Source organism: Phoenix dactylifera, unplaced genomic scaffold (genome assembly GCF_009389715.1).
Source record: "Phoenix dactylifera cultivar Barhee BC4 unplaced genomic scaffold, palm_55x_up_171113_PBpolish2nd_filt_p 000138F, whole genome shotgun sequence".
NCBI lineage: Eukaryota > Viridiplantae > Streptophyta > Magnoliopsida > Arecales > Arecaceae > Phoenix > Phoenix dactylifera.
The window spans coordinates 1034092-1106180 of record NW_024067694.1 but is presented as its reverse complement, the minus strand read 5'-3'; the positions used below and the strand labels follow the sequence as shown (position 1 = coordinate 1106180).

The 72089-nt window shown below is 40.2% G+C and overlaps 2 protein-coding genes and 1 non-coding gene across 5 annotated transcripts; 1 reads left to right on the top strand and 2 right to left on the bottom strand.

Moving 5' to 3' along the window:
- Positions 1–763: 763 nt before the first annotated feature.
- Positions 764–5511, bottom strand: LOC103697011 (probable WRKY transcription factor 57). 3 transcript variants are annotated; one of them, XM_008778771.4, is made up of 4 exons: positions 4907–5505; positions 2864–3031; positions 1913–2286; positions 764–1164 (listed from the first exon to the last, which is right to left on the bottom strand). In XM_008778771.4, exons 1-3 carry the CDS (start codon positions 5275–5277, stop codon positions 1923–1925), a joined length of 903 nt encoding a protein of 300 aa, XP_008776993.2. In that variant the 5' UTR covers positions 5278–5505; the 3' UTR covers positions 764–1164; positions 1913–1922. The 3 variants fall into 3 exon arrangements, with proteins under 3 accessions (XP_008776993.2, XP_008776994.2, XP_038972700.1); XM_008778772.3 differs by having other exon boundaries at positions 2864–3007; positions 4907–5499; XM_039116772.1 differs by lacking the exon at positions 2864–3031 and having other exon boundaries at positions 4907–5511.
- A 15365-nt stretch (positions 5512–20876) lies between these two features.
- On the bottom strand, positions 20877–29671 carry LOC103697013 (alpha-1,4 glucan phosphorylase L isozyme, chloroplastic/amyloplastic). Its single transcript, XM_008778775.4, has 15 exons — positions 29386–29671; positions 28014–28252; positions 27820–27921; positions 27402–27578; positions 26946–27221; positions 26189–26460; positions 25426–25543; positions 24821–25333; positions 24500–24652; positions 24027–24155; positions 23712–23948; positions 23231–23307; positions 22734–22920; positions 22390–22590; positions 20877–21380 (listed from the first exon to the last, which is right to left on the bottom strand). Exons 1-15 carry the CDS (start codon positions 29594–29596, stop codon positions 21264–21266), a joined length of 3009 nt encoding a protein of 1002 aa, XP_008776997.2. The 5' UTR covers positions 29597–29671; the 3' UTR covers positions 20877–21263.
- Positions 29672–69591: 39920 nt separating this feature from the next.
- LOC113461366 lies at positions 69592–69698 on the top strand. Its single transcript, XR_003383593.1, has one exon. It is a non-coding gene; the product is annotated as a small nucleolar RNA R71 (small nucleolar RNA).
- Positions 69699–72089: the final 2391 nt, after the last annotated feature.

Below are 72089 nucleotides of genomic sequence, written 5' to 3'. Positions count from 1 at the left end.
CTGACAACCCGAACTCTATACCCTAATTTCTCCTTTCTCGTCCTCTGTATCAATGTCCCTTACCCTAAGAAAACTTGAAAGGATTGTTTGCTGAAATAATAATGCTTGCAATGTGGACCATCATATCCAATGAATAACTCTGTTTCATAGGAAACCTTTAGGTATAATCCTTTTGCAATGACGTGGCAGCATGTGATTGGAAGCAACATTCAGAATGAAGTGGCTTCTAAATTCAACATTATATCATCTCGAATTCTTAGAACCACATCCAATTCTGATATCCATCCGTTAGCTTTACTCCGTTGCTCCCCTACTTTGGATGAGCCCACCCGGACTCCAATAGACCTATAAGAGTTACGTACCATTATGATCGTTGGACCACCCGGACCGAGTGATGTCCCCAGCCGGATCCTGGTTGGACCACACCGACAGGGTAGTTGCTGGCTGGATTATTATTATACTAAAGAACAAAAGAAAAATAATGCAAGAGAGAGATCCCAAAATCCAAAGACTTGGACGTAAGATCTCCTCGGCTCTGAGAGTTCGCCACATGTCACGCACACTCCCTGGTCGTACCGAATCCATACAACGCAGCAATCACCAAACGGAAGCGAAGGAAGAGTCCCTCCCTCGAATTCAGCAACTCAGGGGCTGAGAGCGTTACGTACGTCATTATACCTTTCTCTCCACGTCCCCTGTCCTCTTCTCTTTCCAAGTTCCATCAAATGATCCCCTAAAACATTGAGAAAATAGAGAGGATAAAAAGAAAAGAATAGAATATATATATATAGAAGCCTTCAAGGGTTCTGGCAACTGAAGATGTGAATAAATTAACTAGTACGTACTACAAATGTTATATAAGTACACAATATAACCAGATGCTGTATATCTAAAAGACCACCAGAAAAAGCCCAAAAAGTAGCAGGAATGTGGCATCAAAATCTGCCAAATATTAGTAGAGGTCTAAACTAAAAAGATCAATGCCTACACAAGCTATAGTTAATATATACGAGTGTTACATATGGATCAGCCATTCTGTCTATCCTTGCTCCATGTGATGACCTGTGCCAGGCTAACATGAAAGGGGGAAAAAAAGCTCCATGCATATATATATAAGCCTCCATGGACATGGATGATCCTGCTATGCTATTCCTCTGCAACAACCTGCATGATTTTTTATATTACGACAGAGAGAAGTCAGTACACCTGGCATAAGATTATATCAAAACAATAGACAAAAGATAAGATAGCAGCAAATTATAGTGCTGCTACTGCGACATTTACGCAGTGGTATGTGGGTGTAATGACGTTTCATGGTAGATTTGATTATAATCCACTTTTAAAATAAATGATAATGTAGACGAAAAGAAGCATAGGAAAAGGAACAAACAATTAGAAGACACCTTTGCATAGACACGCTAGAATTTTCAGGACAAAGAAACAGAAACAAGAGGAAAGTTAAGGAGATTAATGGCGTACCGACCAAAATGGGAGATGCACAAGCCACAGTTAAGGCAACGTCTGGAGGGGATCATGATCAAAACTATCTAAGAACGACTAAAATTGTTATCAATGTCACAACTACAGCTCACCAGATGCATTTACTCTTTACGTACCATCATCACCACCACCATCATATTAGCAATTATTGGATGAATTCTTTCATTACACATAACATCACCTTTGCTTTTATGTTCTTTATCAGCAAAGTGCACCTTTTTCAGATGTACGTATCTTTAACCCTTGCGTGGATGCTATTTCTGAAATCCCTGCCGATTAAAACTACAGCCCCTAGTTGAAATGATGGCGAGTCTTATGGCAGCAATACTGCTTACAAGGTGGTGATGACTACTGTTATCTTGGTTCTAAAGGAAGCAAAAATCAAATAGAGGTTAGAAGAGTCTTTAAATACCCGGTTATTCTCATCTGTTTCTCATCCCAGGTGGCACCATGTCACCCAGCAGACCCTCATCAGTGGGAAGCGGCGAAGTTCTCGCTGGTAAGGATGGTTGATGCTCCCCATGGGGGGTTTGTAGCAACTGGCCTGCACCCACTGCGAGGTTCTGATGGAACTGCATGGCTGGTAGATATAGCTGTGGAGTTGATACGGCGAGGCGTTCGGCGAAGGCTGCTGCATTCTGAGCATGCACGCTGCCACGAGGGAAGGATACGGTGTGGTGGGAGTGCTGGCCTTCGTACGTGGTGATCACAATGGTGGAATCTTCGGACGATCGCTCAACGCGTTTCTTCACCGTACATTTGCTGTTTGTGCATCGGTAGTAGCTCCTGCAAAGCAGCCACCGAGTTACAGTGGTTTTGATGAATTTCTGTTTCTCCCACTACTTCGCATCTTACCAACTGATGGTTTTACTTCGATCAGGTAAATGTTTCTTGTTACATTGCTCTATGATACACACGAGTATATCTCTAAGTCTCTAACATGCATGTTCATGGAAGAATAGCGGGTCAGAATGGGAATAGTACGACATGACAAATCTTCCAACGAGGATAAAGTTAAAAGCTGATTAACAAAAAAATCCAAAAAGTAACAGCATTAGTAGCAGCATAATAGAAAAATGCAAAAGTACACAATAGTCAAACTTGGATCTCTCTCACAAACATGACCACAAGGAGCTAAAGCTGATTTTTTTTTTATAAGGTTAAAAGGTGGACAAAATTTTTTTCAGGCATTTAACATATACTGATAATTCGTAGAAGAAACATGTATCAGAAACCATTTTATATTTAAGAAAAATGAATAGAAAGGAGAAAGTCAAGATTGTCATCTAGAACTGGCAGCAAACCGGAGAACTTGTATCCAACGAATTGAAAAAAAAGTGGTTGTTATAAGTAGCAAGTAAACCTTGGAAATGGGCTGTTTTTCACAGCTTTCTGCCCATACTTTCTCCATCGGTAGCCATCTTCCAGATGATCAATCTCACTCCTAGTCATGAAGGCAAATCTTGGTTCACGGCTTCGTTTTTGCCCCTTCTTTGTACTTTTATTCCTGAAGCCAGAATGACACTGCGTCCTATGAATGAATGAACTCCATAAAATTTTGTGAATTATACAAAATCTAAATTATGGATTAGCCTCGAGTTGCACCCAAAATATTTAAACTCGGAAGCTGATCAGAGCCATTTTAACAGATAGACTGTGTTTTTTTATCTTTTTGCAGGTAACGAACCAGGAGTTATTACAGAACATCAAAATGGTGCAGAAATGTCGGAAATATACAAAAAAGTAGTAATAAGAATAAAAATAAGAATTGTGGTTTTTATCCAGTGATAAGGTTTCAGATCTTCCAGTGATATTCTTATCTGACCAATTTTTGAAAGTAGTTCTTACAATGACAATATCATACGTATATAAACTGAGATAATAGGATGAAATGAACAATATCTAGTTAGCTACGTTAGCTCGAGAGAAAAAATGATTCCATGAGAAGAAAGAAACATTAAATTATAACTGTTATAGTTACATCAGATAGTCAACCATAAATATATAGCAAAAAATTGAGAGAAAGGCCTAAAGAAAATTTCATCTGGGAGATTGGACGAACAATTCAAACTGAATCTCCACATAAAAGTGTCCAGGAAGAAATTTAATTTAGTAGAAATAGTAAGAATCATCATATAAACTAAAGAACATAACACTTACAGATCAGAATTAAGAAGAGCTAATGATGACTCTAAGACTATAGTCCCGATATTAAGGTCATAATAATCGAGTTAATTTCCTGAGAAACTTAAATATATATGTATTCACTGCATGAGAACATTGAACTAGAGGAAATTTCTTATGCGATATGTAAAAGATGTATATGATCATCATGATCAAACTGGATCAGAAAAATAAGCACAAGTTATGCAATATTCACAATGACCAAACAAATGATTGCTTTTCTGTCTGATGAAATCAATAAATTAATAAAGAAAATGAAGAAAGCCATTGTGAGAACTTATAGCAACAAGCAACAATGTTGAAGCTGGATGATATCTTCCCCGATCGTTTTCTCAAGGAAAAAAAAAAGCAAACATATTGATTACTTTTTCCTTCTATTTGCCATATTCACATATTTATAAATTAATAGAAAACAAACTTATGAAGTATAACTATTTTTCTTTAGAGGATCGGCTCTAGTAGCACGCACATCGGAAACATAAAACGTAAAAACTCTTGACTGCTCCATATAATGTATAAGAACTGTTTGTACATTTAATATACTCCATTTTACTTTATTTCTCTCTCTCTCTCTTTTTGTTTTTTGGTGGTAGAAACCTTATTTCTCATACAGAAATCCTAAGCTGTTTGCATTGCATCAGGTCCTGAAACAATCTAATTAAAGAGAAAAAAATGAAAACTAAATGCCTTACGGTGCATATAATGGATGCATACACACAATTATACGTCACAAAAACGTTTATATGAATATATCATGCAAGAATTAGTCCACATACTTACTAGTAGTGCACTTTAGAGATCCTTGTTTTCTGGTCTGTTCTATTACTTTCAGCATGAAACAAACGTCATAAAAAACATAGCCTACTTGTTAAATAATAGTATTACAATCTATCCGCGATGCGTCAGGTAGGGAAAAATGAGAAAAAAAAAAAGAAGAAGAAACCGCGTAATCTTCGAAACACGGAATTCCCGCCGCAATGACGGCCGTGTTGCACCCACTAGGATAACCCAAGATCTTCCTTCTAATTTACGATATTGCCCTTCCCCACGCGATGGATCCCGGAGAATTTCACCACGCGGTCTTGCTTCGTCTCTCCCTCTCTCTCTCTTTCACTCTCCACCTTCCCAAATTTGGCCCTAACCTCTCATCTTATTACGAATTTACCACCCGCCGGAGAACCGTTGGCTAAAGAGTGTATAGGCTTATATATATAGTACTCACGCTGTCTCGGCCGGCTTCTCGTCGGGCTCCGGCGGGGGCTCCTCGCTGGAGCTGGAGGACACCGCGTCGCTGGATCTCGCGGGGAGCGCCGCCGCAGGCTGATCCGATTTGGCCTCCGGAGGCGCCACCACCGTCTCCGACGGCCCCGGGGCACCCTCCAGGCCGAACCCGGAGAACCCGTCGTCGTCCTCTCCGATCGGGCCGGAGTCCAGCGGGATGCTCCACCCGAACTCGCTCAGGATGCTGGCCTCCTCCCTCTCGCCGCCGCAGATCTCGTCGAGGGACAAGATCCCTCCGCCGTCGCCAGGGAATGGCCAGCCGGGTCCGCCGGACCCGCCGGATCCCCGCGGCGCCCGGTTCTTGTCCTCCATCAGTGGCTCCGATCAAAATTCTTGATCCTCCGGCGAGCAAGCTCGGGAATCCGGTGCGGTCCGGCGAGGAGAGACGCAGACGGAGGGTCGGAGGAGAGATAAAGAGGTAAGGGTTTCGATTTCTCTCCTTCTCTTTAGTTCGAGTCTTCTACTAAGTACCACTCTCCTTCCGAGCTCTCGCTTTTTATTTTTTTTATTCTTTAATACTTTTTAGTTTCTTTCTCTCGGGGTTTGGAGCAAACGCGTTGAGGGCTTTTGGAACTTTTCGAAGCTCGCTCTCCGTCCTCTCGTCAATAATCCAGATAAAGAAACAAAATTATTATAAAAAAAAAGTCATTTAATCCCGCTAATTTGATAATAATAAAATAATTACACTCGCGGCCAAAACCACCCGCCTGTTGCTTTGATTAAGTTTAACTGTTCCTGAACAATTAGCTTAATAGCTTAGTTAATTAAAGTATTAAAGTTGGAGCAGTTTGGATCGGGAGTATCACGCTATGATAAAGTATTCAATCGGCAGGCTGTATGATTCGTGTCTTGTTCGACGATTGGCGGACACGAAGTTTAACGTCCACGTCTGCACGAATTTTCTGCGCGATTGACGTGCACGCATTATAAAGTCCGCGCGTCCGCGCTCAAGGCCGCGGCGGGGTTGAAGATTCGGCTATTTGATAAATGCCGTAGCGAGCGGCCTGTTGAGAAAGGACAAAAGGTAGTTCCGTTCCGTTCCGTTCCCTAAGATGGCGATGGGGTGTTTGGAATCAAAGGATGAGATCGAGAGACGGGAACTTGGACGGCTGCGGATGGTGTACCGTACGAGTCGGTGGTCCTAAATGGAGTACAGGTGTGGTTGGTGATTAAATAAATTAATGACATTTGTTAATAGGGGGGATTTGGTCGGATTTTGGGGGTGATTAGATCGGCGAGGAGTTGTTAAATCGGAGGGGACGGTGGAGGATAGGTGGTGGGGGCGTGGGGCCCAGCACGAATCTTTTGAAACCTAACTTGGGCCGCACGAAAGCCCGTCGCTTTCCGCTGCATTTATTGAGGCCACGCTCCTCTCACGACGCCTCCTCAACCCAACCCACGCAACTGTGCGAGGCTGCCATTCCAAGCTCCATGTAGTGGAACCAATGGTCCTGAAATCTGATGGCCATAGATTTTTTTTACTCTTATAAGGTTCATTATTTGCAATAATGGTGTAATATTATAAGAAAGGTGGAGCTTAAGATTCAGAGAACAGACCGGGTCGGCAAAAGTTTAGAAATGGGTGTGGAATTTTAAGGAAGATATAGATAGGTTACGCAAGAATAAGTCATAGATCAGCTCGGTGGGAGCTAGCTAGCTAGTTTGATCGTGGAAGATAAAGGCCATGTAGATAGGTTATACAAGAACGAGTCATAGGCTGTCTCACTAAAGTAGTATCTTTTCGAAAGAATTCATCTTCACACGAATCTACTATTGGATCATTCACTGCACAAATCTTAGAGCGCTCTAACTTTCTTCAAGCATTTCCTGCATGGATCTCGAAGTGACCGGTGGATGATCCAACGGTGTGAATCCTTGTTCCGTTTCGTGTGAAAGATACACCCCTGACCTTGTACGTAGGTGGGTTGGACAAGAACAAGTCATAGTTCATGATGAGGGTAACTTGGATTCAAAATCAAGAGTCTGAAAGGTTCAACATGCACTTCTTCCATGCCTGCGCTTTTACAAAGTCAAATGACCACTTGTTTAACTTGGTTTGCTCCTTACGGTGTTACCATGGCCTTTTTTGTGTGGAAATGGGCGTTAGGGCACTTTTTTAACACAAGGGGCAAGGAAAAAATAGCTTTAAGGCCTATGCCAAGGGAGAGGTAGCTTTCCTATTGAAATGGAAAGGCTTGGAAGCTTGTGGGGATTGAATAAATAGGATGAGGTAAGGGTTGACTGGTTACATGACCCATGACGAGTGCTTCCACCAAAATAAAAACTAGTACGTATTTAATTTGCATTGTACATGTACCTGCTGCAACTGTTCCCCTAGGCTTAGCATTCGATCCTCCCACATGCCTGCGATCAATTTGAACCTCCCCAGTTACATCCTCACCCTGCAAAGATGGCCACATTTCTCGTTAAGCATGAGCATGACATGACCATAACTCGTCGTGGTGTACTTTATGACCCATATTATTATTATTATTATTATTGTTGATCTCTGATGCACAGACAGGAAGCTAGAGGTATTAGTCCATCAATTTCATGCAAGTAGGCTTTCTCTATCTATTCCTTGAAGGAAGATGCAAGCGATCACATACCACGCACCTTGATGCAGGGTGAACTCTTTTCCCACTCTTATCACTTTATTTAGTGATGCTGTCGGTAGTGCTGTTGATGATGGCGACCATTCAATATACTAGTTGTCTAGTGCTTGCAATTAATCAGACACGGATATAACAATCAACGATATCTTTGCAACATGGTGATGTATCGCAGCTTCGAATATTATAGACCATGGTTGTTATCTATACGACTGGTGGATGATCGAGGAGGTTTGTACATTTCTTTCTTGTCTTCTTTTCATGCCATTAGTGAAGATTTCTTTAGCAACTGTGGGAGCCATTTTAGCACACGTAGAATCTTAATTCTTATGCATGACAAGCCGCTAGAATATGTATATATGTATATATATATATCTGCTAGCTGTACGTGGATTGAAGGCGATGAGATCTCAGGAAATCAGAAATAATAAAATGCAAAGAGATACCGATCTGAAAAAGCGCGATGTGGACCACCGATCTACCCATGGCTTTTTTGAAAAAGGAGAAAAAGGGCTCTTGTCTGCAGGTGCGTTCATTCGCGCGCCCACTTGGTGAATTAGATACTTCAGAACCTGTTTACTTCATCGGGAGGCTTTCACATCCGGAACCCACAAACCTCAACTGGATGAGCCTTTGGCTGCACCCTGGATATCAGGTTGTATGGTGCTTCTTTAGCCTGGAGAGAGAGAAAGAGAGAGGAAATGAAGCAGAAGAAGAAACCATGCACGGCCATGGAGAAACTTTAGTTTTAGGACATTTACTTTTGATTTAAGATAACTTTAGTTTGATTAAATATGCATGGTGTTTTTTAACATATCGCTCCTCTTGCTGATCCTCCCTATCCATAAAGATATGTAGAAATAAGCACTGCTGGCTAATTTTAACCTAAAGAGTTCTCCCTATTCCTAAGCATGATCCTCTTGATGCTCATATCCTACACCATTTCCATCATAAAACCATCTCTGAGGTAGGACTTATGATAATAAATTTTGAAGTGATTGCTTTGTTTCATGTTTCTTTTTTCTTTTTTTCTGTTTAATTATTATTTGGAGTCTTAGGCCCAGGTTGGGCACCTGATCAAGTAATTAAGTCAGGCCAGTGTAACCCCCACTTAGGCTCAGAAAGATAATGTTGATAAATAATATCTGAAAGGGACTTATTCAAAATATATATAAACGAATGTTAGAACTATTTGATGGTCAGCATTAACGTGATCAAACAGGGACTTATTCCTTTTTCTTCTTTCATATGCCGGTCCTAACTAAGTTTAGAGTATTCTTTGTTTTCGTCCCAAGTTATTCATTTCATAATAGGCGTATGTTAGAGAGAGAGACAGAGAGGTGGGGTATGCATGGAGTACGCCTGACTTGGCCTTCAAATATTTTAGGTAAGTCATGCTGTACGCTTGGACTCGCATTCCTAACGATTCATCGTGTCAGATGAATCGTTTCTCGTTTACGGCTACTGAAGCGGATCGATCTCCTCTCGCGTCAGTCGTAGCCGAGATGTTTCTGTTGACGTCTTCCATAGGATCATTGGATCTTATGCTGCAAAACTGCGACAGTGCACACGGCCTATTGCATTAATTATACTATTACAAATGTGTTGCTCATTCTTTCTAGATACAAATCCCACCCACTTACCAAAAAAAATGTGACTTTTCTGAACTGTGTCATGTCCCACCCACAACCAAGATAGCTCTGATTACAGTACATCATCAGTTGGTGATCAATGTTGGGAATCTGTCAATGATAGATCTGGAGTACTCTTGTCACTGTGTATGGTTAAAAAAAAAAAAAAACTAAATAAAGAAGAAAGAAAGAAAGAAAGAAAGCCATTACAGTGCTCCATCAATTTGGACGCTCTCACTGTATATTAGCAGCATGCCATTTCACTCCATCAATTTGGATGATCTCACATATCGTCCACCAAACATACGTGAATGAAAAATGGGTTATTTCACCAAAGAGACTGAACAAAACATGAAATAGAAAAGCACTTCAGCACCTATTCTCCTCTTCCTTTCTTTTGTTTGTGTGTGGGTGAGCGTGGTGCCAATCCTTAGAAGTCTTGCCAAAAAGTTTACAAAAGAACGAGCCCGTAGCATGGACCAAAGCATAAGAGTGGGTTGGCCAGCACTTCATATTTGTTAGTTACCGCATTAGTCTTGCTTCATTATGAGAACTGCCTGTAAATGCATACATAGCCCTACTTAAAATGAGTGGTTTAGCAATAGATTTTTTGAATTGCAGTAGTGAAATGGCATCGAATAGCCGAATACTCTAAGAGGGTGTTTAGATCCTCTGAAAATGCCATCTTCACTTAATGACTAGCTTTGTGCAGCAATAAACTCCTTCGAGGGGTTGGTGTTTAGGTATATCCCGGCACGGCTTTCTGTATTAAATAGATTTATGATATTTGTCATGTTACAGAAATTTCAGATTTATGTATTGTGGAGTAATTTCACGGTAGTTCCTGTCTTCTCCTGTGTCTCCTCTAAAATTTGGCAAGTTATCAAGTATTTTGTTTGATTTTTGCTAATTGTCATCGGCCTCTTTTGGGGTTGGAAGCTAAATTTTCTAGCGTGCTAGATCTATAACATGACCAGGCTCACAAATCAAATAGCTTTTACGCCAATAGAATCCTCTCTACCCCCATCTTCATTATATAGTTCTTTCAAAAGGAGATAAAAGAAAAGAAAAGAAAAGATAAAAACAAGGATACTCTCTATGCATGCAAGGTCACTTGCTGCTACCAAAAAAAATAAAAAAGAAAAAAAACTAAAACAGGGTACTCTATAGCATGTACATCTTTGATATCCAAATATGCACATAAATGAAAAGAATATGCTTTTATATCTCGTAGATCTCTAATCTCTTCTGATTTAAAATGATTTCAAGTAGTTGCAGATCTTTTTGATCATCGCACAATCATTCATGATGTCCCAAGATGCGTTTTTATTCACATGCTCGGGTGTTGCTTCCATAGGCTTTTTTTTTTATCTTAATTATGACCAAAAATCACATACTATACGTTGATATTGGTTAAATATGACACCAAACATCTCGATAATAGATCAATTGCATGCATAAAAGGTTCCATGCACTAATCCTTAGACTTATTCTTTGTTTATGCATCTTGATGAACTCAGTGGTAGCTTCTATGGTCTCTATGACACTAAGGGCTCGTTTGGTTCGCGGGAAGCATTTTCCTTCCTAGGAATATGATTCCTGGGAAACAAATTCCTAGGAAGAGGATGCCTAGGAAAGTACTTTTGGCATGTTTGGTTGACCATAGGAAAGTAACAAATTTCCAAGGTGCTTATGTTTGGTTGGCCATCCACTTTCCTAGGAAAGTTATATATAATTCCTATTATGCCCTTAATAAAAATTAGATTTTTAATGCCTCTTTAATGCTTCTTTAATGCTGAAAGGACTTTTTGGAAAAAAGTAAAAATGGAGTGATTCCCGCCTCATGGGAAAGTTACTTTCCCATGTTTCTCATGGGAAAGACTTTCCCATGAAATGTGGGAATCACATTCCCATGGGAATATAACTTTCCCTTCTCTCTCCTTTGAAAACTCCAACCAAACAAGAGGCATCTCATTACTTTCCCGTTGACCACACTTTCCCCCCTTCTTTTCCCACGAACCAAACGAGCCCTAAGGATTGGGGCCATTACGATTTTCTACACTTTCTATGCTAGCTTCTCCTCAGTGTAACTGTATCAAAACCTTTTATACCTGATATCCCTCGTATGACTCTCATGATAGCAAATCCTTTACAACGTTAATTGTAAGAATTTCCTAAATTTCAAGTTAGTAGCAAATACTGATAAACTAAAATTGCTCGTTTATGGGATCCACCACCCCAAAAACGAACACACTTAAGTTTATGATTGATTTGAATAATGCTATTTGGCTCCTCTTATGTGCATATGAACAATGTTGTTGCCATGGATCACCTGGATATTAGTTTAATTCACAAGGTATGTTGTCACGGTAAGGGTTAACTCATTGTTAAATTACCAAATTCGTAGGATAAGCACCTCAAAACATTCTCCATGTAACCCTATCTACAAGTAGACCAACCTTTCTGGTAAACTAGATATATATAAGAATTTGTAATCCAGTTTGTATCATTCTCCAATTAAAGAAATTTTCAATGACAAGAGTCCACCTACTGTGCTTTCCATTGAGAGTTGAAGGGCATTCATAGTAATAGCTATTTAATTTGCTGAATCATAAATTAATTTTGAAGTAGTTTTAGAATATGATTCAGCATGCTAAGAAAAATTAAGCAAATTAAAAATTTTATAAAAATATTATTCAGTTTATTCTCATTCTTTTTATTTATTTAGCATATCATGATAAAAAATAATATATAATTTATGCAAATCAATGGAAAAGATTGATCTTTTTCCATTTTTATTTTTACAGAAAGCCCATTCAGCTTATCTATGTAATTTGTATCCCTTAGTGCTTGTTCCTAGCCTCTTTCTAGCCTGTTAAACTTATTGCCACTACCTGTTTCTAGATTCCCATCTCCAAATCCTAAAACGATCTCTCTAGTCGCCAATGTCTCGCCGACTCCCTCTCTTGATTTTGATTAATTCTTTTCATTTATGAAAGTATAACGTAAGACAGAGGAACAGGATCAGAACCAACAGGAGGACTGATGGTGAGATGATGGAGGACCTGGACACCATTAGATGGTTGTTGGAGCAGTTCTTTAGACCCAGGTGGACAAAGCAGATTGACAATGAGAGGCCACCCGCCATGCCAACGTCAACGATCACAGTTTCGGAGGAGGATAACGATGCCCTGATCAAGCCAGTGTCTGGGGAGAAAATCTAGGATGCCTTTTGGTCCTTACCCGAGGACAAGGCTCCAGGACCAGACGACTTTTTCCTTGCATTCTTTAGGAGATATTGGGCTGTGTTCGGACAGGATGTAATAAAGGCCATTCAGTAGTTCTTCAGTACAATAGTGATGCCGGAGGATTGAAAAAGGACCTTTGTCACCTTGATCTCCAAGAAACCAAATGCTACGAAGGCTCGGCCACTACCGCCCAATCAGCCTGTACACCACTCTGTACAAGGCTATAACGAAGATTTTGATGGTCAGATTGAGAAACATATTATCAAGGATCCTCAACCCGGAGTAGAGAACCTTTGTGGGAGGTCGGAGCATCACTGATAATGTGCTTATTGCCCAAGAGTTCATATTTGACCTCCAAAGAGTCCTCAATCGAAGGAGCTTGATAGGAATTAAGCTAGATATGGAGAGGGTTTATGATAGAATGAGCTAGAGTTTCCTGCGATGTTTGCCAGTAGACTTCAGATTTTATGAGAGGTGGTATGATTGGATGCTGGGATGCATCAAGTCTCCCTCCTTCACCAATTTGGTGAATGCTACGCCTTTGCAGTTCTTCGTGTCATCTGTAGGGCTTCGGCAGGGAAGCCCATTGTCTCCACTACTCTTCATCATATGTGCAGACTCTTTGTCTAGAGCCCTCCAATGGCTGCTGACTCCCAAGTTCTGGAGGCCTATAGGTCGGGGCCAGAGTCCATTCAGATATCGCACTTTCTATTTATAGATGATTATATGCTTCTAGCTAGGGCGACAAGGCAAGCGACACTAGTCATCTGAAGGGTCCTGAATGAGTATTGTGTGGTGTCTAGCCAAAGGGTCAATCTGGCCAAGTCAGCCATCTGTTTCAATCCAAAGATCAAACCATAGGTGAAGACCTCCATTAAGCAAATCCTAAGAGTGGGGGAGCAGGAGGGCACATTGAAATATTTGGGGGGTCCCTATTACCGACTGTTGCCTTCGTAGTAGGGACTGCTCCGCTATCGAACAAAGCATCAGACACGGGCTTAAAGGATGGCAGATGGATGCTCTCTTCATAGTAGGCAGAGTGACATCGGTGCGGGCGGTTATTAGTTTGATACTGATATACTTGCTATCAAACACCATTGTGCCGCTAACGTCGTTGAGGTCCTTGGAGCAGTTGTTCGGAAACTTCTCTAGGGCAGGAAGGAGGGCAGAGGAGGCATCCACTTGGTGGTGTGGGAGGTTTTGTGGCCGGTCAAACATCGTGGATTGGGTTTGCACTCATTAGCGATGAGGCGAGAGGTTCTGGAGACAAGATATGAAGCTAGATACATCCGGAAGTTGGATAGCCTATGGTGTGCCCTTCTGAGGGGCAAGTACGAAGTGCCACTTCGACAGCAGACTTCCGGGCAGGGCGCCATAGCTCCTTCATTTGGAAGCAGATTTGTGCCCATGCTCCGATGGTGTTTTCTGCGATTAGGTGGGCCATCAGCGACAGACAGTCTATTGATGTTTGGAGGATGCCTGAGTGACTGAGCTTTAGGTGCTTCATTTGGTAGGTGGAACGAAGCACTGATCTGGGATGCATTCGAGGAGCAGCTGGTTGAGAGGATACTGGCACTTCCATTCCTGCTGGAGAGACGTCAGAAAGACTGGTCTGGACTCCGACAAGGAGAGCAAAGGTACGTGTCAGGAATTTGCAGGCACTGATGGGGGGAGACCTCCAAACAAATTGAGGGTGGGTGGATTTGAAAGATGCACATCCACCCCCAGATGGCCTTATTCATCTGGAAGATGGCATGGGGATGTCTATCGGCTCGGAGTGTCAGGAATCTGCAGGCACTGTACATGTCAGGAATCTGCATGCACTGATGGGGGGAGACCTCCAGACAGATTGAGGGTGGGTGGATTTGAAAGATGCACATCCACCCACAGATGGCCTTATTCATCTGGAAGATGGCATGGGGATGTCTATCGACTCGGAGTGTGCTAGCAAGAAGGGGCGTTAATTAGGACTACTATGATGTGTGAAGAGTGCCCCAATACGAGGAGTCTATCAACCATGTTCTTTTTTGTTGCTGTCGAGCAGTGCAGATTTGGAGGAGGGCTTCAGTTCCCAAGCCGTGGTCCGTGGGTCGGTGGAGGAATTTTTACACTACCTGAGGGAGTCAGTGAGGAGACTGGGCGCTATGGAGTGAGGTGTCACTTGTGCCTACTTGGCTTATCACATCTAGCTAGATAGAAATGCCAGGAGGGCATCCACGAGGTCTGTGGTAGATAGAGCTCTCCTTCATGTTGCTGAGATCATCAACACTACCATGGCGATTTCATCCAGAAGGGCTTGGGATATCTGGGTTTCCTACTCCGCTATTATAGTGCCCAGATTGACTCGTCTCTTGGGAGCCCCCACCCCCGAGCCACATCAAGATGAACTTCAACAATAGTGTGTCGGCAAGTGGAGACAGAGGAGGGACTGGGTTTGTGATCAAGGATTATAACTATAGACTGATTGTTGGTGGTGGGCGACGTACTAGTGACATGATAGTTATAAAGGCAGAGCTTAGGGCAGCTTGGGAGGGCATCACCTATGCAAGGAGTATCTAAGGGCTAATTTCAGGATTCTGCTATGGTGATCGAGTGGATCTGGGATGTAGTGCGGCGGGGCAACGACCAATCATTGCTTGGAGATGTCCAGTGGGTGGTGAGAGACTGTAGCTCATTTCAGGCTACTCATATCTATCGAGAGACAAACAAGGCAGCAAACGGGGTCTCCTCCTTTGTTGCTTATCATTTTGGAGAGGTCCTTTGGACATGGTCTGACATTGCACCCTCACCCTTACGTCATCTCCTCTCTTTAGAGTCTGCTAGTTACACTCAGGGGCGGCCCAATGCAATTAGAGGCCTAAGGCAAACTCACTAAGAGAGGCCTTTTATTAAATAAAAATGATAAAAAAATTTAATAAGTGTAAAATACTTTAAAATTTTATTTAAAAATAATTCGTCAAGCTTTTTGAGATGCAAAATTACTAACCAAACTTAATTTTACCAGCTACACTTAATTCTACAAAATTTGGCAATACGAGTTACAAGCACATTTACAACCCGTTATAACTGTAACATAGAAAGGATAACATTCTTTAAAAGAAAGAGCAGACTAGCACTCTAGAAGAAATTAACAGATTGTTTGAACCTTACAATATTGATGATATTTGAAGAATCTTTAACAAATTGTAAGTGCAACAGAAGAATCTTACAATATTGATGATATTTGAACCTTAACAAATGGGAGGATTCATTAACAAAATGTGAAGTCATTAAATGATAGCAGGCTTTCATAACTAGAAGTTAATAAATAACAGTGCACCACAATCCAAATTTAGATGACAAAGTACTGGGCCTTAAAGAAACCTAAACAAGATAAGCAAGTCAGATCTACAAACCAAAACTGGAACATTTATTTTGTTATAACCTAGAAGAATTGTTTCAACTGCAATTGTAGAACCTATTGAATATATGACAATAATCATAGTGTCAAATAATGGCTGAAGCTGCTAATGTGTGGATGAAGATTAAGGTCCTACTTTCTAAGTGAAATCTAGAGTAATTAGGAACTTTGGGAGCTTTAGCTAGCTTCTCAATCAGCAAGGACCTTCTTGTTGGATCTGCATTAGCATTGCCTGAGTGGCAGTAGCAATTTATATTATGACGAAAAACCAACATCATAACCTATGAAGCTCTCTACTTTCTCCAAAGCTAGCATTCTATTTTTTGGTTCATAAAGAACAGCGAGGATAACATCACATTCACATGTTCATACAAGCTCCAAATCCTCACAGTCAAACTGTCAAACAGATGGCGTGCCATCAAAACTACTAAACGGGGATAACAGCTTAACAGATAACAAGCTCCAAATCCTCACAGTCAAACTGTCAAACAGATGGCGTGCCATCAAAACTACTGAATGGGGATAACAGCTTAATAGATAACAAGTTCCAAATCCTCACAGTCAAGATGGCGTGCCATCAAAACTACTAAACGGGGACAACAACTTAACAGATAACAAGCTCCAAAAAAGTCCAACAGGCATTCTGATACCACCAGTACATGCATATGAAAATCAAACAAAAAAAAAAACAAAAAACCTTGAACTTCATAAACATGAAACAAGTTAATCAAGGAACTTGGGTTACTGGAGCACAATGAGGAAAGCATGTACTGAAGTCTTTACAGGGAAATATCTGAAGAGCACCTGCCACCTAGAGGCTGGAGAGGACAGCGAACGGGCGAAGGACGGAAGAAGTGAAGAACTAAGGAGGATGGAGGAGGAGGAAGTAAACTGTGAACCGAGGAACCAGGTAGCAGGAACAGGAAGGAAGAACCGAAGATTGAAGAAGAAGAGTTTAGAACTTTAGAGGGCCCTGGACTCTGGTTATCTGGGAAGACTGGGATTCTGGTGACTACGGCGGATGGAAAAGATGGGCTATGGTGGTCCTATGGGCTATGGACGGCAGCCGGCAGGAGGACAGAGGACGGGCTAAGATGTCTGGATTGTAGCCTTGTAGGCAGCAGGTAGCTGTGCTGCCATGCTGGAGTAGCTCGTAGGCTTCCGAGTTCCGACTACGACTCGGTTCGTAGGCAGCCATGTTGGCTCGTAGGAGACTCCCGGAGGCCTTCCTTTCGGCCGAGGCCTTAGGCGACCGCCTCGATCGCCTAAGGCTTGGGCCGCCCCTGGTTACACTCATGCTAGAATGGTGTGAGTAGCCGATGTACCTAAAAAAAAAATGTAAGGCTCATCTCGGCGGCCTCCCCGATTGCTATGTCCGAAGAAATCCATGCTTGTTATGCGATATTTCGATCCCCATTCGATGATAATTCCTGTACCAGAGCTATCTAGGTCATTAATTTCTGGAGCGTTGTATATCGGGATTTCTTTCTTGAAGATTTGCAGCGACTCACAGGATTTCTGGACTTCTCGGAAGGTGGGTCTTTGATGAGTTATTGTTCCTAAATCGTTCTTGCTGTTTGCTTTTTCTTGAATTATGTCGAGATGCATTGCATGTTCTTCTCATTTGTGTCTCAAAGTTGCCATCTTGCTGTCTTATATTGGAACTTTTGTGGAAAAAGGGTGATGACGGTTGCTCTGTAGTTGCTAGCATAGTCGTCCCTTGAGAGGCCCTTGATGTTCTTAATTCGGCAGCTACGCCTCTAGGGACTCCAGCAATGCTTGGCAAAAATTTCTTACATCTACACATCTAAGGAAACTGTAGAAAATCTATTGCATTCACATGTAGTTTAATGTATCCAACAGTAAAATTGAGTTAAATCTTGACCGCCATGATCTGTTTATCGGTAAAAACGGATATTTGTTACGTCAAACAAGAGATTTTTCACCCTTCTTATAGACCTCAGAATCTAATCAATTGCAGGACAGGACAATCATATGTAACATGTAGGCTTAGTGGCTGCTGGTGAATGACTGCTTTTTTCTGGCAGTAGTGGCAGCCACATTACTATATTGGGCATAGACAGGTCTTCTTTGGCTGAGCTGATTGAGTGGGAACTGACACATTTTGGATGATACTATGCTATTGACATTTTTTGGTTCTATATATTTATTCATGTTTTCATGTCATGTCTTGCCGACTCAAGCTTTGAAGCGCATCATGCTTTCAAATAGCCTTTCATGTCTGCCGGAACTAAAAGCAGGTGCACATGAACTGCTATTTATTAAGCCTTTGTCGAAGTCTAACAATAATAAGTTAATATGATGGAGTTGCAAGTCATTGAATGAGTTTTTCCATGGTGGTTCATATGCAAGATTCTCTTCTTTACATCGATCGGTCTAAATATTTATCTAAGTTTAAATTCTAAGTGCTTGAAAATTGGATTGAACTTAGAATTGGTTGATTCTCTAGTATTACTCTTAGTGTCTTAGCATTTATCTTTCATATTCCTCTAAAGATGGCTGGTACTTCCTTGTTAGATAGTGACTAAAATATGGACGCTGATCAACTCATACAAATAGAAAAAAAATGTTTAGCTCAGTCTAAGGAGGTAGGACTTGATCCTTCATTCTTCATTAAAAATCAATTAGTATGGAGCTCATAATGGTTCTTTCTTCAAACTTCTTGCACATGATATGTCTGGCTATATTAACCCAATCCTTGATTTGTAAAATGCAAACAGAAAATGTTATGTGGGAAGAAGAACTGTTAAGAAACAGGTGGGAGAGAGATGTTGAATCAGTATTGCATGAGATTAGGAGCTCATGAAGTTCAGCACCATGGACTTCTAGTATTCTCTGATGTATTTACATGATTAAAAATCTATGATATTATTTGTTGGAATCATATTGCAGAACAATAAAAATATATATTCCTTCCTTTTTCCTTTCTCACCCCCATGCTGAGTTTAAGAATCCAAAACAGACAAAAGTTTCTCCATTAGCTTAAAATGCTTTTGTCCAAGTTATTTTGGACTGGATTTGTGTATCTTTCTTCACTATTCATTGAGATAAGCATAGTTTCTAAACAAATAAATGACCTTTTAAGATATCATTTTGAAAACCCTTCCAGGTTATATTTGGTCACCCTCTCCTTGCTTTTTATTCTTCTTGGCAAATTTGAATCCTTCCTCATACTAGGACTTTGGAGACCTGAGTTGTTATTGTACTTCACATAAGATCATCCATGACGTCACTCCAGTGAAACTTCGACACTTTCATTCTGGTCATGTCACACTTCTTCATTAAAATTCTTGTCTCTATGAATATATCATGTTCTGAAGCCATTCTTTTGCCCAACATTTTGACACATATAAAGTTATAGGCCTCATATTTGAGTTATAGAAAGTCGTCTTAATTCTTATAGGTATATTGGGAGATTTGATAAGCCAGGACAAGCTTCACAAATCTTAGCTAAGTTCAATATCTGTGTAGTGGGGTTTGTTGTAGTTCGAATATTTGTTTTACTTGGTGTGATGTTCAAGTTGCGCATATGGTTCTAAGTATTAAAACTTGAAAACAGTATAACCCATGTTTTGTAGACCATGACTCCATAACAAAGAAAGTGAATATTCAAAAAATACGAGCTGAAATGAAGAAATATAAATTGCTTTACTGCTTCATGTTCATATTTGCATGTGTACATTATATTTTTCGAACTTTCTGTCCCAACATTTTTCAAACAAACTTGATCCAAGACTTGGTTAGCAATCCCATAGTGCGAACCATATTAAAAACACAAGCTTAGCTTGGAAGCAGGCTGGCTGTCTGTTTGACATCTTTACTAGGTTGCTGTATTCTGATCATTAGCTCTTTCTATTAATGCAGTCTCAATGTTTTCACTGGAGCATGATCTCATGTAAACTCATCAGATCCTTCAAGTGGCATATATCTTGATGACGGTTCAATACAGGGGTTAAGACTGCGAGCTGAGTAATGACAGGAAATGATAAATGAAGTTTGTGAATTCATTGACAATGTGATAACAGGGCATGTTCGACTCCATTGGTAACAAGACTCGAATGGGTGCACAATATACTGTCCCTAGAAGCAGCCATTTCTTGGCATTCAGACATTTTGATTGCAACAATTTTGAGCTGAAGGTTGGGATCATTGTGGCTCATTCCTTCATTGTCACCTTGTCTTGGTGCTGCTGTTTGCAAACCATCATTGATTTAATTAGCTTTATCCAAACTTCAAAAGGGTGTGTTACTTGAAATACATTTGTCCTCACCACGCCACGAGAACGGTTGCCCACCCCGAGCTAGTCATGGGCGGGCAATTTAGGGGTGTCATAGGAAAAAATTACCTCGATTCTGAAGGAACCATACTCAGTGCCAAGAGTTTGTATAGCCTCTAGAAGTCTAAATGTAATGTTATACCACGAGAGAGCTGGTTCTGGTGCCACCTCCATCCAATAAAAGAATATCAGGCGCCACCAAGGTTAGTCTAGTGGTAAGGAGGAGATAATTCCGCCCAAGTTGTCCGGGTTCGAAACGCGCGGGCGTCAATTAAATTAGAGGACCGGATGCCCCATGCCCAGATAGCTTGCTGGCGGTTATACTTTCCTTCCATTTGTACCAAGATGGCGCTGGGGTGACGTACCCCCACGTGAAACAATAAGCCTAGTGGAGTGAGCCCACGGGTCCGGAAAGGCACGCAAAACCTGCGATCTGTATCAAACATTTTCTGATGGAATGGAGGCCCAGTGGGAGCTGCTACGCGGATGGGCTGGTCCCTCCCCCTCCCCTCCTATTTTTCACCAAAAAAAAAAAAATCAGGCCCTCCCACTGGGTCCAGCTAATAATCTCCGGTCTCAACGACAGGAAATGCTATTGGAAATGCAGATTAGCAAAAATAGGGCCTGATGCAGATTAGTCTACAAGAATGAATCCAGTCTTTGTAGTTGAGTGTCCCCTGTTCAAAATAACATCACCTGCCAGATGAGTGCCTGATGCATACTGGGATCTCGAAAATGCCATAGCTGGTTATAGATATGGGCTAGTAGTTCTAAATACAGCATCTAATAGTAAGATATTGACTACAATATGGCGACGAATACAGCATCTACATTTACGGTATCCCGGTACTAAAACTGGCCTCCGATTTCATTCTTTTGCGCTGTCCAATCTCCAGTAATTTTTCCACAGTTCATCGAATGCCACCTTATTAACATTCATCTACACCCTTGGATGAAGGCGACCGTACTAAGATGATACACTCTTTTCTACAAGCAACTGGGGCTGGATCCTGCCGCCTTCTCAAGGGAATATGATGCCCACTTGGTTGGCAGAAAACATTGGCATGGTGTAGCATGAAGAAGGCAGGCGAGACTCGTCCCAACATTCCTCTATGGAAACATTACAGGGTTGATATTCCAGATATCCCTCGCATACTCATGAATTGTCCGATCACTGCTGAACTTGTAGGAGCCAGCCGTATTCAAAATCGACATTTTTGTCCATCTCTGTCCAACACAAATTGTCTAATTTTAATAAGGGAACAAATGGTAGCATCTCCATGCATGCAGCTGTTGTGTATCAACATGCTTAACTTTCTTTCTTTTTTTTTGCACATATTCACAAGCTTACAGGTAAGCATGATTATACACTAGGCATTTTCTTTTTAACATTAGCAATATACACTAATAAGAGTGTCCATGTGCACCCAGCTCAGACAGTAAGAACATGCATATCTACAATACCACCATAAATGGAATACTGCACCATATACATTTAGCGCAGAGGTGTGCATGTATATGAATTTATGTTTGCGTACGTCGATGGCCATTCCTTAAATACTGTACACCACAGATGAAGGTGAAATTGTAATACTGTAGAAAATGTAAAAAAGTAGAAATTTTAGAAATTTTAAATATTTCATGCATGTTGTCATGCTGTTGACATGGAAGGCAACAACAATATCATGCATGATTTAGAGACAGACTGAATCCACATGAAACTGCATAGTCCATAAACTAGCATGTATATCAAATGTTTGTTGAAACACAATTGCATAGGCATTTGACTGTTTGGGGCATCAAGTTATATAAGTTGGGTCATTGACAGGTGCTGCATACGTAATGTCTAAGACCTGTATGTTTATGAAACTATATTGCCAGCATTAATGACATAAATTTGGTAGATATGCAAACAAAGTGCAGCATGAGCACCAATATATCAAATATAAATACTAATATCATTGTAGATAATGATTTAAGGACATTACACAAATACATGCATCAAGGTTCGCCGTCTCGGTACCGGACTCCGTACCAATGCCACACTAGCATAGCGTCGGTATGGTACGATATAAAATTTTTTTGGCATACAGAATGTCGGTACGCCAACCGTACTAAGTACCGGTACGGTATGGCCCGTACCGCTCACTTCGGGCGGTACGACGTACCTTGACATACATATATGCACATGTACCTATATTACAAGCCGGATAAATAATTATTTGATACATCTTACCTTTTGGTCACAGTACGCTTCATCAACTTTCTCTTGGCACTCGAGGTAACTAGGGAAGTCCTTGCCAACAAGAAAATAATCTGCACGACCAAATCCCTCATTCCCTTCCAAGGATCCAATTAATTCGTCAGAGTTATAACTTCCAAAAGCACCATCACGGACAAGTTTCCTGACCTCCTCAAATCTTGGATCTGGCACAAACTATAGACAAATAGAGAACATAAATGTCCATAATAATAAGTAGACAAGTTAAGTAAACTTTGGAAATGATAGCCAATCATGAAACTTCTACAGTTCTACACTTCTACTACTTCTCACACATAATTTTGGTTCCACTGACATACCTTTCCCTTTGCTCTTTCTTTCCTTAAACCTGCAATTTCATGAGCTCGAGCACCAAAGAGGAAAAAGTTGTCTTCACCAACCTCTTGCCTTATTTCGACATTTGCACCATCCAATGTTCCAATCAGAACACAGCCATTCATAGCAAATTTCATGTTGCTGGTTCCGCTGGCCTCCATCCCAGCAGTACTGGCCACATAATAGAAGAAAGTGATCATGATGACTAAAGGAAATTTTACATATGATGTCTTAATTTTCTACTCATTTAATGATACCAAAGGCACCATCATGGATTCATGTTATAATAGCATGTCACCCTGAGCAACATGGTTGCAAATTAAATTTGTCCTCAATAGCTTACATTTGATGAACAAACATCACAGGAAAATTTTCTTTTGATCAGTTATAGCTAAAGGTCTTAAATTTCTGTGTGTGTTATGAAACACTAACTGATAACCAGATTTAAGTATATATTTACAAAATGGAAGCAATGATTTACCTGATATGCTGAGATAATTCACTGGCTGGAATAAGCACCTCTGCCACACTGACATTATAATTTGGAACAAAGACAACCTGAAGGAGGGAAAAACTCTTCAACTCTTTGAGCCATTTTATGACCACAACATTACAAAAATTACTAAATATTGGACTTAACCAATGATTCAACACACACAGATACACACGTACATAAATACACATAATTACATACACACATACATACACATAGGCACACATAGAGACATACAAAATTACATTATATATATATATATATATATATATAAACTTTTTATGAAAGAAATGAACCAACAGAGTTGCCAATGGATTAAATTATCAGTCTGACCAACATTTCAAACTTAATGGAGAAAATAGGTTCATCGTTCAGAGAATTCATTAGCAGAAAGAAGTGGTCAGGAAAACTGACAGAAAGAGAATGAGAAATCCAGAGTTCATTGCTGATATTCCAGAGCTAAACATACCTTCAATAGGTTTCCAATGTCAGGATCATGATTTATGGTAGCCCCAACATCTGTAATGAACTTTACTATCCCCTTGGCCTGCACATATGTAGCAAATGCTTTACCCCCAAATATGCAGACCCTCGGAACAAAGCTAGATATCCTTTCTTTGGCACTCATTTCTTTCATCTTCTTGTAGCGGTAGACAATTCCTAAGATATTCAACAACTGACGTTTATATTCATGTATCCGTTTCACCTGGTATGATAACTAGTTAGCCAGCCACCCCAATAACAAATGAAATAAACCACTGTTCAATTAAAATTTGGCAGTAACCTGTATATCAAACATCGCATCCGGACTGACAACATATCCTGTTTTCTCTTTTATGAAAGAAACAACCTTCATCTTGTTGCTTCTTTTAGCAGCCCTCCACTCCAAATGGAGATCCTCATTATCAGCAAGCTGTAGTGAAGTTGCATTTTTTTGTTCATGAGAAAAATAATTCAAGAATGCTGATTCAGTTGTATGAGAAATTGTCAGGTGACCAGATGGATCAATTGCTTTGAGCAGTTCCCAGTTATGGGAAAGGATTTTTTGATGCAGAAATACTAAAAAGGGCGCGCGCGCACGGAGTAGAAAAAATACAAGGCTTATTTAGTAAAACTTTTGTCCCACATAGTTCATTGCTAAATCAGGGCATTGCAAGTAAATTTTGCTCTCTTTTTATTAATAACTTGATAGCACACTATCAATTGGAACAATTGGACCAAAATGATGAAAAAAATGAATGAAGTTACTATAATTACCTTCCTGAGTTTTGCCAGTTTCTCAGTGTTCAGAACCCAATCATCTGTACCAATCCACTTAGTAATTATAGTACTTAGATCAGGATTGCAGAATTTAATCCAGCGTCTTGGAGTTACCCCATTTGTTTTGTTTTGAAATTTCTCAGGCCACAACTGACAGAAAACAACATAAAATTGCCCAGTAGATCAGTAGCATGTACTGTAAATGATCAAGCATAAAAAAGCAAAAGAACATTAACAATTTATTGAGCTGCCATTATGCAACTGGCTGGCTGAGACTAAAAGATAGGAATAGAAAACCATGCCTTCAACAATAATTACCTTGTAGAAACTGTTGAATACATCCTCCTTCACAATTTCACTGTGAATTTCAGCAACTCCATTCACCGCATGTCCACCAACTACACAGAGATTAGCCATATGAACCATTTTTGGCAATATACGAACTGATTTTAAAAGTGTTGGCTCTTCATCGCCAAGATCCTCTTCTTCTGGTTCAACTTCTTCAGATTCAACTTCTTCTGGTTGAACTTCTTCAGATTCAACTTCTTCTGGTTCAACTTCTTCAGATTCTACTTCTTCAGATCCAACTTCTTCAGATTCAACTTCTTCAGATTCAACTTCTTCATCCACAGTCATGCCGGAAGGTTCTAAGGTTTTGACTAATAGTTTTTTTTGTTTAGGTTTAATGCGGGATATTTTCTTTGGCTTAACAAACAATTGCATGACAGAAGCTGGAAAGTCAACATTTTCTAAAATCCTCATCTCCTTCATTTTCTTCTCTAGAAGTACAAGATCTGCTGTTCCGTACTCCGAAATTATATTGTTAATCAACTGTTTCGTATCCAAGAAAACAAAATTATAGAGGCCCCAAGATGAAAAGCTTGGCTAACTAGACATGTATCTATATGAAATATTAAATGTACCTCCTCATCTATCATTTCTATGATCTCAACATGTCGAGGAAGCAGCTTCTGCATGAGATCCAAACTCCACTTTTCCAAAGCTTCAGGAAGAACTGTGTGATTTGTGTACGCCATAGTTCTGCATGAGAGGTAATAAAATGATAAAAAGTGAGGCTTGCAAGTTGCAACAATTACTGTTCGCATGTTTGATGCAACTCCCAGCTAAGGTATCAGTTATTCACAATAAAGAAATCTTAACTCTAAAAATTAAAATGAAAAAGAGCTAGAAAATCAATGTCAGTGTCATATATTGTAAGACTGATTCTGAAACATTACCAAGAAAATCATGACATCACTCATATGTTTCCAATCAATCTGTACTCACATTGTTCACACATTGTTTGCTAAATTGAATGACAAGATAAGATGTTGCAGCCAGAAGCATCATCTGATCCACAAGTGAAGTCAGTTATCTGTTCAGAGATTGTTGTACATTTAGAGAAATAAATGCATATAGAGTTCATGTGGTTATTGCATTTCATTGATCACCTGCTCTAGTAGCAGTTTCAAATTTTTAATTGGATTACAAATATTTAGGAAAATATCAATCATTTCACATGAGTGAACAAATCATCAATCATTTCATATATGCCTAGATAACTTTTCTAGCATGTGTTGATTCTTATGCCAATTCTGTTCAATCATAAGCTCACACCAAGAAAAATATCTGCATAATGTATGTGTACATTCTTACATGCAAAAATAATATATGGCAGGTAAGTACCTCTGAGTAATGTTCCAGGCTTCCTTCCAGCTCAAACCTTTCACGTCAATCAGTATTCTAATTAACTCTGGAATGCATAAAGTTGGGTGGGTATCATTCATCTGAACTGCAACTTTGTTAGGAAACTCTTCCCAGTTTACTGATTTTCCAGATCTCCTCTCAAAACAAGCAATAATATCTTGAAGTGATGCAGAGCAAAGTGTATATTGCTGTTTCAGACGAAGAATTTTTCCCTCCATTGATTCATCTCCTGGGTATAAAATATAGCATATCTGAAACAAAAAAAAGGTAAAAGGACACCATACTTGTTAAAGTTCAAGTCAATGATGCTGATATAATCAAGTTTACCTACTCTGAAATTCTATAGCAGACCTCGCATCAAGGTCTTCAGTTGAAGATATTAAAAAACATTTAGACAAATAAAAGCAATATAGTTTGCTAAAATATTAGTTATAATTTGAAGAAGTTTACTCAAAATATTTTCTGTTTCCAATGCAACGACCATGAGAATGATTTGAAAGTGTTTAATAACATTATAACGGATACATTTAAGATGCTTTATTTAATCTATTCATCTATCCAATGGTAAGTTTACATCTCAAAATCACAAAATCTAACTTATAGTTTCAATAGGTCTTGGACTAGAGCTAGACATTCTACAATTCAGCAAAGACAATTATCTAGAAAGAAATCGCAGAAGGAACTAAATCATTTAGCTAGTATCATTTGCAACTGAATTTGAGCAGCAAAGGACAACCTTTTCGGCATTTGCATGAGCCTCATTTGCTTTGGCATGTTCTCCGGCATTAAAAGCTTGCAAATTAAAATCTTGTGATGGTACTTTTGTTGACCAAAGTCGAAGGTTAATGGTGGTTTTAGTCTTATATCCAGGTATGGGAACATCATATGCAACAGCCTTTATGTTCTCCCCACCAATCCAGTGTTTCCTTCCATCCGAATCAACGACTACCTTTCCATAAAATTTCACAGGATATGTGACATCATTCCTTACAATTTCCCAAGGATTTCCCATCTGCAAGGAGATTATGCACACAAAGAATAAAAACCATCAAGATTTCAGCAATCAGAATAATACAAAGAATTATAATCTTAGATTCTGAAAATAGTTATGATTTGATCTAAGAATGATAAAAGCTGCAAAGAAATGAAATAAGAATTATGTATATGTTGCAAAGGAAAGAGAAAACAACACCTCCAGCCAGCTTTCTGCAACTTCCTCCTGACCATCTTTTGTAATATTCTGATGGAACAAACCATATTTATATCTAAGTCCATAACCCCACGCTGGATAGTTAAATGTTGCCAGAGAATCCAAAAAGCATGAAGCTAGACGTCCTAAACCACCATTTCCCAGGGCAGCATCTGGTTCCTGCATATTAAGCACTCGAACAACATGTTTTAACATTGACATATGAATGTTCCTGAAGCATATAATGAAAGTTAAATGAAACAACAGAAACTTTGGCATTTATAGATTTTTTTAATTTTTTTCTGATTTGTTCATTTACCGCATAAAAAAGGAACAATGTCAGTCTCAATAAATTGCAGATGAATACATCATATTCATATAAAATTGGAACTTGGAAATATGTAAACAAACATTATCTAACCTGACTAGCAACACTCTCAAGATTATGACCTAGCTGACTTAATGCCTCTGCATACTTGCCAGTCAGCTCTAGATTACCAATTGCATTTAAGAGTGCTCTTCCCTACAGTTCAGAACAAAAGAATGAAAATCAACAATATTAATTAAATAAATGTATTAATCATGGGGACAAATGTAGGGAACCAATTGTCAGACCTGCAGGAACTCCATTGACAGATAGTACGCCTGTTTTACATTCATCTTTTCATAGTAATCATATGTTGCATTCCAATTTATTATAAGTGCATCGCGAACACTTTCAGCAGTTGCAAAGTAAGCCTTGGGAAGCTCAAAATGCTCTGGAGAGAATGAGGGTGTGAACTCAGCATGGTACCTGATACTTGATACAATGGCAGAGGGATCATATGTTGAAGAGTTTAGAGTGCTTGGAACACCTATATCACAACAACTAATAAGATACATAGAACAACTGCAGGATAGGAAATTGGACAGAAAATTGAAACGAAGAAAAGATAGCTATGATGGTAGAAGCTTTAAATTTCTCTCAGACTGGAGATTTTAAAAAATATATATTTTTTCTACATACTGAGTTTGCAATAATTATGGATATCTAATAGGACCATAACCATTACCATAAGGGTATCAACATTTTGAACCACATGCATCGATGCCACCAATTTTATTTATGTACCGAATCATAAACAATGTGGAAGGAGCTTGAGCAAACATCTAACTTGTTCGATGTGGTGGTCATGTAAAAAAGGTGGTACATGAACACATAAGGGAGAAAAGTATCAAAATCCTAAATGCTAATCTACATGAAATCTCAAATAAAAGAAATTTTCCTCTGTCCCAAAGTAAGCGAATTTCATTTGGAACAGACTACCGAGTAATGGCATGTCATGATCCATTACTTATGTACACGGTTGGCTAGTACTCCCTGAAAAGCACTTTCAAAATATCAGGTCAACAAGGGCAACCTCCCAGCAATTTAAGTTGGCTTCTTCCCGCTCTCCAGACTTCTCCTCCTCCCACAGTAAAAGCCCCGAATGGAAGCAAAGATCAAGCTCAGAACCACAACATACATAACATACGAAAAAAAGGATCGTTTGTTTTCCTGTTGTTCATAACTCAAATTTCTGTACGAAAGGACGAGCTGAACATGTATGGTTCAGTCAGGATTAGGTTTGCAGCGGAAACTGACGTTAAATCCTAGACAAAGCCTCCCACAATAGAGCTTTCACTGTCAATCCATCACCGAAACTCAAATAAAGAAACGAAGTCCAAGAAATAGTTCGATAATCACAAAAAGCATCCAGGTCTGGCTGTCATAAGCAACCAATGAGAGCCCTTAGACACAACGACCACCACGAAAGTTCCCGTATACACTAAAGAAAGAAACAGGCAACGATCTACTGTGAGCACTGCTTCATTTATCATCAAGAAAATTTTTCACTAAAAGAAGACCATTATAGAGCAAAGATCAAAGCCCAACTCAAGAACAAGATCTAAATTCTCCAAAAGCAAAGGTTTCGAACCAAGAAGCCAAGCACTGGATCAGGATTACCGTCCTCGGATACCGGATCCTTGGCCTCCCGATCGCCGGCGGCGCTTCTCACGGAGAGAGGCCTGGAGGCGGGGGGATAGCCCCCAAGCTTGCTCAGGAAGACGTTGGATCTGCCGGTGCTCCTTGATCGAAGATCGCGCGATCGAATGATGGATCTGGGATGGGAGAAGATCGTGGAACGATTCGGTAACAGAGAAGACGAAGAAGCCATTGCCCTAGCTCCGAGAGAGAGAGAGAGAGAGAGCAACGCAGAGATCAACTCAACTGAGTAGAGCGAGAGTAGAGTGTATCTTATATCTTATCGAGTTCTCCCTCTTCCTTTTAACGAAGCGCTTTTAGCGAGCGTTTTTTTAATCGTGGCGCTTTTTGAGTGCGGTGATAGTGGCTTAAGTTCACCGCCATCAGAAGATCTTAGTTATCATTTTCTAATAGCTGATATGAAATTATAGAGAGAATGTTTCTAGTCTCTTTTCATTACTTTTTATTTATCAATGTACGTAGATCTTTCACAAATATCAATGGATGGGATTTATTTTTTTGTGATGGTTGATAGTCTAAGATGGCTTTCGAAAGAAAATATTTAATCATGGACTTGACATCAAAAATTTAGGAAGTAATACTACATGAAAGCAGATGATTTCACTAGCAAAAGGGTTTATTACTTTTTTCTGAAAAATAATTATATACTTTAATATTGCTATATCTTGGCTCATACTTATGGTGGACAGAACCATCGAATTGGGTTTGTAGTTATAAATGGAGGTTATAAAAGACTTAATGAGGCCAATGAGATACATTATTTTTAGAGGTGGTGTAGCTCAAACGAGAGTAGAAGTGTAGTAGCAATCAACAAATAAGTAGCTTATTTTTGTTCTACAAAAAATTATATGTCAACCGTTCTTTTTGACAAATTTATTAAACTACGGGCCAAGTCCAATGTGGACGGTCATTTGCTTGAGTAATAAGTTTAGGTGCGCCAAAATTTGTCAAGTACCAAACGAGTCTAAGTTTGAGATTGTTACAACTTTTTTTTAAGTTATCTTATTTTCAATGATTAGAAAAATAAAAGTACAAAAGAATTGAGCCAAATAAATCTTTTTCTTGGTAAGACCTTTGGAAATGGGATGCGGTGATCATTGGATCGTCCACCGCACATATCTGCAAATAATTGATACACTATTTTTTCCTTTTTTGGTACAATATTTGCTCATTTTACTTTAGTATAAGTACAATCAGCAGAGTTAAGAGCTACAATCTGGTATAATTATAAAGAAGAGTTTTCTAACATGGCCAAATGATTTTTTTTAGAGGGCTGCATGATATAGAAAACAATTTAGTCTGTGTCCGATTTGCCTATTAATGCACATGCACTGTCTGGAGAGCGCTACAGTCTCCCACGTCACACGCGATCTTTTTCACGGGCGCGAAGGCAGGGGCATCCTTCTTTGGCGCGAAGGATGCAGCCACGATCCCGGAGAAATAGCACCCGCTATTCCGATTTTTTATCAACGGTGGAAAGTCCGTGAAAAGCATCGGCCCTTTTCTTCTCTTTGACACTTGCTTCCAAAGTCCCACGTGAGCCCAAAAAACGAAAAGATGGGGTATCCAGATATCAGAGCCACGCGTCCGTTTCCGGGAAGAGAACTAGGCCCACCAGCAATGCCACTTTGTGTCCCGATCCAAGAACACCCCTCGCAAGCTAACGGCTCGTACATGGTACTTCACCAATGTGGGCCAGGATTTGGAATGGATCTTGTGAGAGAGTATCCAGATACACCAGATACAAGGTCCACCACCAGTGATGGGGCAGGATTTGGGATTGATCTTGTGCGAGAAGATCCACATGCCCCAATAGGAAAATCTGAAAACATCATATGGCCGTGCCCTTTGGGTCTCTCTAAATATAGTGAAAATTCTGGAGATGCATGTCCTTCTTCCCTAAGTTGAGCTTCCTGCTTCTCTCCTTTCTTCTCCGCAAGCACCATGTCCCAAACTTTGACTACTCCCAAAATTTAAAAATAAGTAAGACTTAGCCCTTTAAGGGAATTGGGCGTGGTCCATTTGACCAGCCCAGTTGAATTTGGCCCAAAATATACAAAAAAAAAAAAATCTTTTGGGCTTATGGCGAGGCCCAGCCCGACCCATGACCAACCTAGTCCTGTGGGCTTGTGGGCCGGCCGGAAGGAGGGCCAGGCCCAGCCCGACTATGCCTGTGGCATGATAAAGCAGAGAAGAAGACTCTGATTCTGATTTCCGGCAGAAAAGAATGCTTCCCGAGGGCAATCCGAGTTCAAATCAAACTTGGATAAGTTGTATATTTAATCTCCTCCCCTTCCTCTGATTTTCACCACGAGAATTGTCGGAAATCGCCGCCGATTTCAAATCTTCCTCTCCGAGTCTTCTCCTCGATTCTTCACCGGAAACCTCGTTGAATCATCACCGGATTGAGGTAAGACCCGAGGCAACCTCTTCACTTCTTTTTCCAATCATTTAGCCATTGATTTTCTTTGAATTACGTCCGCAAATCACCGGGCCTTCGTCCAAAAGCAGAGTACTCTATTTTGGCCCCTTTTTCCTTCCTTGTTCGCCACCACCGGCTGCCGGAATAGGCCGGGGTTCCTGCTGGAGCTTTGATCAAGCTTTACTACCTCAGCTGAGCCTTGATTGCCAGCCAGTGAGCTGCATTATCCAACTCTTCCTACTTTGGGCCGACGTAGCATCTGCCTTCTTCTTTTTCTCTCCACCGTCGGCCAACCACCGACACTGATGGTGTAGCGGCTAATAACTACCCTTGGCCACCATCACTAAAGCTTGACCACCCTTGGCCGCATGACCATGGTTTCGAGAAGAGAAGAAGAGTCAGCTCTCCCCTATTTTGAGAAGAAAGAAGAGAGAGTCTCCTCTCTCCTCTTTCTCTCTCCTCTCATCTCTCTCTTCTCTTTCTCTTGGTTTCTCTTTCTTATATTTCTATCTCTACAGGACTTTCTCTCTCTCTATGAGACTTTCTTTCTCCACTTTCACTCTCTAGAGATGTTGGATCCAGATATTGTACCTCTCTCGGTGATTATGGATCAATCCGATAAAGGTTCCTAATCCATGGCTGATGGGCGGCACGCCAACCCCCACCTTGGCCCTTTCCGAATATTGTTAGAATTGATTACCCTGATCTCTATCCAAACTCTTGTATCCTAGTGCGAGTGTGATCAGATGAATTCTGCTTTGATTTGACCTATTGGGGTGCCGGGCACTTACCGCTCAAATTGCCCTATCCTTCTTTATGCATATCAAGCATGAAGCTCTGTCTCTTTTTATTCGGATCCCAGTTGGCTCCATTATGGAAGCCCTGAACTGCTTCGATACCCAGACAGTAGATCAATCTATTACTTTAGCCCCAACTAAATCTTTTAAAATTTGGCTACTTTTGATCTTTACCTAACTAGTTAAATTCTTCTTGCTCGGACCAACCTGAGCAGTCCGACACTTTCACACGACCGACCTGATTTGGGGGTATGATGTCATTCTCCAATAGTATTTAATTTTGACTCTGTTTGACTTCTGAAATGATGATGAAATTTATAATGTTTTAATTATATTAAAACAGATATTTCTGGCCCATCTAACTGGGATAAAATTTTAAAGTGATAAAAGGTAAGTAACTTGATGCTTCAAAGTGTAATTTTCAATTTTTTGTAAAATAATAGTAATTTGATTAAATATTAATTATGATAACTGTTTTATACTTAGTTAAATAGGTAAGGCATGTTAATATTATGATTATTTTAAATTATATTATATACTATATTATCAAATCTAAAAAATGTGACTTGGCAAATCATAAAAAAAAATATTTTATAAATATGCATTCTCGGCACGTCTATGATCTGTTCTGGCACCACCAATAGAGATTATTTATTGGCTCCATCGAGTTATAATCTGTGAGAAACTAGTTTCGACACTGCACCACCAGTAATTAAAATAGTGGTATTTAGACACCATGCCACTGATGGTTAATAATAGTGATTTTTGGTACTTTGTGCAACCCATATCATTAGGTTATGTGGCTATAGCTTGATTTTTTATTTTTGATTTCTATTTCTGGCATTTTTTGTAAAAGCTATAGTACATTTTAAAAGAAATATGCATTATGCAAGAAACAATTTATTCTCAGGCAATATTTTATGCCTTTATTCAAGAAACAATTTATTCTCAGTCAATATTTTAAAAAAAATATGCATTATTCAAGAAACAATTTATTCTCAGTCAATATTTTATGCCTTTAACTAACTATTGTTAGAAGTATGTCCTAGAAGCCAATGTGACTGACGCATATTTATAATCTGGAGCATAAATTTGTAATTTAACTCTTATTGATTAATAAGATTAGGTAGTTTATTATTCATTCATATTTGTATGTGTCCATAAATTGTCCAAAATATTAATAAGATGATAACACATATTCTCAAGGAGTTGAGATTTGAGGCATGTGTTATTAGGGATTAATTTCTAAATATTCTTGATCAATGGATCCATCACGAGGGACGGTGATCGGTCCGATGAGATTAGTGCACAGATCACTTAGTTAGATGGATGAGTCTCGAGTTCACAGTATAGAAACATTAGAGTGATTGTGTAAGTACTTGTTAGAGAACAAGATACTGAGCGAGACCAAAGAAAGTAGTCATATGGATTTCTATCCACTCGTGAGCAACTACTTATGCTATAATTGTATGACTGGTCCTTTGACCTGCGATGCCTCAGCCATTCACTATGAGGTTACTATAGTTTGACGAGCATGTAAACTTGGGCTCTAGCTATACGGATCCTTATGGTGCAGATTGGCTGCAGTAGGTTCATTTTGGAATATGGTTGCATCTAGATGTGATCTATCGATCTTGATAGATTAGGAGTGATCCTATGTAATTTATGAGACTAAGTTCGATAAATTTCTGATCAAATATTTTGGAAAAAGAGTTTTTCATATCTCAAACTCGAAGTCGAATAAATTTGACATATGACGGACGATGGGGTTAGACGAGTTATCCATAATCTCCGTCCTGTCGAGATCCATAATAGAAGAACTGTATCATACGCTAACTGCATCTAGAGGTTCAGAAATTTTATTCTACTGGGTTGCCACCATATACTGCTAGGTGTCACTAGTGGATTGTGAGACTCGAAGGCATTCACTTGTTAATCAGTGAACCCTGATAGTAGAACTGAAATTGTTTCAGTCCACTAAAAAGAGTTTCAGTGATACTGAGATAGAGATCTCAATATGTCTCACTACCAGTCAGAATAGAACCTACGGGGTCACACACATAGAGGATTTAATTATTCAGACAATCATAATTATGATTTGGAATCACAATTCATGTCAATTATTAATGCGATTGGTGATTGAATTAACCCACTAAGTGTTAGTGAGTTAATGGAAGAAGAATTAAGTGGAATTGATTGCAATTGGATTACAATTGGGCTGATTTGATGAGCCAAATCAAATTGGATTTGACCCAAATTGAGTTGGGCTCATGATTGATTTAACCCTGGTTAGATTAGGGTATATTCTTGGAATATGCCTTAAGTCGTATTCACACCATACAGATTTTAAAGTCCACATAGCATCGTAGGATGAAAATGCATTAAGTTTCTGTTCACATCATGCGGACTCTAAAGTCTACATGGCGTTGTAGGATGCATGGCGCTCCATCTAATTCTTATAATGTGATTAGGAGTTAGCCTAATTAAGGGACAAGTCCTAATGTGATTGGGACTCAACCGTGGCGCCATGAAAGAGGTTCAAGCCCAATGTGATTAGGCTCTAATCTCTTGATCCAAGAATACATGTCATGCATTGATTTGAGGTGCCACCTAAGTGGATTCTAATCCACTTGATCATGCGCCATGGACACTTGGCATTAATCCTAGGGTGGGCGGCAAAGGTAAAGTTTATCTCTTGTCATGATAAGCCCTGAAAAACCCTAAGCCACCTATTATAAAAAGGGATGCATTGGGGCGTGTGAGATGAATTAATTGAGTTTCTTCTCTTCTTCTCCACGCCTCCTCCCTCTCCCTCTCCTCCTGTTCTCCCACGACAGCAAGGTGCAAGCCTTCTTCCTCTTCCAAGGCGGCATTGGAAGGGTGAAAAGAGAACCCAAGGGGTGTGCACACTTCTTTCCTCTCATGCCCAAGCTTCTTCCTCCTTCTCCACAGCAGCAAGAGGGCTTCTTCTTCCTCTTCTTCCATGGCAGCAAGGCATGGAAGATCCACGGTGCAAGCTGAAAGTAAATCCCAGGTTCTTCGGTATTGAGCATGCTGTTTTTTTTTTTTTTTGAAAACCATGGCTGAACCTGATCGGGTTGCCTACGTACCCCTTCACAAGGAGGATCAAGCCACACGTAGTTCTTTTTAAGTTTTAAAAATGCAGCGAAAAAATGAATCAAACAATTTAATTCATGCATGCTTACAAGATCAAATCTAGAAATCAGCACATTAAGAACACAAGATTATACCGAAATCGTTTAAATCATTATGCTAAAACTTTTATGCATGATGAACTATCAGATCTGAAACTTAAGAACTCTATTCCAATTAATCTCCGAATATCCATCGAATGGATTTTGGAGATATCTCCGTGAGGAGCCCCAAAAGAGGGTAAAACTTCGGAGAATTAGACCTAAACCTTGACACCATAATAAATGATTAATGCTAGATTAATACCTTGTATGATGGATAAAAGTTGTGGATCTGATTCTTGACTTCACAGCCATGCACACGAATGGCCCCTATGAGAAGTACACGCAAAGCCCTGAATGATCTTTTTCCACAACAGCGCTAGCAGCTGCAGAACACTTGAAGGCTGAAATCTGCTCGCCGGGATTCAATCAACTCTTGATCAATCGTTTTGAAGTAGATGGAGATTAGGTTGGTAGGGGAAGTAGAGGACTCAGATCTAATCTTGAATCTTTCAGATATTCACCCCGAAAAATCTAGCTAAAATGGAGAAGGAAGAGGAGAAGGAGGCGTGTGAGGAAGAAAGCTGCAATGCAATGTGTAGCCGGCGCCCGGCACCCATTTTTGACCCCTTTTAATGTCATTCGAATTTCATTCAAAATTCAAAAATTAGCTCCTAAAATCCTACTTTAGTTGGTACATGCAATGGAATAGGAACAACCCAAATCAGATCTCAACCATATCTGATATAAATTCAAACTTTAAACACATGCGCAAGGGGGGAGTGATGCAGAATTCCATGCGGCAAGGCAAAAGACTTCATATTTTCGAACTCACCCTTTGAAATTCGAATTTAATCCATTCAAAAACTCATACGCCACCTTGGCTGATGGTTTGAGTGATTAAAATTATTTAACACATTGCTTAATATTTGAATTTAACTTAAAACACCAAGCAATGTCGCTAAGTGTCAAGCAATGGGTTCATGCGCCATGCATTAATTTTGGGTTATTTAAAATTCATGAAATCCAATTCCATGTCACCACTAATTGCCACATCATCTGAGCCTGATCCCCTTGGGTTGCACCTAATCAAATTTGGTCAAATCCGGATTAAAACAAAGCAATTTGGTTGAACCCAATCTAATCAAGTCAGGCCTTGATGAGCTCAAATTGAATCTAATTCAATTTTGGCTCATCCAAACTCAATCAAATTGAATTAATTACTTTGTGTTGGACCTAATCCAATTAGGTCAATCCCCAATTAAGCATAAATTAATTTAAAATTAATTTGATCAGCTTAAGTCCTTTTGGTTCTGACCTAATCCAATCAGGTCAAAATCCTGATTGAGCCCAAAGTTAAATCCAATTCAATTTGGCTTATCCTTAGCACAATTACTCAATCAAATTGAGTTTATTAGTAATTTAATTACTAATTAATCCTTCAATAATTACTTTAATTACTTTATAAAATAATTTGCTAATCAAATTGACCAAATTATCTTCAAATGATTCTTAATCATTCATCAGCCTTGTTGATCAATCAGAAAATTTCTATGCGTGTGACTTCATAAGTTCGAACCTAAGCCGGTAGTATAGGAACGACTTTCTACCCTAATCAATATAACCATCTAGCAATGATACCCGATGTCCGGATAGACGGAATATATTGGAAGCAAATATTCTGAAACCTTGGACTATGGTTACTGTATAATTCATTCCTTTGACTCCTAATGCCAAGATGACTTAGAGCTCACTGTCAACCTTATAATTAGTACATCCATTATGTGATTAACTTTAGATACCCTGTGACTCCTCACTGAGTTATCCTGACCAAGATTTTGCTAAATTAATCACAAGACATTATCTCTTATTTTCATGAGGGGTCAATTCCATCTTGACTCATAACTGACTACGCAAGTACTTGACTGCACCCAGTGACCTTCCATCACTGAATTAAAAATTCAGGTAGTCCGGTACCAAAGTACAGTGAGTTGCTTGCTAATCACTTTGGTGATTTCAAGTCTGAGGGATACTTATATCCACATCCACTCGGAACATCTCTCAACAGTAGAGTATTCCGAAATTGATCACGTTCAGTGAAATGTACTCCTACACTTCACCTGTATGGCATACCAGTATCTCCACACTCCTTGGTTAAGTAGACAACCAACATATATGTCACACAATGACCTAATCTCGATAATACTGTCGTCCTTGTAACAACATATCATTTGGTCGCGAACTAGTTTAAAGACTCGAAGATAAATCCTCCTTTATCATTAATAAGTTCTAAGAACTTCTCATATAAGAGTTCATTTGAAGATGTAAAATGATGAATAATGCCAAAAAATACTTTATTAATTTGTCAATTCATTTACAAAATTCAATCATCAACATGCTGACGATTGACATTTAGGATACAATTCCCAACACAAGCTTCTGTTAGAGATCAACCCTACGCTTGCGGAATATATAGAATAATAGGAGAAAGAAAAACACATCAAAGAACAATAACAAATGCACAAGACACTCAAGTTTATATGGTTCGGAGTCTCTTGCTCCTACGTCCATAGCCGCATAGATCAATATTTCACTATATGATCAAAGGAAGTTACAGAGATTCAAGAGAAGAGAATAAACTCTTTTTTTTTCACAGCAAATAATCTCTCTCATGACGAGCAACACGTCGTCTTCCTGATGCACACCAAGGATCTCCTTTTGAAATCTCTCGTTAATGAGTTCTAGGGTTTCTCTAGGTTGCCACACCCCTCTCGTGTCCCTCAAGAAGTCTATATATACCTCCCAATCTCTTACTTTGATTAGGGCTCAAAAAACCTTGGCTTGGACCCGGTTCATAACTCAGCCTCATGTAAAAATGTGCTCGAGTCGACTCCCGCAATTCTGCGAGTCGACTCGGCAACAGTCCACCGAAAATGCCTCTTTGTCTGCCTGTGGGAGTCGACTCCTGGAGTTCTCGAGTTGACTCCAACACTGGGGAGTCGACTCCTATGGATCTGGAGTTGACTCCAACACTGGGGAGTCGACTCCTATGGATCTGGAGTCGACTCCAAAAAGTGTGCCAAGTCTGCCGCGTGCCAGAGTCGACTCCAAGTCTGCTAGAGTCGACTCCGAATCTTGCTGAAGGTTTTTTCTTTGCTGATTCAACTCTGAATCTTCTCGAACTTTTTCTGGATTGTTTTCCCTTGATCCTCCACCACTATAGTGCACATAGGGGTCTTGAAAAAAGGGAATGGATCAGGCTCCACAACCTAACAACTCTCCCACTTGGAGACTGATACATCCAGTCATGCATCTATCTGAAAAATAAACAAACTTCCATATCTTGATCTGTATTTTCTGTACGGCACCTCCATTCAACTATCTTTGGAGGCCAATTGAGGCCATGCATCGCCTCAATTTCTCTGTAGTGACTATCTTAGTCAACATATCAGTTGAATTCTTTGCTTCTTGAATCTTCTCAAGTAACAAACTGCCATCTTCTAGCAACTTCCTGATGAAGTGATATCTCAGCTGTATATGCTTCGTTCTCGCATGAAACATTGGGTTCTTAGCTAAGTGAATAGCACTCTGACTGTCGCAGAATAGTACACTACAGTTCTGCTCTCTACCTAGCTCTTTCAGAAGGTTCTGCAGCCAAATCATTTCCTTGCTGGCTTCTATAATGGTAACATATTCTGCCTCAGTTGTTAAAAGAGCAACGATCTTTTGCAGCTGTGAGAACTAGCTCACTGCTGTCCCGCCTATGGTATAAACATACCCTACGGTGCTTCTTCTAGTGTCAATATCACCTCCTAGGTCTGCATCCACAAAACCTTGTAGTGTTTGACTGCCTTTTCTATAACACAAGCCTACATTTCTGGTACCTTTCAAATATCTTAGGATCCACTTGACAGCCTCCCAATGTTGTCTACCCGGATTGGCTATGTATCTGCTCACAGCTCCCACTGCATGTGCAATGTCGGGTCTCGTGCATATCATAGCATACATCAAGCTGCCTACGGCCGAAGCATATAGTACCCTTGACATCTTCTTCAGCTCCTCATCATCCTTGGGTGATTGCTCTTTTGAAAGTTTGAAGTGGCTCGCCAAAGGTATCTTCACAGGATCTGCATCTGTCATATTGAATCTATTCAACACCTTATCAATGTAGTTAGCTTGAGAAAGCTTCAGTGTTCCATCCACCTTATCCCTTTCAATCCTCAGCCCAAGCATCTGTTTTGCTGCACCCATGTCTTTCATTGCAAACTCCCTTGATAGCTCTTTTTTCCATCTTTCAATCTCTTGTTGGTTCGGTCCGGCTATCAACATGTCGTCAACATACAAGAGTAAGATGATAAAACTGCCATCAAGTATCTTGAGATAACACCAATGATCTTCTTGACATCTTGCAAAACCATTGTTGATCATGAATCCGTCGAATCTTTTGTACCACAACCTCGGGGCTTGTTTCAAACCATACAAACTTTTCTTCAGCTTGCATACAAAGTTTTCCTTGCCAGGGACTGCAAAGCCGATAGGTTGCTGCATGTAGATGTCTTCATCAATCTCTCCATGGAGAAATGCAGTTGTAACATCCAACTGCTCCAAATACAGATTTTCTGCTGCGACAATACTCAGAATCACTCTGATTGTTGAATATTTGACTACCGGAGAAAAAATCTCAGTGTAGTCGATACCTTCCTTCTGTTGGAAGCCTTTCACAACTAATCTTGCTTTGTACCTCTTGCTGCCATCATGTTCCTCTTTAACTTTGTAGACCCACTTGTTCTGTAAAGTCTTCTTACCTTCTGGTAGTGAACTAAGCTTCCAAGTTTGATTTCTATCCAAGGACTTCATCTCGTCCTTCATGGCTAACTCCCACTTCACCGAATCTTCGCTTTCCGTGGCTTCTTCATAACACTCGGGTTCACCTCCATCTGTCAATAGCAGATAATGTAAAGAGGATGAATATCTATCCGGTTGTCTGGAGATTCTTGTAGATCTTCTCAGCTGCAGTATACTTGGTTGAGGTTGTGCCGCAACAGTTTTTGAATTTTCAGAATTTTTCTGAACTCTTTTGGCAACATCTTCTTCTATAATCTCTTGCAACTCAACTTGCTGATTTTTCTTGCTTTGCTCCCCTGCACTCTCAAGATCTGAAGTATTCTTGCCCTTATAAAGAACTCGCTCATTGAATATTACATCCTTGCTTTTGATGACCTTCTTGTTTTGTGCATCCCAGAACTTGTAACCAAAATTATCTGTACCATATCCAATGAAGAAACACTTTTTGGACTTTGCATTTAGCTTGTCTCTTTTCTCTGCATTGATGTGCACAAATGAGACACACCCAAAGATCCTCAAGTGTGACAAATTTACTACTTTTCCTGTCCACTCTTCTTCAGGCAATTTGCAATCTAGGGGAACTGACGGACCTCTGTTTATCAGATACGCTGTGGTGTTGACTGCCTCAGCCCAAAACATCTTGGGCAAACCAGCATGGATCCTCATACTATTGGCTCTCTCATTCAGGGTTCTGTTCATTCGTTCAGCCATCCCATTTTGCTGCGGTGTGCTCGGTATTGTTTTCTCTATTCGGATTCCATTCACTACACAGAATTCCTTGAACTCACTGTTGTCATACTCACCGCCATTGTCAGACCTTAGTCGTTTTATCTTTGCATCAGATTCATTCTCCACCAGACTTTTCCACTTCTTAAAGGTGACAAATACCTCTGATTTGTGCTTCATGAAATAAATCCAAACCTTTCTGGTAGAGTCATCGATGAACGTGACATAATAGTGTGAACCTCCAAGAGATGCAACCGGTGAAGGCCCCCACACATCTGTGTGTACAAGCTCTAGCTTTTCTGTCTTCGGTGTTCTTCCACCCTTTGAGAAACTAACTCTTTTCTGCTTTCCAAATATGCAGTCTTCACAGAGACCTACATCAACAGTTTTCAGATCTGCTAGCTTGTTCTTCTTCACCATCATCTTCATGCCTTTCTCACTCATATGTCCGAGTCTGCGATGCCAAAGAAAACTATCTGCACCTGTCTCTGCTAATGCCACCGTATCCTTGGTGTCATTGGTCATGTAGAGTGTCCCCAACTTGTTCCCACGTGCTATCACCATAGCTCCTTTGGTGATTTTCCATGAACCACCTACGAAGGTAGTAACATACCCTTCGCTGTCAAGCTGCCCAATAGAAATCAAGTTTCTCTTCAAGCCTGGAACATGCCTTACATTCTTCAATTTCCACACTGACTATTTCAACATCCTGATATGAACTTCACCTTTTCCCACAATATTTAAAGGCTCATCATCAGCGAGATAAATCTTTTCGAAGTCTCCTGCAGTGTAATTCAGCATACACTCCTTCCGTGAGGTAGAATGAAACGAAGCTCCAGAGTCTAGTATCCACGATTCTATAGGACTATCCATGCTGAGAATCAAAGCATCATTGGCTTCATCTGTGGTTGCATTCACGGACTCCTCGTTCTGCCCCTTGCTTGGATTCTTCTTTCTGAGCCAATAATTCTTTCTCGTGGGGCCCTTCTTGCCACAATGCCAGCAGCCATCACCTTTCGATCTAGACTTGCTCCTCCTCTTAGGCTTCAATCTGCCATGATTTTCACTACGCTGCACAGTTCTTTCTCTGCCTTCAGATGTGTTCAAGATCGAACCAGAGTTCACACCAGACTCTCTCCTTCTGATATCTTTGCTGAGTATCAGGTTTCAGACCTCCTCAAACTTCAGTTTGTTTGAGCCGCAGGAACTGCTTACAGCTGTCACCGTTGCACCCCAACTTTCTGGCAAGGAGGATAGAAGAATTAGAGCACGAACTTCATCCTCAAAACTGATTTCCACCGAGCTCAACTGGCTCGTAATCAGATTGAACTCATTGATGTGATCCGTAATTGAGAAACCTTCACTCATCTTCAGATTGAATAAACGACGCATTAGGTACACCTTGTTGGAGGCCGAGGGTTTTTCGTACATATTCGACAGTGCTTTCAACAAACCTGCTGTTGTCTTCTCTTCCAAAACGTTGAACGCAACATTTCTAGCCAACGTCAAGCGAACAACTTCCAAAGCCTGACGATCCATTAAATCCCAGTCGGCCTGTGACATGTCTTTCGGTTTCATACCTTCAAGAGGTAGATGAAGTTTTTTTTGATATAAATAATCTTCGATCTGCATCTTCCAGAAACCAAAATTTTTGCCATCAAATCTGTCAATCTTGACCTTGCCTTCTTCAGCCGCCATTGCTTCCACTTTTTCCTTTGAACCAGAAAGCTCTGATACCAGTTATTAGAGATCAACCCTACGCTTGCGGAATATATAGAATAATAGGAGAAAGAAGAACACATCAAAGAACAATAGCAAATGCACAAGACACTCAAGTTTATGTGGTTCGGAGTTCCTTGCTCCTACGTCCGCAGCCGCAAAGATCAATATTTCACTATATGATCAATGGAAGTTATAGAGATTCAAGAGAAGAGAACAAACTCTTTTTTTTCACAGCAAATAATCTCTCTCAAGACGAGCAACACGTCGTCTTCCTGATGCACACCAAGGATCTCCTTTTGAAATCTCTCGTTAATGAGTTCTAGGGTTTCTCTAGGTTGCCACACCCCTCTCGTGTCCCTCAAGAAGTCTATATATACCTCCCAATCTCTTACTTTGATTAGGGCTCAAAAAACCTTGGCTTGGACCCGGTTCATAACTCAGCCTCACGTAAAAACGTGCTCGAGTCGACTTCCGCAATTCTGTGAGTCGACTCGGCAACAGTCCACCGAAAATGCCTCTCTGTCTGCCTATGGGAGTCGACTCCTGGAGTTCTCGAGTCGACTCCAACACTGGGGAGTCGACTCCTATGGATCTGGAGTCGACTCCAAAAAGTGTGCCAAGTCTGCCTGCATGCCAGAGTCGACTCCAAGTTTGCTGGAATCGAGTTCGGACCTTGCTGAAGGTTTTTTCTTTGTTAATTCAACTCTGAATCTTCTCGAACTCTTTCCGGATTGTCTTCCCTTGATCCTCCACCACCATAGTGCACATAGGGGTCTTGAAAAAAGGGAATAGATCAGGCTCCACAACCCAACAGCTTCCTCCTTTCTCCTCCTCCATCGCGAGCAAGGTTGAAGAAAAAAGAGTTCTTCTTCAAGAAGGTATGTTACTGATCTTCTTCTATTCTTTATTGATAGGCATGAGAAGTTTCTGAAGGAGCTAACACTCTGGTGAGATCTGATCTCAGATAGTCGAGTACTCGTGTGGATACCTGTAGAGGTCGGACGCTTGTGCGGCTCCAACAGGAACCTCCTAAGATCATCAGACATCAGTGGTTTTTCACCCGCACAAAGTTTGAAGATGAAATCTTCAAATTTTTGTTTCTAATTTTTGTTTCAATTTTTATGATATTTAATCAACCTCCTTCAGATCATAATCTTTCCTCCCTCATGAGTTCAAAGGTCTTCTTGATTTGGATCCAAAATTTTTTTTGAACTCTACGATCTATGGCGCGTTCATACAATGAACGACGTCGCGTGCGAGATTCAGCCGCGATCGTTGCATCGCACGGGGCGTAACTCAACAATTATTTAGCATGTTTTATCCCCACTTTGGGGCATTATGTTGCTTACTAGGCTAGGATAGTTCATTATTATGTTTTCTCTATTTTTTTAGATCGAGATGCATGATTGCTTGGGGCTTAGAGAGTGCGCAAGATCCTTTGAAGATACTTTCAGTCATCAGAGTTGTAGTCTGTCTAGTTAGTGAAAGTGAATCCTAGGTTCTTCGGTGTTTAGCATTCTGATTTTTTTTTTTGAAAATCATGGCTGAACCTGATCGGGTTGCCTACGTACCCCTTCACAAGGGGGATCAAGCCACACGTAGTTCTTTTTAAGTTTCAAAAATGCAGCGGAAAAATGAATCAAACAATTTAATTCATGCATGCTTACAAGATCAAATCTAGAAATCAGTACATTAAGAACACATAGGATTATGCCGGAATCGTTTAAACAATTATGCTAAAACTTTTATGCATGATTAGCTATCAGATCTGAAACTTAAGAACTCTATTCCAATTAATCTCCGAATATCCATCGAATGGATTATGGAGATATCTCCGTGAGGAGCCCCAAAAGAGGATAAAATCTCGGAGAATCGGACCTAGACCTTGACACCATAATAAATAATTAATGCTAAATTAATACCTTTTATGATGGATGAAACTTATGGATCTGATCCTTGACTTCATAGCCACGCACACGAATGGCCTCTACGAGAAGTACACGCGAAGCCCTAGGTAGATCGTCTTCCGCGGGAGTGCTAGCTCGCGCAGGAACGCTGTAATGGCTGAAGCTTTCTCCTTCTAAATACTCAACCTTTGATTGTTTTCAAGGAGATGGAGGATGGATGTGAGGAAGAAGGAGAAGAAGGGATGGAGGCCCTCAGAGAATTTTTTCAGAATTTTTTGAAACCTCTAAATGTGGTATATCTTGAACCCAAGGCATGGGGGTCTTTTATAGCCAAAAGACCACCCCATGCCTCACACCTAATTTAGGCAACTAATTTGGCTAATAAAATTTCCAAAAAATTCTGATGGTTTGGCAGATAAGAGGAGATAAACATATCCAAATTTTGTGCATTTTGGATCCCTAAAAGATAGGAATTCATGCGCCATGCAATCCCTACAAATTAGGAAATTCATCTAAATCTTTCTAGAAATATTTAAGGCGTCATTTTTATAGAAAATATAGCCCCACACCTCCTCTCTTTCATGCCAATTTTTGGCCAAAAATAAGGAGGATAAGCATGGAAAATATTGGGGATAAATCAAGGTGTCAATCTTCTCCAAGAAGATAAGGATGGGTTCCTAAAATTTAGGGATTCTTCTTCTTATCCAATTCTGATTATTTGGACTCATAATCCTCATCAAATAAGGTCTTCTAATTGATTTGGATCAAGCCCAATCCAATTAGGTCAAGTCCCATCAATTGGGTCGAGCTCAATCTACTTGGGTTGAACCTAATCCAATTAGGTCAAACCCTGATGCAGCCCAAATTGAATCCTATTCAATTTGGCTCAACCTAAGCCCAATTACTTAATCAAATTAAGTTCATTAGCAATCTAATTGCTAATTAATCCTTCAATAATTCAATAATTATTTTAATGCAACTTTTGCTTTGGATAATTTGTCAATCGAATTGACCAAATTATCCTTGAATGATTCTTAATCATCAATCAGCCATTTGATCAACCTAGAAACTTCTATGCGTGTGACTTCATAGGTTCGATCCTAAGTCAGTAGTATAGGAACGTCTTCCTATACTAATCGATGTGACCATCTAGCAATGGTACCCGACGTCCGAATAGACCGAATATATGCGAAGCAAATATTCTGGAATCCTGGACTATGGTTATTGTATAATTCAATCCCTTTGACTCCTAATGCCGGGATGACTTAGAGCTCACTGTCAACCCTATAATTAGTACATCCATTATGTGATTAACTTTAGATATCCCGTCACTCTTCACTGGGATTACCTTGGCCAAGGTTTTGCTAAATTAATCACAAGACATTATCTCATGCTTTCAGGAGAGATCAATTCCATCTCGACTCACAACTGACTACGTAAGTACTTGACTGCACCCAGTGACCTTCCGTCACTGAATTAGAAATTCAGGTAGTCCGGTACCAAAGTACAATGAGTTGCTTGCTAGTCATATGTTGCGGTCTCAGATCAGAGGGCCAAACTTATGCCCATATCCACTCGAAACATCTCTTGACAGTAGAGTGTTCCGGAGTTGGTCACGTTCGGTGAAATGTACTCTTACACTTTACCTGTGTGGCATACCAGTGTCTCCACACTCCTTGGTTAAGAGGACAACCAATGTATATGTCACACAACAACCTAATCTCGATAATGTTGTCGTCCTAGTAACAACATATCATTTGGTCGCGAACAAGTTTAAGGACTCAAAGATAAATCCTCCTTTATTATAACATAAGTCCTAAGGACTTCATCATATAAGAGTTCATTTGAAGATGAAATGATGAATAATGCCAAATAACACTATATTAATTTGTCAATTCATTTACAAAATTCAATCATCAATATGCTGACGATTGACATTTAGGATATAATTTCCAACAGTTAGAACATTTTATTTGATTAATGTTAGTCGTTAGCAATTATTGACTTATGTCACTTTCGAACTATTGTAATAATCATTTGGATAAGTACTTGATTAAATAAATTTTTAGGAGTTATTATTACTTTGATATGATATGTAGCCTTGCAAGTTTGTATAGTCCGCTATACAGGTATGCGATGTCTATTCCACTCTGGGTTCGGGACGTGATAGATTTAGTAGTGTTGCCCAGATAGACAACCCAAGAGGGAGGGGGGTGAATTGGGTTTTAAAATAATTTAGATAATTTAAAACGTTATGGATGATTAATTAAAAACTATTGCAAGTTATTTAATTAATTACTATGTGCTGTGAGTAATATGAAATGAGAAGAAGGAGAGACAATCAATCACAAACACAAGTTTTATAGTGGTTCGGAGCTAACCCTTGCTCCTACGTCCACTCTCCAAGTCTCACTTGGGAATTCACTATAATCCCCTTGGATTACAGCCGGTTGTTTTCCAAGCTCACAACCAAACTTGTTGTTTTACGAGCTCACAACGAACTCGGTCGGTTTTCCCAGGCTCACCGACTAGAACCACCCCCGATTGTTTTTCCGGGATCACAATCGAACCCTTACACACGTTGGTTTTAACTCGGCTCACCAACCAACCTCAATCCCCTTGATTCAATCCCCGATTGAACCAAGTAAATACAAGTTGTAGAAAGAAAACAGAAAATGAGCTTCTCAAAAAGCAGATGAAAACAATATGAACAATAAATGAAGTTAAGAAGCCTCAAACGCTTTTAGATTGGAGATGAGGAATGGCTTCTTAAACTTCTGGTCTCCTCTTGAAAGAGTAGTCGACTTGAATGCAGGAGAAGGAGGCTTTAATTGCTGGGAAGATGTAGTTGGAAGCAGTAAATGCAGATCTTCCTCTTTTTCATTGAAGAGCACGTTGCAGAGCTTGAATGCTTGATTAGTTGGAGTGAAATAGTTGTTCTATTATCTTGCTACAGTCTTCTGTGGCTATTTAAGCCAACCCCCACGGAAACTAGCCGTTAGAGTGCTTTTTCTGCCCGTTCTGAACACTCTGCGCAGCCTGACAATATGACCGTTGGTGGGTTGGAGTCGACTCGCGCGATCAGGAGTCGACTCGGCTGTAGCGGGAGTCGACTCAAGCTTTTTCGGAGTCGACTCGGCAACTGTTCCAAATTTGAATTAAAGTTGCCTTCACGACTGGGAGTCGACTCGTCTTGACCTGGAGTCGACTCGTCAACTTCTGGAGCTAACTTGGCAATTTTGGAGTCGCCTCATCCACTGAAGTCCGTGGATCCAATTTTGAATTTTGTCCACTCGAGTCGACTCGACTGTCCTGGGAGTCGACTCGAATCTCAGAGCCCGAACTCCCGATCCTCTGTCTTTTGGCTCGTCCAGTCTTGGAGTCGACTCGAACTTCCTTGGAGTCGACTCGGCTCTCAGTTTTCGAAAGATGGTCTTCTGCCTTTTGACGTGAAGCTGTCTTGGAGTCGACTCGAGCTGTCTGAGAGTCGACTCGAATCTCAGAGGCAGTAACTTGGTTTTCTGTCTGTCTTGGGGTCGCGGTGTCTTGGAGTCGACTCGCGTATTGCGGGAGTCGACTCGAATCTCAGAGTCCATAAAATGGTCTCTGACTTTCTTTGTGTACCGCTGAGAGTCGACTCTTGCTTTCTTTGAAGTCGACCTGTCAACCATCGGAGTCGACTCGAATCTCAGACCCGAAAACTGCTCTCTGACTTTTCTGCCTGTGACTGCTTGGAGTCGACTCTTACTTCCCTGGAGTCGACTTGGTGAACATTGGAGTCGACTCGCGCACTTCAGGAGTCGACTCGTTGACAGGTTCTGAGTTGATCCTTTCTGTTCTTCTGTCTGTTCTCAGTCGGAGTCGACTCGTACTCATCTGGAGTTGACTCGAGCTCGTGCCAGTGAACTTGATACGCTTGGAGTCGACTCGTGATACTCGGGAGTCGACTCGAGTCTCAGACATTGGTTCAAACAGACTCCTTAACTTATCCAACAATTATGAACCAAGTCTTGGGACACTTAGACAGGATTTTCACTGAAACACTCAATTGAATTCATTAGTAATTAAAAGATATACTCAAATGCTTTGAGCTCATCAAAATCAAATGGGGTTTTAATCAATCACTCCACAATCTCTCCCTTTTTTATGATGACAAAACATTGAGTATATGTAAAATGAATTGCTCAATAAATAATGAAATAAAATCCATAAATGAATTCAAATGTCTGGTAATTCAATTTATCCAAGCTTGAAAGAAGTGAAATATTAAATTTCGGAGTTAAAGCTCCCCCTTTCATTTGGAATTATATAAGCTTTCATATTATGCAATCAATTGTTTGGCTTATATGTCATTAATGATTTAGTTTGATTAAAATTCAGATTCTCCCCCTCAACATATGCATTCAACTATGTTTTGATTCTCTGAATTTCCTTTTAATGCTTTGAAGTTTTTGAACTGATTTTTTTTTGGTTTTTAGAGGGAAAATCTGTCAATTTGTTCATGAGTAGGATTCAGCTAATCACCGAATATCCCTTGAATAGATTCTGGAGATTACTCCATTAGGAGCCCCAAAAGAGAGATAATGAGCCTCGAGGTGCCGAATCCACTTAGAACAAATTTGTGTGTGTTTTTAAGAGTTTATCTTTTTATTGATTTCTTTTACATATTTTATCCATGTTTCTCCCCTTTTACATATTTTATACATATTTCTCCCCCTTTTTGTCATCATATCAAAAAGGAGGTAATCACACACAATCAATGGCACAAATGGCACAACCAATCATCAAATGGCACAGAAATGAAGATAAGATCTCTACTCATTGTATTGATATGAATGTGAATACATTTGAGCATACAATAAGTAAAGCAAAACAATACAAAACAAAACAAAAAGAACATCTATGGTCTCCTCGAGGATGAAGATCCCCCCCTCGAGGATGTATCTCCCCCTCTCGATGAGGTGGCTCCTCCTCTCGAGGATGGTGCTCCTCCTCTCAATCGGCTCTGCTCCATGAGGAGGGTGACTGCATCTGTAACATGTCCGAGCTGCGTGATAATAGACGTAGTGGCTCTGCTATGTGTAGTGGAGAGCTCAGTCACCGACGTCTGAAGCCCAGTCACTGACGTCTGAAGTGCGTCCAGCTTGTCGATGAGTACATTCGACAAGCGCTCGGCCCCCTCGGTGGTGGTGTGCATGTCACGACCTATGTCCTCTCGCATCTGTCGAGTGGTGCTCATGACCTCACTCATGCTCTGGAACTGGGCCTGGACCAAACTCCGGACATTGTAGATCTCTTTCCGTACATGAGCCGTCATGTCAGTCACGGCTGTCAAGGAAGGGACCAACTGAGAAGATACGGGTGCAGGAGTGGGAGCAGGCACCGCACCTCGGAGCTCCCGAAGCAGCTCATCCCTCACCTCTCTGACTATCTCCTGTCGCAGCTCCCGGAGCTGCTCAGGATCAATCCGGACCGCCATAGAGGGTGGTGCCGAGGAGGAAGGTCCGGCGGAGGTGGTAGGAGCAGGAGGAGTGGATGGAAGGTCTGGATGGTCTGGAAGGTCTGGGTAGTCTGAATCGGGCTCAGGACTGGGTGAAGGTCTGGTGGTCTGAGCGGTGAGGGTAGACTTCCTAACCCATACCCCCTCTCTCTTCCGAAACCCCATCCTGTGTAGGGTCCCCGCACGCATGCGATCAGTCCATCGCAAAGCGCGAAAGGGCTCCCCCTCAGGAATGGGAACCTCGTACTCCCTAAACAGAAGGGTGAATATCATGCCATATGGGAGGGTGAGCCTAGGTCTATCTAGGGGCTCACACATGTATCGATATATGAGTTTAGGGAAGTTGATTGGGGTGTCATGAAGCATATAGAACATAAGAGCTAGGTCCCTCTCATTTACAAAATCAAATCTCCCTGTCTTAGGGAAGATGGACCTAGACAGTATACTCAAGAGGATCCGCATCTCAATCGGTAGTGAGCTGGCGGATACCTCGTCTACGGGTGACTGGGGTGGATGCCCGAGAACGGCCGTAAGGGCCTCAACTCTGTCCTCGGGATGTGTGGGAGCCACCCCTACTAGTGGAAGGTGGAGGATGTGGCCAATAAGATCCTCCGTGACAAACACAGGGACACCGGCTACTGTGCCCTCGATACCCCCATCTCCCCGATGGACAGTACCGTAAAACTCTCTAACGAGCCCTGGATATGTGGGGAGGTCCAATGTAAGGAAGAACTCTAAGCCCTGGACCCTAAGTCTTTCACCTATGGTGAACCCTTCCCGGGAGAGAAAGTCGAAATCGACATACCTCCCGGTGGAGACGACCTTCCCGGCCAATGGCCTCGCGGGAACCGCCCTAGGCGGGGAACGAGCCGGAGGTGGTTGCCTCGCGGGATCGTGCCGCGCCTTGGAGCGCCGCTCGGGACCGGCCTCGGGACGGGACCTCTTCCTAACCACGGTCTTACGTGGCATTTTGACCTAAAATGGAATGAAGAACCTAAAGGACGGAGAAGGGTCGACGGAGGAAGCTTGGGACGGACCGGAGACGACCTAGGTACGGACGAAAACCCTAAGAACCGGTGAAAAATCGACGGAAAAAGGGTTGGAGACGATCGGGGACGACCTAGGAGTCGGCTTTAGGGCTTTTTGAACAGTGGCGGCTTGTGAGAAAAGTGTTTTCGAAACGACAAATCTAGGGTTAAAAAGTCGGATCCCGACTGCGAGTCGACTCCACTGAGTCGCGAGTCGACTCGTCCTCGAGTCGACTCCAGAATGTGCGCGAGTCGACTCTCCTTATGCGCCTGTAGGCCTCGAGTCGACTCCCGACAATATGCGAGTCGACTCCCCCTCTGCTGCCATCTTTGCGAGTCGACTCCCGCCAATGCGCAAGTCGACTCCCCCTTAGGAGCCGGCTCTGTAACTTACTCGAGTCGTCTCTAACCTTGGCACGCACCTAAAAATCATGCTATAATCGTGCCAAATGAGGGAAAATCACCTAATTAAGATCTGATTTGATGATCATTGAAAAGGAACTCTATTTTAACCACATTGTAATCATCAAAATCAATGAATCTAGTGGAAACTACCACTAGGATGGATCAATCACTCCTAATCCCCTCCTAAGCACACTAAACCTCTCTTCACTTAGGGATTTTGTAAAAATATCTGCTAATTGATTATCAGTACAAACAAATTGGAGTGTCACATCACCATTCAATACATGATCTCTTATGAAGTGATGTCTTATCTCAATGTGTTTAGTTCTTGAATGTTGAATTGGATTTTTAGTTAGATTTATGGCACTTGTATTATCACAATTAATGGACATTTTATCTTGTTTAATGCCATAATCTTCTAACTATTGTTTAATCCATAAGATTTGAGCACAACAACTCCCGGCTGCAACATATTCAGCTTCTGCAGTGGATAATGCAACCGAGTTTTGTTTCTTGCTAAACCATGAGATAAGGTTTTCTCCTAGAAATTGACACGACCCGCTGGTACTTTTTCTATCAAGCTTACATCCAGCGAAGTCTGAATCTGTGTATCCTATTAAGTTTAGGCTAGCTTCTTTAGAGTACCATAGCCCTATGTTCTTAGTTCCTATTAAGTATTTAAAAATTCTCTTAACTGCAGCTAGGTGTGTTTCTTTAGGATTAGCCTGATATCTAGCACACATGCACACACTAAACATAATATCAGGTCTACTTGCAGTAAGATACAGTAAAGATCCTATCATACCTCTATAAAGTTTTTGATCTACAGATTTACCTGATTCATCTTGGTCTAATTTGCATGATGAGCTCATGGGGGTGCTGATTGATTTGTTTTCCTCCATATCAAACTTCTTGAGCATCTCCTTGATATATTTAGCTTGATTGATGAAGATGCCTCCTTCAGACTGTTTGATTTGAAGCCCGAGGAAGTAGTTCAGCTCTCCCATCATGCTCATCTCAAACTCACTCTGCATCAAATCAGCAAACTCTTCGCAGAGGCGATTGTTAGTAGCACCGAAAATGATATCATCAACATAAATCTGTACTAATAACATATCCTTATTTTGCTTTTTCAGAAATAATGTTGTATCTACATTTCCCCTAGAGAATTCATGTTCTAATAGGAATTTGCTAAGCCTCTCATACCATGCTCTAGGTGCTTGTTTTAAACCATAAAGTGCTTTGTTTAGTTTATATACATGATTGGGATATTGATGATTTTCAAAACCAGGAGGTTGTTCTACATATACCTCCTCATTAATATACCCATTTAAAAAAGCATTTTTTACATCCATTTGATATAGTTTGAAGTCCTTAAAGCATGCATATGCTAATAATAATCTAATAGCCTCAAGTCTAGCTACGGGAGCAAAGGTTTCATCAAAATCTATGCCTTCTTCTTGATTATAACCCTTTGCTACTAGTCTAGCCTTATTCTTTATAACAATTCCATTTTCATCTAGCTTATTTTTATATATCCATTTAGTACCTATAATTGGATATTCAGAAGGTCTCTCTACTAGATTCCACACTTTGTTTCTAGTAAATTGGTTTAGTTCTTCTTGCATTGCATTTATCCAATTTACATCATTTTCGGCTTCTTCTATATGTTTGGGCTCAAAGTGTGAAACAAAAGCTAGATGGTTATTCAAATTCCTAAGGGATGCTCTAGTCCTAATGGGTTGAGATGGATCATCTAGAATTAGTTCCTTAGGATGCCCATGAGCATACCTCCAAGCTTTAGTTAGCCCATGATCCACAATACCCTCTTGGCTTGATGATTCTCCTTCAATCAACTTTTGATTATTATCTTGAAATCCCATCTCATCTATCTTTTCTTCAAGTATTTCAACATCATCATCAAAATTAATCTTCTTACTAGACGAGATGTCACTAGAGTCATCAAAAACAACATGTATAGATTCTTCTATAACTAAGGTTCTTTTATTAAAGACTCTATAGGCTTTACTAGTTGTAGAATAACCTAAGAATATTCCTTCATCCGATTTAGAGTCAAATTTACCTAGATTATCTTTCCCATTATTATGAACAAAACACCTACATCCAAAAACATGAAAGTAATTAACTTTTGGTTTTCTGTTTTTCCAAAGTTCATAAGGTGTTTTCTTTATAATGGGTCTTAACAAAACTCTATTTAATATATGGCAAGAAGTATTAATGGCTTCTCCCCAAAAGTACTTAGGGAGGTTACTTTCACATAACATAGTTCTAGCCATTTCTTCTAGTGTTCTATTTTTTCTTTCCACAACTCCATTTTATTGTGGTGTCCTAGGTGCTGAAAAATTATGGGTTATCCCCTTTTTACTACAAAACTCCTCAAATGACTGATTTTCGAATTCGGTACCATGGTCACTTCTAATAGCTATTACTGAGTTATCTCTAGCATTGGTTACTTCTTTATGGAATTTCTTAAAGACAGAAAATGCTTGATCCTTATGTGCTAGGAACATGACCCATGTGTACCTAGAATAATCATCTATAATGACTAGACCATATTTATTTCCACCTAGGCTTGTTGTTCTAGTTGGACCGAATAGATCCATGTGTAATAATTCTAGAGGTCTAGAAGTAGAGACACATTTTATGGATTTAAATGAGTTCCTAGATTGTTTGCCAAATTGACATGCTTCACATATTTTGTTCTTTTCAAATTTTAATTTTGGCAAACCTATCACGGAGTCTCTTTTAACTAGTTTAGTTATTGTGTCCATGCTTGCATGACCTAACTTACGGTGCCATAACCAACTAGCATCATTTTCTTTAGTTTCATTAACAACTAAACATTGGTTATGTTTTGCAAGATCTTCTAGGTCTACAACATATACATTTCCACGCCTAATCCCTTTAAAAACTAAACTATTATCATTAGAATTTGTTATAATGCATAGTGATGGTTTAAACATAACATCATATCCTTTATCACATAATTGACTAATGCTTAACAAGTTATGCTTAAGACCATCAACATATCTAACATTATCTATAAAAGTAGAAGGGGTGATTTGAACTTTACCAATACCAATGATGTGACCTTGGTTGTTGTCTCCAAAAGTCACAGCACCTCCCTTCTTAGCTTCGAGCGTGAAGAATTGATCTTTATCACCCGTCATGTGCCTTGAGCAGCCACTATCCAAATACCAGCAGTTTTTGTTGACCTTGGCTGCAAGACACTCCTACACAAGCAAATCATGTCACCTTAGGTACCCAAGTTTTCTTGGGTCCTTCATGGTTAGTCAAGTTGGTTCCTTTTGGAACCCATACCCTTTTTATTTTCTTTTTTGTTTTACTTTTCCTATAGTCACATACATTTACCTTATGTCCGATAGTTCCACAACAAAAGCAGGTTATTTTCTTAGTTTTAGTTTCCCCAGCTTTAACAAAGAAGTTACTAAGAAGTTTTTGTTTATTTCTTGGTTTATATCCTAACCCCGCTTTATTAAATACGGCTCGTTGACTATTAAGTATCATGTTTAACTTTTCAGAACTATAGGTAAATTTTTCAACTAAGGGTTTGTATTTGTTAAGTTCTTTAGTTAGTGTTTGATTTTCTGCTTTTAGATCATTAAGTTCTTTTGTGAGATCCTTGTTTAGGATTTGTTTATGGTTTTTGGGTTCTAATGTTTCTTTATTTAGCCTTTCATTTTCTTTAGTTAAGGTATTAGTCTTTTGAGTTAAAAGTTTATTGCTTGTCTTAAGTTCCATATTTTCTTTGGTGATTGAGTCCTTATCCTTAACTAATTCATCGTACTTAAGTATGTATGATTGATTAGCTATTTTTAGTTCTTTATTCTTCAGATTTATTGTCTTATATTCTATCATTAATTCATTAAAAGCATCATAAAGCTCATCAAAAGTAAAATCTAAAGGTGATTCGGATGTTACCTCACTTTCATTGGCCATGAAGCAGAGATTGGCCTTTTCCTCTTGTTCCTCATCCGATGAAGAGGATGATGAGTCGGAGTCGGATAGAGTCGTGACAAGAGCCTTCTTCTTTTTGTACTTGCTCCCCTTTTTCAGTAAAGGGCATTCAGCTCTTATATGACCCGGCTTCTTGCACTCGTAACACCCAATCCCCTCGTTTTCCCTTTTCTTACCTTTGTCCTTGCGGTAGAAATTTGAGGGGCCTCTCCTTTGATGATAGGACTTCTTGTGGTTGATGAATCTCTTGAACTTGCGCACAAGAAGAGCCTCACCATCATCTTCCTCATCCTCTTCTTCGTCACTGCTGCTACTGCAAGATAAGTCCTTGTTAGATGAAGTAGATTTTAGAGCTATTACCTTTTTCTTATGGGAGGACTCTTCCTCGTTGTGTTGCTTCATGGTTAGCTCGTGCGTCATTAGGGATCCAAGAAGCTCCTCTAGTGGTAACTTGTTCAAGTCCTTGGCTTCTTGGATTGCCGTCACTTTAGCTTTCCACGACCTAGGTAGACACCGAAGGATTTTCCTGACAAGATCACTGTTAGTATAGCTCTTGCCAAGGCTTTTTAGGCCATTGACAATGTCTGTAAACCTAGTGAACATGCTAGTGATTGTCTCATTAGAATCCATTCTAAATAGTTCATACTTATGAACCAGTATATTTATTTTGGATTCTTTAACTTGATTTGTGCCCTCATGGGTCACTTCAAGTCTATCCCAAATCTCTTTTGCAGAGTTGCAAGTAGAGACCCTATTGAATTCATTTCTATCTAAGGCACAATAAAACACATTCATAGCTTTAGAGTTTAGTTGTGCCTTCCTCATGTCATGTTCATCCCAATCCGTTTCTAGTTTGGGTACCTTGACACCATCTACATATATGGATGGGATGTATGGCCCATTTACTACAATAGTCCACATCTCATAGTCTTGGGCTTGGATGAATATTCTCATCCTAGCCTTCCAATATGAGTAGTCAGACCCATTAAAGAATGGGGGTCTTTGGGTGGACTGACCCTCAATGTGGGAAGATCCAAATGGGGTTGTCATTTCGATCTTTTACTCTTGGGTGGAAGAGTGGTGCGGGCACCAGAATCCAGAAAAGACTCCAATCAATTAACTCAAGGTCACTGTGGCTTTGATCGAGTCCTGTAAATAAATTCAATAAGTCAGAAAGCAAGCCTCAATAAGTCAGAAAGCAAGCCAAGTCAGGACATGTTGCATGTTTCTACCACCACCTTTGCACACCCTTGGAGCACCACCTCGGCATCCACATCAACATCAGCTGGCCACCTCACCACCACTCCAACCAATGGAAGCACGCCAACCAGGATGAAGTCAAGCATAAGGAGTCGACCACATTATCTCATCAAAGAAACCAATGCAACGTCATGCCACCTCATCAGAAGAACCAATCACCATGCCACCTCATACAAGTTGACACGTCACCCAAATTCAAAGTCCAAGAGGTCGGCCACAATTTAAATGCAAGAAAATTTCAAATGGGAGCCAACAACTTTTCAAATCCTCCCCCTTAAAGCCGGCCAACTTTCTTTCCTTTTCTCTAGCAACCAAGCCTTCAAATGTGGAGCGCCATTCATTATGTGTTTAAATTTCAAATCATGAGGAAAGTCTATAAATACCTCCTCATGATATCTTGTAATGGGAATTGATGAATGAATAAAAAGTGCTTCTTTCTTCCTTAGCAATCTTGCTTTGTCACCTTGAGAGAAGGTTGGGCGTGAGGCCCTTGTTCCAAGTTGGGCGTGAGGCCCTAAAGCCACTACCACATCCACCGCTGCCCTACCTCCTCTCGCCTCCTTTTTCTTTTGTGATTTTCATTCCCCTCTCACGCCAAAGTTCTAATCCCTATTTCTTTGCAGGTCCTTAAAGTACTCCATGTCATTGGGTCAATTATCCTTCCAAACCAATAGCAAAAGGGCCCTGTTGCAACGGAAGATGAAGCTTGGTCATCCAATCATCAACCTTCGAGAGTGAGATCAAGGATCCTCCTCCAAAAAAATTTCAGAAGTTCAATGTTTGGTAAACCTCAACTCTAGGTCTGATTTATTGAAGGAAGTGTCCTAATCAAGTGGTTTCTCAACCACAACGGTCCATTCTTCTAAGTCCTAAATGAATTAGTACATGCGGGTAACTAGTCTTGAAATTACTATGCTCATGTTAATGTTTTCTTATCCCATATGTGACTGAATTTTCTGCTGCTATTAGGCTAGTTAATCAACATAACTTACTGATAATCCTTATGTTTAAATCCCTCGCATTCATCCCGCATCATTTTTGGTATCAGAGCCAGGTTAATTAGGACACGCACATTGATTATGCTGAAATTCTGCACTTGCTGAAATTTCTGCACTTTTCTGAAATCCATTGATGCCAAAATCCTAGTTTGCATGCCTTATTAAGTTTATGAATTAAATCTGAATATTTCAAATTTTAATTCCGAATTTTAGTTATTAAAGTTGAGATCTGATCTCCACAAATTTAGGATTTGAAGTTAACAATTTCAAAGTTAAATTTGAAATTCTAGGTTTGGGCTCTAAATCTGAAATTTCCAAATCTAAAATTTCCAAATCTGAAATTTCCAATATGACTTTTGCATTCGAATTTCAAAACTTGAAATTTTGAAATATTAGATCTGAAATCCAAATTTGAAATTCAAAATTCGAAATTAAAAATGGGAACTTAAATTGAAACCAAAAAAATTTTGAGATTCAAAATTTAAACTTGAAATTTGAAATTTGAAATTCAAAAGCTGAAAACTAAAATTCAAATCTGAAATTCAAAATTCAAAAGTTTAAATTCGAAATTTGAAATTTGAAATTTTAAATCTCAACTTGTGTGGACATTTAAAATAGTTGCATCCATCATAAATCATATTAAGGGTACTCTAATTGCAACATAAGGAAAGGATTTCATCACCTTTCCTTAGCCCAAAACAACCACCCTCATAAATCTAGAACCTAAGCCTAATTTAAAACTCAACTAGCCAACTTAACTTAGAAACCACAACGAGTCTTTAGGCTAATTGAATTTGGCTAATTCCTTGCTGTCTAGAAAAGTTCCGATCAGGGTCGTGGCTACCATCTTATCTGCCCAGCCCCGTTAAGCGGTTGGTGTCAGCTAAGTATGGTTAATGGCGGTTACACGAACTCTTGGTCCAACTGGCCTGGGCAAGTGGTGAACCAATTTTGATTAGATAAGTCTTTGATTTAGATTTAGCAAACCCTAGCATAGGCTAGTCATTTTGTTTTGTCTTGAGCCTTGTATGACAACTAGATCAGGATCACCCTACAACCCATCACATACACAACCCATTGAAGCCATGGACCCCAATCTTGAGACCATCCTAAGGACTATGACTGAGCAGTTCAAACAATTGAACAATAGGTTTGATCAAGTTGAGGAGAGGCTAGGAACCCTAGAGGAAAATCAACAGACCCGCGTGGAACCTGAATTGACACCCCAACCCCATCGCCACCTTTTCACTCCTGAACATAATCAGCGACGACCACAACAGGATCATGTAGACCAGGATGAACGAGCCCTTAGGAGTATCAGACTTGATGCACCCTCCTTCGAAGGAAGTCTAGACCCTAAGGTATACATTGATTGGGAAAATGACATGGATCAATATTTTGAGTGGTATGAAATGTCGGAAGAAAGAAAATTCAAATTTGCCAAGCTTAGGTTAACACGACATGCAAGGTTATACTGGGGAAATATTGAGAGGATCACTAGGCAAAGAGAAGAACTACCTATCAATACATGGAGACAGATGAAAATTAAGCTAAGAGAGAAATACGTCCCATTATCCTACGAACAGAGGTTACTAGATCAATGGCAAAGATTAAATCAAGGAGGGAAAACTGTATCTGAATACATTGCCAAATTTGATGAGTTCGCTATGAGGTGCAACATAGTCGAGTCAGAAGCCGTAACCCTATCTAGGTTTAGAGCTGGTCTTAAGGAGGACATTCAAAGGGAATTGTTCTTAAGGGAAATTCATGATTTAGACCAAGCCTACCAGATTGCCAGAGACTGCGAACGATTCCAGAGGGGACCCATTTTTCGACGACCTGAACCCAATAGGATTAGCAACCCTGGAAGCAGGCCAAACCCAAGTTCAAACCCATCACACAGACCCAATCCTATCACTCCACAGGCTCGTAGGGACGACAAAGGAAAAGCCCCTGAAGGTAGAAAGGAAAACAATGTCCCTTGTTTTAGGTGTCATAAAATAGGACATTATGCAAGCCAATGCCCCACTAGAGCGTTACACATAGGAGAAGTAGAAGAAGAAGATCCTGAGACCCTAGAGAATTATGGAGAAGAAGTCTACGAAGCAGAGACCAATTTGGTAGATGAATATGAAGAAGAGGAAGAAATCATTGAGACGTCTGAATTTCTAGGAGTTGTGAGATGTATATTGACCCAGGCTAAAGAACAAGAAGATTGGCGTAGGACCAACATCCTACAAACCTTTATCAAAATAGGAGAAAAAGCCTGCAAAATCATCTTAGATAGTGGAAGCTGTGTCAATGCCATATCAACCAACACCATCAAGAGTTTAGGGTTGCCTACCGTACCCCATCCCAATCCCTATAAGGTATCTTGGATAAATTCGACCTCAATACCCATTAAACTTAGATGCCAAGTCCAGATACAATTCCAATCCTATCAGGAGAAGGTATGGTGTGATGTCCTTCCTATGGGAGTAAGTAGCATTATCCTAGGCAGACCATGGCTATACGATCATGATGCTACCCTGTTTGGACGATCAAATTCATGTTCCTTCAATCATAATGGAAAGAAAATTGTAGTTCACCCTACCCCACCTAAGGACAACATTAAGAGGGGAGCTAGAAGTAGTCTGAAGGAAAAGAAACCTGGATTGAACCTAATCAATGCTAAGGAATTAGAGCAAGAGATCAATGAAGGTTCACCCATTTGGATGTTGGCTGTTAAGGAGACCCTGGACCAAACCCCAGTAGCACACCCTCAAGAAGTGGTTGAAATCTTAGAGGAGTTCAAAGATGTATTTCCTAAAGATCTTCCTGACAACCTACCACCTTTAAGGGACATTCAGCATGCCATAGACCTAGTTCCAGGAGCCACCTTGCCCAATCTACCCCATTATAGGATGAATCCTTCAGAGCACCAAGAATTGCAAAAGCAAGTTGGCGAGTTACTTAGGAAAGGGTTCATTAGGGAGAGTTTAAGTCCTTGTGTAGTACCTGCCCTTCTGACCCCTAAGAAAGATGGCACTTGGAGAATGTGTGTAGATAGTCGTGCCATCAATAAGATTACCGTCAAATACCGTTTTCCTATTCCCCGTCTAGACGACATGTTAGATATGATGGCCGGAGCCACAGTATTCTCCAAAATCGATCTTAAGAGTGGCTATCATCAAGTAAGAATTAGGCCGGGGGATGAATGGAAAACTGCCTTTAAGACTAAGGACGGCTTATTTGAATGGGTAGTGATGCCTTTCGGTTTATCCAACGCACCTAGTACCTTTATGAGGATCATGACCCAAGTTTTAAGGACATTCATTGGAAAGTTTGTAGTGGTCTATTTCAATGACATTCTCATATATAGCAAAACAAAAGATGACCACTTAAATCACCTTAGACAAGTTTGTCAATCACTTAGACAAGATAGCCTCTATGCTAATCAAAAGAAATGTGAATTCATGACACATAGGACTATCTTTTTAGGATTTGTCGTGACCACTGAAGGAGTATCTGCCGATCCCGAAAAAGTCAAATCCATAATCGAGTGGCCAGTACCCAAAAACATTCATGACGTTCGTAGCTTTCATGGTCTAGCCACATTCTACAGGAGATTCATTAGAGGATTCAGCACAATTGTCGCCCCCATTACTGATTGCCTCAAGAGAGGAAATTTTGAGTGGACCAAGGCAGCTGAAAAGGCCTTTAGAGAGATTAAGGACAAGATGACACAAGCACCTATATTGAGATTACCCGACTTTTCCAAAGTTTTCGAGGTTGCCTGTGATGCATCAGGAGTCGGGATTGGAGGCGTTCTAAGTCAGGAAAACCACCCAGTAGCATTCTTTAGTGAGAAATTAAACGACGCCAAGCTAAGGTATTCTACCTACGATAGAGAGTTGTATGCAGTGGTCCAAGCCCTAAGGTACTGGAGACACTACCTTCTGCCACTAGAGTTTGTCCTATACTCCGATCATGAAGCCCTACGTTTCCTCAACTCTCAGAAAAAGTTGAACCCTAGACATGCGAAATGGGTAGAGTACATCCAGGCCTATACCTTCGTCCTGAAACATAAGGCTGGAAAAGAAAATCGTGTTGCCGACGCCCTTAGTAGACGATCTATGCTCCTCACTTCTGTTAGTACCGAAGTCATAGGTTTTGAAAGGCTCAAGGAGGAGTATGAACATTGCCCCGACTTTAAGGAAACCTACCAATCAATCCGTCAAGGACCCTCGAGCCAATTTCCCGATTTTACCATTCACGACGGATTCCTCTTCAAAGGAAATAAGTTGTGCATTCCCCGTACCTCCACCCGAGACTTTCTAGTTTGGGAAATCCACGCAGGAGGCCTAGCTGGTCATTTTGGTAGGAACAAAACCATCTTAGAAGTTGAAGACCAGTTCTTTTGGCCAGGTCTAAAGAAAAACGTTGCCCAAATAGTAGCCCGATGTCGAACCTGCACCACAGCAAAGCAACAACGACAAAACACCGGTCTATACACTCCCCTACCAGTCCCCGAATGCCCTTGGCAAGATATTAGCATGGACTTTGTGTTAGGATTACCCAAAACCCTGAGAAAACATGATTCAGTATATGTCGTGGTAGACCGATTCTCCAAAATGGCACATTTCATACCTTGTTCCCAGACTTATGATGCCTCAAAAATAGCTAAACTTTTTCTAAATGAAGTGGTTAGGCTACATGGTTTACCCAAGACCATCGTATTAGATAGAGACGTTAAGTTCACTAGCTATTTCTGGAAGACCCTTTGGCATATGCTAGGAACCAAACTCAAATTCTCCACTGCCTACCACCCTCAAACTGATGGTCAGACCGAAGTCGTTAATCGGAGTCTAGAGAACTTATTGAGATGCCTTGTCGGTGACAACCTAGGAAACTGGGATCTCCTATTATCACGCGCTGAATTCGCTTATAACAGCTCAGTCAATAGAACCACAGGAAAGAGTCCCTTTGAGATTGTCCATGGATATAAACCTAGGAAACCTGTAGATCTTATTCCATTACCCTCACATGCACGAGTCTCAGAGACAGCAGAATCATATGCACAACATGTCAGGGATTTACATAATGAAATCAGTAAGAAAATTGACATGAGTAACAAAGCTTATGCGCAAGCAGCTAATCGTCACAAACGGGCTAAGGAATTCATTGAAGGAGACTATGTAATGATTAGACTAAAACCTGAAAGGTTTCCCCCGGGAACTATGAAAAAATTGTATGCCCGCAGTGCAGGTCCATTTAGGATATTAAAGAAAATTGAACCTAATGCTTATGTGGTTGACTTACCCCTTGATTTTGGTATTAGCTCGACCTTCAACATCTCAGACCTTATAGAGTATAAGGGACCAACATTGATACCTAGTGAGCCTTTTGATCATGCTCCCATTGAGAGTGAACCCACACGTGAGTGCCCTCCAGCCACATTTCCAGAATCGAGAGATAGGGTTGAACATGTTTTGGATGATCAAGCTATCACCACCCGGAACAAAGGGTACCAACGCTATTTGGTTCACTGGGAGGGTCGACCAAAATCTGATGATTCATGGATTACTCGAGAGGACCTACAGAGACTCAACCCAGATCTCCTAGAAAAGTACCACAGCCAAACCAACCCCTGTTCGACAGAGTCGAATTCTTCCCACCCCGGGAGAATTGGTGCGGGCACCAGAATCCAGAAAAGACTCCAATCAATTAACTCAAGGTCACTGTGGCTTTGATCGAGTCCTGTAAATAAATTCAATAAGTCAGAAAGCAAGCCTCAATAAGTCAGAAAGCAAGCCAAGTCAGGACATGTTGCATGTTTCTACCACCACCTTTGCACACCCTTGGAGCACCACCTCGGCATCCACATCAACATCAGCTGGCCACCTCACCACCACTCCAACCAATGGAAGCACGCCAACCAGGATGAAGTCAAGCATAAGGAGTCGACCACATCATCTCATCAAAGAAACCAATGCAACGTCATGCCACCTCATCAGAAGAACCAATCACCATGCCACCTCATACAAGTTGACACGTCACCCAAATTCAAAGTCCAAGAGGTCGGTCACAATTTAAATGCAAGAAAATTTCAAATGGGAGCCAACAACTTTTCAAATCCTCCCCCTTAAAGCCGGCCAACTTTCTTTCCTTTTCTCTAGCAACCAAGCCTTCAAATGTGGAGCGCCATTCATTATGTGTTTAAATTTCAAATCATGAGGAAAGTCTATAAATACCTCCTCATGATATCTTGTAATGGGAATTGATGAATGAATAAAAAGTGCTTCTTTCTTCCTTAGCAATCTTGCTTTGTCACCTTGAGAGAAGGTTGGGCGTGAGGCCCTTGTTCCAAGTTGGGCGTGAGGCCCTAAAGCCACTACCACATCCACCGCTGCCCTACCTCCTCTCGCCTCCTTTTTCTTTTGTGATTTTCATTCCCCTCTCACGCCAAAGTTCTAATCCCTATTTCTTTGCAGGTCCTTAAAGTACTCCATGTCATTGGGTCAATTATCCTTCCAAACCAATAGCAAAAGGGCCCTGTTGCAACGGAAGATGAAGCTTGGTCATCCAATCATCAACCTTCGAGAGTGAGATCAAGGATCCTCCTCCAAAAAAGTTTCAGAAGTTCAATGTTTGGTAAACCTCAACTCTAGGTCTGATTTATTGAAGGAAGTGTCCTAATCAAGTGGTTTCTCAACCACAACGGTCCATTCTTCTAAGTCCTAAATGAATTAGTACATGCGGGTAACTAGTCTTGAAATTACTATGCTCATGTTAATGTTTTCTTATCCCATATGTGACTGAATTTTCTGCTGCTATTAGGCTAGTTAATCAACATAACTTACTGATAATCCTTATGTTTAAATCCCTCGCATTCATCCCGCATCAAAGAGTTTAGGCTCTGATACCACTTGTTGCCCAGATAGACAACCCAAGAGGGGGGGTGAATTGGGTTTTAAAATAATTTAGATAATTTAAAACGTTATGGATGATTAATTAAAAACTATTGCAAGTTATTTAATTAATTACTATGTGCTGTGAGTAATATGAAATGAGAAGAAGGAGAGACAATCAATCACAAACACAAGTTTTATAGTGGTTCGGAGCTAACCCTTGCTCCTACGTCCACTCCCCAAGTCTCACTTGGGAATTCACTATAATCCCCTTGGATTACAGCCGGTTGTTTTCCAAGCTCACAACCAAACTTGTTGTTTTACGAGCTCACAACGAACTCGGTCGGTTTTTCCAGGCTCACCGACTAGAACCACCCCCGATTGTTTTTCCGGGATCACAATCGAACCCTTACACACGTTGGTTTTAACTCGGCTCACCAACCAACCTCAATCCCCTTGATTCAATCCCCGATTGAACCAAGTAAATACAAGTTGTAGAAAGAAAACAGAAAATGAGCTTCTCAAAAAGCAGATGAAAACAATATGAACAATAAATGAAGTTAAGAAGCCTCAAACGCTTTTAGATTGGAGATGAGGAATGGCTTCTTAAACTTCTGGTCTCCTCTTGAAAGAGTAGTCGACTTGAATGCAGGAGAAGGAGGCTTTAATTGCTGGGAAGATGTAGTTGGAAGCAGTAAATGCAGATCTTCCTCTTTTTCATTGAAGAGCACGTTGCAGAGCTTGAATGCTTGATTAGTTGGAGTGAAATAGTTGTTCTATTATCTTGCTACAGTCCTCTGTGGCTATTTAAGCCAACCCCCACGGAAACTAGCCGTTAGAGTGCTTTTTCTGCCCGTTCTGAACACTCTGCGCAGCCTGACAATATGACCGTTGGTGGGTTGGAGTCGACTCGCGCGATCAGGAGTCGACTCGGCTGTAGCGGGAGTCGACTCAAGCTTTTCCGGAGTCGACTCGGCAACTGTTCCAAATTTGAATTAAAGTTGCCTTCACGACTGGGAGTCGACTCGTCTTGACCTGGAGTCGACTCGTCAACTTCTGGAGCTGACTTTGCAATTTTGGAGTCGCCTCATCCACTGAAGTCCGTGGATCCAATTTTGAATTTTGTCCACTCGAGTCGACTCGACTGTCCTGGGAGTCGACTCGAATCTCAGAGCCCGAACTCCCGATCCTCTGTCTTTTGGCTCGTCCAGTCTTGGAGTCGACTCGAACTTTCTTGGAGTCGACTCGGCTCTCAGTTTCCGAAAGATGGTCTTCTGCCTTTTGACGTGAAGCTGTCTTGGAGTCGACTCGAGCTGTCTGGGAGTCGACTCGAATCTCAGAGGCAGTAACTTGGTTTTCTGTCTGTCTTGGGGTCGCGGTGTCTTGGAGTCGACTCGCGTATTGCGGGAGTCGACTCGAATCTCAGAGTCCATAAAATGGTCTCTGACTTTCTTTGTGTACCGCTGAGAGTCGACTCTTGCTTTCTTTGGAGTCGACCTGTCAACCATCGGAGTCGACTCGCGTTCCACTGGAGTCGACTCGAATCTCAGACCCGAAAACTGCTCTCTGACTTTTCTGCCTGTGACTGCTTGGAGTCGACTCTTACTTCCCTGGAGTCGACTTGGTGAACATTGGAGTCGACTCGCGCACTTCAGGAGTCGACTCGTTGACAGATTCTGAGTTGATCCTTTCTGTTCTTCTGTCTGTTCTCAGTCGGAGTCGACTCGTACTCATCTGGAGTCGACTCGAGCTCGTGCCAGTGAACTTGATACGCTTGGAGTCGACTCGTGATACTCGGGAGTCGACTCGAGTCTCAGACATTGGTTCAAACAGACTCCTTAACTTATCCAACAATTATGAACCAAGTCTTGGGACACTTAGACAGGATTTTCACTAAAACACTCAATTGAATTCATTAGTAATTAAAAGATATACTCAAATGCTTTGAGCTCATCAAAATCAAATGGGATTTTAATCAATCACTCCACAAGTAGTATCAGAGCTCAGATTTAAGATCACTAGAGATTATGATACGAATAGAGGTATTAGGTCCTAAGTTTTAGGATCCTTAAGGTTCGTTGTAAAGTTTGAGACTTGGGTATAAATTAGGTAACGAGACAAATGTCTTTGTTTGCTTTTAGTATTGATAAATTTGGGTTATCTTATCTGAATTTTTGTTTGAGATGCTTATTGGAATCAGAATGCTGGCTGACTGGGCTAATAGCCAAACAGTGAATAAGCTATTTTGGGAGTTTTCTTGGTAGAGCAATTTGCATTTCAAGTTATGATTAATTAGATTTTGACTAAATTAAGTGAAGGAGTATTAGTCATGGAATATTATCGTCCAATATAATTATTTTGGAAGTTTATTTTGACATGGAGGTATACTACTTCTAGCTTGAAGTTAATTATTTGGTGGCAAGTTAGGATCCCTTCATAAGAAATTGTTTAAGATTTGAGCTATGAAAATTTTTTATGATACCTAATTAGAATATTCTTCGAGGTTTGAACATGTATGTGGATTATGAATGAAACTTTTATGTTGAAGAAAAATATGCTTGGAAACATTGCAAATAGGTCTATTTTCTTATTAAATAATTGATTTTATTGGAGATTATAAAGTATTCATCTTGGTGGAATCCTTAATAATTTTAATTATTATCTTTGGACCTAAAATAATAGATCTTATTTATATCTACCAGAGACTATGTGATGTATATGAAACTTCAATTCAAAATTTAGATTTATAAGTTGATCTATGGTCTTTTATCAATATTGTTAAGGTTGCTAATGAAATCTAGATTTGTATGAAGATCTTGAATTTTAACGAAGATCTTAATGAAGAAAACTCTAGAAGAGAAATGATTGAGTCAGTTTTAACGAAGAAAACTGACAATATTGAGTCGGTTTTTGATAAATGCTAAAGATCTTAACGAAGAAAACTCTAGAAGAGATGATTGATTTGGTTTTACTCATTTGTGTTGATTTAAAGCCTTCTAATTTGGTGTAGCATTAAGAAAATTTTTCTAGTTATTTTTACTTGTAGGAATTTGACTTGGAATTGTCTAGTTAAATTGACAGGAGAATCAAGATTCAATTCATTTTGAATTTTTTTTACTAGTCTATATGATGGTTTTGAATGTCTCAATTGACTCAAGGATTAATTCAGATGGATGTGCTCAAGGTAAATTAGGGGATGAGAATCAAAGTTTTTCTTTTGGGATTTACCTAAAAATTAAAATTTTGGATCTCTTTAGTTTATAATACAAAGTAGTATAATGATCAAAAGTTATTAGTGAATCTAAAAGATTTTGATGGTTTGAATCAGAGTGCATAGCAAAAACATAGTGGTCTGAATTATTTTTCTAAGTTGGTCAGAAATATTATCTCTTTGATTTGGCAAGTTTTAATAACAAAAGACTTGATCTGTTTTCTTGTATGGTAGGATTTTCTTGATAAGTGAAAGAAAAATATTCTGATTCTTGGATATCATTGTTGTATCTTAGGTTCTCCAATTTTATTTCATACTAAAAAAAATTTTGGCATCTTGAGACTAGAATTAATAGATTATCAATTCTTAATCATGGATCTAAAATATTTTGGTATAAATCTCTTTCCTTCTAAATCTGAAACTTGAAATTCTTTAATTGATATCAACCCTCTATTTGATTGAAAGAGATTAAGGTTATATGTCGACCTTGATGAATATTCTACTAGGGGTGGATTGGAGTTGTTTGTGATCTAATCTTATGATAGATCGGTTAATTATAAGCGAAGTTAAATGAAAAAAGAGGATTGTACATTATGAAGAGTATTTGATGCTAAAGCTTTCACCTATTTTCATTAAGCCGATTATGATTTCTGTAAAGAATTAATCAAGAGCAATTAATTTTTTGAGAAAAGAATTAAGGCATTTAAATCCAAGATTGGAAGGTTAGTCTTCTTTTGAAGGAGATCAAAAGAATTTACTATGTATTGTAGATGGAAAGAATCAAGTTTTGAGATGCCATGATTTTATATATCAAAATTTTGTGAGCAGGCTTTCTACAAGAGAGATTGTTTAGGAGCTCGACGATGATATGATGGTTGCATCCTTTCAAAGTTTGAGGCTTCAAGTAAGTTAATTTCGAAATGAAATTATTTTAAGGAGGAAAAATGTAAGACCCAGCCCTTTAAGGAAATTGGGCCTGGTCTATTTGACCGGCCCAATTGAATTTGGCCTAAAATACAAAAAAAATCCTTAGTTCTGAGGTTGTAAAAGCCCCCATATCTAAAGCTAGTATGCTTGGGCAAAGGCTTATTGTTTCTATCCCTGTTATTTTAAAGTTGGGCAGTCTCAGCAAGTGAATCAAAATATTCTCATGCCTCATCAGGTTGTTTTTCCAAAAATCTATCATTGCACATGGTCTCTACAAACTGTTTCAACTGTGGAGACAAACCTTCGTAGAAAAAGTTAATAGTTCTCCAAGTTTCAAACCCATGATGAGGACATGAGAGAAGAAGTTCTTTAAATCTCTCCCAACATTCATAAAAGGTTTTATTATCTTTTTGTTGGAAATTACTGATTTGCTTTTTTAGAAAATTGATCCTTTGTGTGGGAAAGAACTTTTTCAAGAATTCTTTCTACATCTCTTGCCAGGTTCCTATTGATCTAGGCCACAAGGAGTTCAACCATGTTTTGGCCTTATCCTTCAAAGAAAAAGGGAACAACGTCAGCTTGAGGACATCCTTGGTATCCTACATTATCAAGAAAAATCATGCATGAAGGTTGACTAGTCCTGTAGGTTGTAGGTATTGTCTCAAAGTCATAATAGGAGGTTCACATTCTCGATCGTGGTGACTCCCCCGCATCTTCATTTAAATCAGCCATCTCACAAGGTATGAAATACTGCGAAGAAATCTTAGGAATGTGTCTCAAGGGATTGTCAAAAGGTACGACTTAATCGACCAGTGTTGTCCCTATTCCACTTTAGCATGTAAAATTTTTCTAGTTTTTATTATTATTATTATTATTATTAATTTTTTTTAAGAGCTGAAACTTACCTAAACTAAATCTCTAATTGGATTTGAAAATATACTAACAATTCAGCCGCTCCCCGGCAACGGCGCCAAAAACTTGATGCGTTTGCAAAATTGCTTTCCCAAGTGCAAGAGAATCGCTCAAGTAGTAAAACTCGGAAGGTCTATGTATTATTAGCATAATTTTAGATATAATTTGAGATGATTTCTAAGAATTGAAAGTAGAGAATAATAAGTAATTAAACAAAGTTCAATTAAATAGAGGTGGTTAGGGATCCGGAATCTCCCTTGACTATATTGCATCCAAGAAATAAACTCTTCGGTCCTTGATTAAAGATATAAAAGTAGAATAGATCTAATCATGGAATATATTTTATGAACATAAGAACTTAACTTCTAAGCATTCATCATGCCTATTACGTCTACGACAAATCAAATACTAAAGCAATCCATGTATTAATAAACATAAATCATTAAAGAACTATCTACAGAATAATTATGCAAGAATCCATAACACATCAAAAATATAAATCAATAAAAGCAAAGGTTCAGAGTTTACTTCAAGAAAAGCAATACATCAAAGGTTCCTCCATCACCCTTCACTTAAGAAATCAGCCTCTCATTACAAACATTAGCCTCTCTCTCTTTTTTTTTTGGAAACAGAGCATCCTCTGTTTCTTTCCTTTCTCCCCCCTCTCTGTTTTTTTAAGAATGAGAGATAACCCCTTTGCCCTAGCCGAGAGAGAGTTCCTCATATAGTTCGCCAGAGCTCTCTTGCCAGTGATGGATTCCTGGGAACGCACCGGAGACGGATGGCTAGGATGCGGGCGTCGTTCGAAATGCACATCCCAGCTGGCTGTGGGATACCCGAATGCGGGATCCGGGAAGCTCAAAATGCACATCCGACTGGCCACGGGATACTTGAACGCGGGATGCATCACGGAATGTTGGAACGGATGGATGCAGATGGCTGGGAACGTGGAAGGAAATCCAAAAGCTGGGAACGTGGAGCCTGGGACACGGAGGATCGCACGCGGATGGCTGGGATGCTTCACGAAAGGTTGGAACGCGGGAATGCAGACGGATCGCTGACGAATGCGGGGAATCGCGAGCTCCGAAAGCTGCGGATGCAGGGAGAATGCTGATCCGGAAGGTGGAACACGGACGACTGAATCAGAAGGTGATCCGTGGAAGATGGACGACTCGGCTTGCGAAGGAAGGAAGATTGAACACGGGATGCCCGAATGGTAAAGATGGAAAGGCTCCTGGAAGGCGGAAGCGCGGAAGAAGCGGATGCAGGGAGGCTGAAGATGGCAAGGATTGATTGCGAACTCTAGAAGGCTGAAATGTGGATGCTGGGACTTGTTGCGGAAGGATGAAACAAACTTCTCCCCTATTTTTTCATGGCTCATGGCTGATGTTTGTTTTTCTAATGAGAGGGAATCAGATCTGCTGATTATGTGGCTCGATTCGTCGTTGGATCTTCTCGGCTTGATGAATGTATGCCCTTGGATGTTCCATTGCACGTTGCCTCCGGATGGCTGCCATATGTCGTTCGAATGCAAGTGTGCTTGATAAATGGTGGGTTTGACCAGACCATGGCGAAGTTGAGCATGCGCGGCTTGGGTTATGCATCTTTCTAGACCCAATTTATACTAAATGCGCATTTTAGCTTTGATTTACGATCACCTGCACCCAACAAAAATATAATATTAAAGCAGTGATAATATCGTTATCTGTTAGCAATAATACTAATTTAAGTGGTATGTAGATCACATTTTTGTCCTCTCATTACATCTGTTTTCCTTCCAAGCCGCAGCCAGAAAAAAATTGCAATGCCTTCTCTATCTACATCCGTCCACCCCCCACCCCGCATCATCCTTTTTTTGTTTTGTTCTCTCTCAAATGACATTGGACTCCATCGTAAATTTCATAGATGTTTGATGATAGCAA

Bases quoted from the DNA above. Each gene is read 5' to 3' on its own strand.
- LOC103697011 (XM_008778771.4), bottom strand. From the start codon at position 5,277: ATGGAGGACAAGAACCGGGCGCCGCGGGGATCCGGCGGGTCCGGCGGA. The intron at 3,032-4,906 runs GTGAGTACTATA...ATTCATTCATAG, and splicing joins GAGAAGCCGGCCGAGACAGC to GACGCAGTGTCATTCTGGCT. The intron at 2,287-2,863 runs GTTTACTTGCTA...GCTGCTTTGCAG, and splicing joins AAAAACAGCCCATTTCCAAG to GAGCTACTACCGATGCACAA.
- LOC103697013 (XM_008778775.4), bottom strand. From the start codon at position 29,596: ATGGCTTCTTCGTCTTCTCTGTTACCGAATCGTTCCACGATCTTCTCC. The intron at 26,461-26,945 runs GTTGTCCTTTGC...TTTTTGTTTCAG, and splicing joins CTCATGCAAATGCCGAAAAG to ATATGCTATATTTTATACCC. The intron at 22,591-22,733 runs GTATGTCAGTGG...ATTTGTCTATAG, and splicing joins AAGAAAGAGCAAAGGGAAAG to TTTGTGCCAGATCCAAGATT.